This window comes from Amphiura filiformis, unplaced genomic scaffold (genome assembly GCF_039555335.1).
Source record: "Amphiura filiformis unplaced genomic scaffold, Afil_fr2py scaffold_32, whole genome shotgun sequence".
NCBI classification, from domain to species: domain Eukaryota; kingdom Metazoa; phylum Echinodermata; class Ophiuroidea; order Amphilepidida; family Amphiuridae; genus Amphiura; species Amphiura filiformis.
Genome location: NW_027305496.1, coordinates 118365 through 182218, shown reverse-complemented (window position 1 = coordinate 182218; position 63854 = coordinate 118365). Strand labels below are relative to the sequence as shown.

General features: G+C 38.0%; 2 protein-coding genes across 2 annotated transcripts; one reads left to right on the top strand and one right to left on the bottom strand.

Moving 5' to 3' along the window:
- Nucleotides 1–15021: 15021 nt before the first annotated feature.
- Nucleotides 15022–22139, bottom strand: LOC140143898 (uncharacterized). The gene is made up of 3 exons (XM_072165727.1): nt 21982–22139; nt 18278–19092; nt 15022–17288 (listed from the first exon to the last, which is right to left on the bottom strand). The coding sequence occupies exons 2-3, from the start codon at nt 19027–19029 to the stop codon at nt 15962–15964; spliced, it is 2079 nt and encodes a 692-aa protein (XP_072021828.1). The 5' UTR covers nt 19030–19092; nt 21982–22139; the 3' UTR covers nt 15022–15961.
- Nucleotides 22140–22338: 199 nt separating this feature from the next.
- On the top strand, nt 22339–62621 carry LOC140143911 (nicotinate phosphoribosyltransferase-like). The gene is made up of 14 exons (XM_072165740.1): nt 22339–22454; nt 33111–33378; nt 34676–34886; nt 35486–35616; nt 37079–37194; nt 38883–39076; nt 43861–44001; nt 47302–47386; nt 51797–51877; nt 52815–52917; nt 54161–54246; nt 56388–56459; nt 57793–57900; nt 59491–62621. Exons 2-14 carry the CDS (start codon nt 33132–33134, stop codon nt 59566–59568), a joined length of 1653 nt encoding a protein of 550 aa, XP_072021841.1. The 5' UTR covers nt 22339–22454; nt 33111–33131; the 3' UTR covers nt 59569–62621.
- Nucleotides 62622–63854: the final 1233 nt, after the last annotated feature.

Below are 63854 nucleotides of genomic sequence, written 5' to 3'. Positions count from 1 at the left end.
GTGTGGACTTCCTTCCTGTGTGGTGTGTATTTACAGTTTCAAAGTCCTACACATTGAAATCTGCGGATAAAAAAAATAATCATATAAAATTTGTAAAATTAACAAAGAAAATAAATTCTCACAAATATTTTTTGCCGGTTATGTATTATCCAGTAATAATAACATTCGGTAAATCCCACAAGCCTTTTCGGCGCAGGTAGACCTGAGATGTCGTCACTTGATGTCATGCCGATGTGCATGTCATTTAGAGAACATGATTACTGCACATTTCAAAGCTGTGAAGTGCGCAGTAACGATGTGCGCAGTAACGATGTGCGCAGTAACGATGTGCGCAGTAACGATGTGCGCAGTAACGATGTGCGCTTTGGCGTGGCGACACCAGAGATCTACGCAAAGGCTTACAGGATTATACCGAAAAGGTCAATTTCTTTATTACATGTAGTTTGTACGTCTGCACATTAAAACTTGTGGGTAAAAATATTCACTTTTTTGAAGAAAAAATGTGAAAAAGCATGAAAAATTCAAACTCACCCAAATCTACATTATCCAGTAATCGTATAATTCCTATTTATCTTGATTTGTTTAATTGTTACTTGTTTTTAATTTTAAATATTCCTTGAATTACTGTGTATTGATATATATTATGTTTCATTCAAAAATGCTATGTTATGAATATTGTACAAAATATTAAATAAATAAAGAGATCTACAAGAAAGAAAAACTATGTATTTTTATTGTGTGTGATATATGCATGATTAAGGGGGTACTACACCCCTAGCCAATTTTGTGCCTATTTTTGAACTTTTCTCAAAAATTATAGCGCGTTGGTGACAAGTAAGATATGTATATTATAGGGGCAAGGACTACAACTACTGCACTGGAAATTTTATTTCGGCACAGACAACAGTTGTGGAGTTACATTCAAAAATGAGGGAAAACCAGTATTTGATCAATAAATCAATAACTACTTGCCCTGAGTTGCTGAATTGTTAGTGCAGTAGTTGTAGTCCTTGCCCCTATAATATACATATCTTACTTGTCACCAATGTGCTATAATTTTTGAGAAAAATGCAAAAATGGGCACAAAATTGGGCAGGGGTGTAGTACACCCTTAAAGGAAAATTTAAGAATGTATTTGACCTAATGGCACCCTCCCCTGTGTAGCACCCCTTGAACATTTATATCTGTTTAAGGGCTTGGTCACCCACCTTTGCACAGTATTGTTTGTGGTGCCTGGGAGCACATCAGACACCAAATAGTGTACCTAGAGACTTAAGGGGTACTACACCCACTGATAAATTTTGTGACTAATTTTGCATTTTTCTCACAAAATAACTAAACACTGGTAACAAAAGTTATGTATACAATGTATATTATAGGGGCAAAGAATCCAATTACTTCACTGAAATTTCAGTGATTCAAGACAAGTGGTTCATTATATATGTTATGAAAAGAGGTACATTCTAGGGGTACCTCTTTTCTTTTCATAAATAAATAATGTACCGCTTGTCACTGAAATTCCAGTGTGGTAACTGGATTCCTTTGCCTCTATAATATACGTAACTTTCATTACCAGTGTATTATTATTTTTTGAGAAAAATGCAAAAATAGCTACGGGACCTGAGAACACAACAGACATATCGAATTGCATTTTGAATATTGTATCTTCACTAAGTTTCCCAAATTTGAAGACCTGAAATTTTAGCTGACCAACATTTGGGACAGTTTCTGCATGGTATGATTTTTTGTCAATATATATGGCAATTGTACTTTGATACATCTCTGTCAGTTTTGTGGGCTGCCTAGATGGCTGTGTATATTCCCCATAGAGTGGCAATTAGTATCAACCTGGTAAGGACAGGATTTGTGAACATGCCACACTGGTCATTCCGTGGTTGCGCCTAACAGTAAATTTGTGTTGACTATAGACGAATCCAACAAGCCAAGTGATGGTCAGAATTTAGTCGGCCATGACTGGTTCCCCTGCGCACCAAACTGGTGTTGTGACTACCCAATTGGGTGGATTAAGGTGCTAATTCACCCCTTGATAAATTTGTGACTATTTTTGCATTTTTCTAAAAAAATAATAACACACTGGTAACAAAGTTAAGTATATTATAGGGGCAAGAAATCCAGTTACTACACTGGAATTGCAGCGACTCAAGACGAGCGTTACGTTATTTGTGATAAGAAAAGAGGTACCGCTAGAATGTACCTCAGTTCTTAATATAATATAATGCACCACTTGTCTTAATATCACTAAAATTGGTGAAGTAATTGGATTCCTTGCCCCTACATAACTTTTGTTACCAGTGGGTAGTTATTTTTGAGAAAAATGCATAATTAGTCAAAAAAATTATCAGGGGGTAGTACCACCTTAAAGCTGCTTAAAAATCGATGTTATGTTGTATTGTGTTGTAAACTTTCATCATTCTATTGTCTACATGTAACACGGGTGATCAAAGCTATGGTGGCCATTCAGGTGTAGGAATGGGTGAAATTGGATTTGTCTATACACTGAGCGACCCTACACAAATAATATTCAAACTGGAGCATTTTTCTTGTTAATTATGTGGGCCCCCGGTGTGGGCCCCCATTCTTATTGGCTAAAAAGAAGACCAGAGAAGAGCAACATGACCAAGCCCATTATGATTCAAATGCTACAAATGGGAGATGGAAGTTACTTGGTTGTCAGTTGCTTGATCTTGCAGTAGAGAGTATCGAGAAAGCTGGGCCATCAGAAAACAGCAACCGAAGTTGGACCCTATTTACAAACATGCATCAGCACACATACCCTATCATCTTTCGGGGGTGGGGGTGTACAGCATGTTTTGCTGATAGTAGGCATGTCACAGTGGCTGCACAATACTTCTGCCACACAGTGCATACAAGCATAACAGTAAATTGAAAAGCGCGCGCATGAAAGTTGTTCAATTTTGGCAAACATCCATGCCGAAAAATTAATTTCCTCATATGTGCTATTTATCACAATTGTTTGAATTTTTGATATATGGTGTGTGAAACCTTTCTGTGACTTCCATCGGGTTTTTTAAAAATAAATATTGCTTCGTTTAAGAGCTACTACCTGTTTTTATGGATTGTTGAAGATCCCTCATAAATCAATAAATATAGGCCTTTTGAAAAATCAAGATCTACCACCATTTAGCTGAAATACTAATCTTTCTAAGCATGTAAATTATTTCCGTCGACAACGAATGGCACACTTGAGGAAAACGATTTGAAACAAAACATTTTTAAGTTAGTTTAAAGGAGTAATATTCCAAACCACAATAGCTCTAAGCCATTGTGTGTGTCCAAAACCACACCATTTTTGTATACGCGGTATAGTAGAGGGATGTTGCTTTTACCGTTTCTATTCCCATGTTAATCCAGATAACAAAATGTTAATTTAAAGTCTCATTGCAAATTTATTTTTATTTTTACTTTTCGGATTTGGCTTTGAGCAATGATGACACATACCATATTTACAGAAAAAATGAAAATTCTATTCCAGACACCGTCAAAATGTCAAAGTTTGTATTTTTTGTATTATATTAAAGTAATTAACTGCAGATTCTTTACTCAACATCATAACAGGTTCATATTTGACAAATTCATGATAAATGAAAAGACTTTCATTAAATATTGAAAAAAAACAAAATTACTCATGCCAAATTTACATAATAATATGATGAATACATAATTAGCTGTAATAAGCTAACTTGCATAATTGTTTACTTTTTGTGTATTTTTTGTTATCAATTGAAAGAACTTTGTATACATATGTTTGTGAAAAAACCGCACCCTGATATCATGTACGGTTTTCTTTTGGCATCAATTTTGCATATTAATTAGCTGAACTTAGTCATTTTTTCAACTTTTATTTGTCTGCAGATTGGCGGAATTGCTAAAATAGTATATTTGGTTAATTTATTATAATTATTCAATGATAGATTTTTTAATTTTGTTTTCTTTTGACGAAGTTAAAAAGATAGGCAATTAACCTGTGATACTGAAATTAACGTTGCTTTTTCAAGCAAGTGTCCAAATAAACCTTCAAAATCTCGAAATATGCCAATTTTGTCATTATAGCAATTTGTGGCAGATTTGCATTCCATTTATGAGCATCTTAAAATTTACACTACGTCACAATGCATTGACCGATTTCAATTCGGTTTTTTGATTTTTGATGCTTTAATAAAGGTCATTCATGTAGAAACATTAAATAACGTGTTTCTGCTGCCCTTATTTTTGAGGTGATATACCTACTGATAGAAATGTTTTTTGAATTGTAGACCCAATTTTTTTTTAGCCAGGACGGCGCTCGAGAATCTAAAAAGTGTGTGTGTGTGTGGGGGGGTTACGATCCATTAAAAACAAAAAATTAATAACTACTATAACATTAACAATAGGCCTATTTACATATTATGTAGCAACTGCACAAGTCCCTGGTACAAGTTTGTAACACATTAATCTTTTATATGACTCATAATCACATTAAGCTTTCACTACATTTGCCGACAATAACAGTCAATTTGTGTTGGGGGTGTTACACCCCCCATACCCCCTTCTAGCGACGGCCCTGCCTATCATGCGCAACCACACACAACAGTGATTTTGACAGGACTTTTTTTGAGGGGTGGGGAGGCAACTTTCAAGGAGGGAAAATTTGACAAAAATGGGCAAAAGCCTAAAGTCTAAACATCATGGAAGCCAGCATTCCATCGGATGGAGGGGGAGGAAGGTGTTCCAGAGGCTGTAATTGACCCCAGCCCCTACATGTATGCCACTGAACATTCCACACTAATCAGGGGCCACACTAGAGGGGGGGGGGGGAGTATGGGGGTGTAACACCCTCCCAATACACAATTTTGTCTGCAACAATTGACTTGTCATCAAAACCATATGTGACCATCCACCACAACTGAGCCCGGATGTCTCCAGTGCCACTATTGAGATATGCTCCATGATTGAACTTAACAATAAACAATAGGAAACAAAGGACTGTTTTATTGATTTTTCACTACTTAAATGTCAAGTACTATAGACATGATATACATCATTTTAAAGCTAATTTCAACCAATATTTTGGTTGAATATCTCAAAAATGATGATTGGTGACTTCAGGGCTCAGTTGTGCTGGATGGTCACATATGATTGTCAGCAAATGTAGTCAATGCTATGTGATTGTCGGCTCAGTTAATAATGGCAATTCAGATTATATGTCTTTTATTATTAATGTATTTTATGTTTTATGTATCTCCTTCGTGTGTGCTATGATAATATTTTATTATTCTTTTGTCATTTTATTTTTTATCAATACTGATATAACAATAATTGTATATAATAATATTATTGTTGTGTTTTAAATTGTTATGTAGTTTTTATGTATTTAAATTGAGCTTTGTATAATTATAATTGTGTAATTTTAACAATCTAATTTTATATTGTGTATATGTTCTCCAGGGCCCCTATGTATATCATGTGCTATGCACTGACTGGGCTACCCTGGTAAAATATGACTTAATAAATAAATTGCAAGAGCCATATAAAAGATTAATGTGTTATGAAATTGTGCTATTATTACGTAATAGACTTATTGTGAATGTTGTAGTAGTTACTAATTATAAAAAAATTGTTGAAAAATTTTTTGATCCCTACCCCTCCACTTTTAAGATTCTTGAGCGCCGTCCTGGCTAACAAAAATTTGGGTCTACAATTCACAAAATATTTCCATCGGCAAAACATGCTGTACACCCCCGAATCATATTGGTCTAGCAATGCCCCTGACACTAATTACAATAAACAGTCATGACATCAATTTTCTTCGGCATTTTCTTTATATATATGTAGTTGCACTTGTACATAGGGTATCACAAATACCACAGATATTTTGCACAATTCTACAATATTTGACAATACCATGATTTCTGTAATTTTTAAAACAGAAATTGTGACTATATAATATTTCTCTGGTGATTTTAATTTGATCAAAAACCAGTGCATAATTACAACAATTAATTACACATAAATTAGGCCAAAAAACCAAAAAAACCAAGCTTGTTTCCTGGAGTGCACGCATTACGGTTTTTAATTTTTTTTTCACTTTTCAAAGAAAAAAAACCCAAAACACCTGAAAAAAAAAAAAAAAAATAATATAAAACACTACTGGAGTAAATATTTACACATGCAACAAATGAGCGTATTGAAAAACTACTGGAGAAAATATCACACATTTTTTAATACCTTTTTTAATCTGCAGGTTGAAAGGGGATCATAGATATTCTTATGCAGAAATATGATTTTTTTTGTGTGTGTGTCGGAGAGACCCACTGTATATTCCCCTTCCAATTTGCAGCAAAAAACAAACAAAAAACAAACCACCCATTTTGCATTGGACTTTTTTGAGCTGCTACAGGAAACAAACATATTTTTTTTTTTTGCCTTACATTATTTTCAATACATACAATCCATCTGTCAGTCATTTGCAAGCAGCATTGGCCGACTTCAAACAATAAAATAACAATAACAAAATAGAATCACAGATATTGGAACACACATGTGTTCCAATATCTGTAGTATATGTGTGTTCCAATATCTGTAGTAGAATGTACAACTTAAAATTAGACTTTGTATTTATATAAGTCTTTAGACTTGATTGTAATAATATCATATTTTTGGCATGTATTTTCAAAAAACTGTTCAAATATTTAAAAAAAAAAGCCTGAAAATTTGATCTATAAAGCTTCAAAATGGACTGAAAATAAATAAAAGTGCAGAAATTTGGAGTAACATAAATCCGGTAATTGCCTGAAAACTGGCATCCCTGACATGAGGAGTTCATCAGATGCAAAAACACAGGCAAATATAACCTGTCAAATATGGATAACATAAATGGCATACATCGCATTTTGCATATATGATCTTTTCATATGTCATGCGATCAAGCAAAATCAGTCGGAAGTCGGAAATATTAAATTTTCAGTTTCTTATAGGATAGTAAAAAGCATTTACAGGCTGCATTTTGCAGAAAACCCTGTTGAAATTGAACAACCAGTTCCAAAGGTATGATCAATTAAAGAGTTTCTAAAACAACAGCTCAGGAAACAAAAGGAAATATTAACTTTGTTTGGCTGTATCTCAAAATCAATATTTCTGAGTTCCGACTGATTTTGGTTGATCTCATCACACATGTGACCTGCTACCACGAAATGAGTGTAAAGTTACAAGTTAGTAGTTTCGAGACATCCCGGCTGGGATCCTGGCTGTTGAGATGATGTTCTTTGTTTGCTGAGCACCTGTAGTACGTGTGTCCTTACTGAATGGCCTTTTGTGCCCCCCCCCCCTCACTAAGGACATACAGATTATATACTAAATTGGCTTGAAAAGGTGTGTGTGATACATGTATAAAGAAATCAACGGCCAGGATGTCTCGAAACTACCAACTTGTGACTTCACACTCATTTTGTGGTAGGAGGTCACATATTTCAACATATTATATAACGCATATAATAATAATAAAAAATACTAAATAAAATACCCTGTTTGTTAGTAAAATTGAAAGTGACTTTCACTCTCTGAAGCAGAAATCTTTGGAAACTGACAATCCAAACTCAATGGACCGTGACTTTCCAGTTGACATCCATAAACCTATGGAAGACATGACATTAATCTCGCACACAGGGGGTGTAGATTTCAAATCAAATGAGAATTGTCCTTAAGCTTGAGTGTTTCAAATGTTTGAAATCTGCACCATTGAATCAAAGTTTGCTGGGTGCATAGAAAAATAATCGGGAGGTACACTATTTGTGCCCACCATGAGTGACACCCAAACATGGCAGAGTCAGTACTCTTTGGTTCTACCTCATTGGGAGGTACATTATTTTGGCCTCCATGATCGAGTGGCAAGGAAACATGGTGGAATCTTTCTTTGAAAGTGTTTTGTGTACAAATGTAATACTGATAATACTGACAAAAATTGTAAAAATGGCAATAAGTAGAACAAAGCTAAAAGGAAATTTAAGAAAGCAGAAACACAGTAGGCATCCACACACCCCCTATGTAAGATACGACCTTAATCTCCCACGCAGGTGGTGTAGATTTCAAATGGGGTTACCTGAATTTGAAATTCACATTTCCTGTGTAGAAGATTAAGGTCATGAATTTCATAGTATATAATGGATTTCAAATTCTCTCGGTCAAGGCTGTTCCATCTATTTTGCACTTACCCACTTCTCACGTCTGTCAAAGGGGACACCCTCATGAAATCCCTATTGGTTTGTACAGGGCATTAAGTTCAAGTCAATTTTCTCAGCCCAGGAAATACCAATTTGTCTTATCTTTGGTACCGGTAAATATTTAAAGTTGATCCTTGATAGAAAATCCAACTTTTGGAATTGATTCATCAAGAGGTATTTAGCATTTTTTGTGATTTTCCCCATTGAGTGCTATGGTAAGCGTCCCCTTCGTGGACAAGATGGAACAGCCAAATATCATTAAAAGCAACCAATGGGAAGAAGCGATCTATCGCAAGTGATGTCATGCTGACCGACAGAATGTAATATTAGCCCATTAATCTGTTGCACCATAAAAATGCACACCGCAGTTATCTCAATGGCCACTCAATTTAACCCCTTTCTTTAATACACCATTTCTGATTGGTTAATTAAGCGATATGTTAATCTGATTGACCAATTAGAATGCAGCTCTCAATCCTCTTCAGCTGTACAATTGAATCTTACCAAAGTTACCATGTTACTGATTGGCTCAATAAATTATAAGTCTCCTTGTAACCAATCAAAACATAGCACTCATGGGATTAAAGTCTGGTCCATGCATTTCCTTCTTGAAAAACAAAACACACTGCACATATGATGTGATCAAGCAAAATCACTCAGAAGTCGGGCAATATTGATTTTGAGATATATAGCCAAACAAAGGAAGTATTTCCTTTTGTTTTGGAAACTCTTAACTGCTCATATTTTTAACTGGCTGTCCAAATTCAATGGGGTTTTCTGCAAAATGCAGCTTTACAACTGCTGTTTACAATCCTATAAGAAACTGAAAATTGAATATGTCCGACTTCAGACTGATTTTGCTTGATCACACCACATATAGCACCATAATTAAACTATATTCTAGTTTCTTTCTCTCTATATTATATATAATCTATAAATTAAATTAAATCTGTACAAATTCAAAGCAAATTACATCTTGTTTTACAAGATTTTATAGTCGCTCATATTAATTATTCTCAGTTAGAGGTGGACTTAATTGATCATACACCGGGATCATACAATTGCAAATTTTTTTCTCACGCCAGCACTAACTTTAATACAAAATGTCAGTTAATCCAGGTCCAGAGCATTCTGTACCAAATGCCTATACACTATACTTGCTGGCAGAGAAGAACGCCACTAGTTTGTGCACAGCGTAAACACAGAAGTGGGGTTCTGATTGGCTGATTCAATCATCTGACAATCATGACAACAAACGGATAATCTCATTGGCCGATTACGTGTCAAAGCGTTGGTCAGCACAGAATTGAGCTAATCAAAGCCCTGTGTATGTCGATCATTAACGGAATAACGGGACAATCGCCGTGTTGATCAGTGCAAAAAAGTGCCAGTATAGAATGCAAATGATTTATGGCTACTTCCTCAAGGCTTTGTTTCCCGCTTTTTGTGATGAAGGAACCCACCAACTATGTGTCCACACATTCCTCATCTTGCCAGACCAATGTCTGCATCACTTACTGTTGCATCTCAAAAGGCTGCCTTGTGTGATTTTTATAATGATTGTTGTATTGCTATTATATATCAGCATGCTTTTTCTTTTATGAAGGAACATGAGATTGTAATAATTGTGATTGTGTCAATAATACCTTAAAATTAATATATGGCACAATCTGGTCCATGGAGGCCAAAGAGACAAATCTATAATTGAGATCAAGCCAAAAATATGGAGTAAAAACAATCAAATACATAAGAAAATAGACATCACAAAACTCCTAAGTATGCTAGACCTTTAATTTTTCAGGATAATTATGATAGCCTAAAATTTATATAGTAACTCAATATCAAAAATTCCTTCATTCTTTTGGACCCCATGGACCAGATCATGTCACCTAAATTTAATTTTACAGTGTATCTCATCACAATTAGATGATAATAATCACACAAGGCAGCCTTTTGAGATACGACAATATGTGATGCACATGTATGACGATATGTCCTTTGAGGAATCACTGCATGGCCACGGGTGTGTCTGGGAGTTAATTTCACTGTCATACTCGTAGAAGTTAGTGTTGGCATGGGAAAGTAAATATCTACATGACTGTATTTACATTTATGTATACTTAGTTAACAACACACAATTAATTAATAATTTAGCAAAAGTATGAAAATTGCTTCTTCCAAATCAAATTATCATCATACGGTACTCAGATACGAATGACAACGATTGTGTTTAAGGTAGCTGCCTCGGATACAACACCCTTGCAGAAAAATAGCTCTTGTGTCTGATCAATCAGGTCTATTCATTTAAATCTCTAACATAACAAAGAAAAGTATTTTCTCCACCTATTTTAAGAGTCTTATAAGAATTGTAACAATTCTTATGTTTTTCTTTATTTTTTGAAAATTCCCTTAATTTTGACAGTTTTTGATTTTTTTGCCCACTTAGGAAGGAGCTATGGTTACCAAACTTTCAGGTGTGGTAAATAAGCTTAATATCTAAATTCTCTCGGCAGTTTTTTTGGATAAAGTGTTAATTACTTTTTGAAAAAAATTATTTTTTCCATTTTTAATTTTAGGGAATGTTAGAAACACTGTAGCTTAAAATAGAAACACTTAATTGGAAAAAACTGACGAGAGAATTAAGATATTAATCTTATTTACCATCCATGAAAGTTTGGTAAAAATAGCACCCTTCCCTGTTGGCTAAAAAAATCCTAGAATTTATGTAATTTAGTGTTTCTAGAAAAAAATAAAAAAATCATAAAAAAAGTACCAACATTCCTGTTAAATATATACTTATTAGTAACACTAAGTTAGAAAATAAACTTGGTTTGTATTATTCTGTGATATATTGGCAGCAAAATGAAACTTAAAACTTTTATATACAACTGCTATAAAGGAGGGAAAAATCTGGACATTAAAGGTGGCTGATTAGAAATTATTTGAGTTTGGACTTCTAAAAATTGATGAACGATGAGCAAATGTGAGCCTCTGAATTTTCAGACAGAGGGCCCAAATGACCATTAACACCAGGGGCATAGCAAGAGCCGGTCCCAAGGGCCCATGGACAAGCAGCAGTGTGGGGCCACTTTTAACATCTCCTTTATCAGGCCTATCCCATTTTCACTTTGGTGTATCCACCTGCTTGCTAAGCCCCTGACTGACACTGAGAAAATCTATCAATCTACCTGCCGATCTAACATTGCCACTGATTGGTCAATTACATGATACATGTATCTTCACTACTTTAATCACCAATCAGAATGGAGCTTTGCAAATAATTCACCCCAATTTTTTTGTGTGGTGAAATCATTCTAACAATGTTGCTCATTGGTCCAATTGATAATGAAAACTTCTTTTTGGCCAATCGGCAGGTAGTTTTCAAGGGGTTTTAAATAATAAATCATAACAATAAAAACAAACTTCAATACCCTATCAAAATACGATGACATTTTGATCGACAAGGAAAAAAAGCAAAATTCACACCTTTGTCCATTTCTCATTATAAATTTGACAATTTCCTCTCAAACTTTGTGTCACCTCGAGTTTGATATAATTGGATTGATTGAGCCCATATATATTGGTCGAGCTATGAGTTTTAAAATATCCAATATTTTAAAACTCATTACAAGACTAATAAATATTGGGCGTAAAGCATCCAATTTTATCATTATTATGTTTTGCATGGATCCAATATTTTCACACACTTGGACTCATCAAAACATAATAATGGTAGACACTGGTGGGCATTTCACTGGTGGCAGTAGCGGTAACCTTATCGCGCAGAACGTATACACAAATGCGGTTTGTTGGCACGCAACTTGCATCGCAAACTCGTAAAGCACTGAATTCTCTACCAAACTCCAGGTCAAAGCATAGTCATAAATAACATACTGTACATGGCAAGTTACATAGCGTTTTGAAAACGAAAATCATATTTTTCTTACACACACAATGGCCATTTTTTTTATTTGGCCCTCGCAAGTTAATGCTGTGCATGGTAACATAAAATTCAACATAAAAAGTCCATTTTCTCAAAATACCAAGAGCTATATTAAGAACCACTGAACCAATACTAGGCTTGTTTGTACTAATTTTAATGTATTTTTCATGCTGATTCTATATATGTGATGCGATCAAGCAAAATCAGTTGGAACTTGGTGATATTAATTTTTCATTTTCTTACAGGATAGTAAAAAACATTTACAAAGCTGCATTTTCCAGAAAACCCCATTGAAATTGAACAACCAGATCCAATATTTCCAAAATCAATATTTCCGAGTTCCAACTGATTTTGCTTGATCGCATCATATATGGTCATGACAATTTATATTTTTGAATCTTTTGAAAAAATTGAAACCGTGTTGAATTACCAGAATGTAATTCAAATTTGACATCTTTGCTAAATGAATTAAGGGATCTATAAAATGAGCGGTTATTGCGTTTCGACAGTATTTTTTGTGGGACATGAGAGCACCTCAGACCTATCGAATTGCATTCTGAATACGAAGCATGTCTTTCTGATATCAAATAATTTTCATTTTTTGACAATCACAATATAATACAAATTTTATGACAAATTAAAAATTTGATATTTTTCAAATTTTGATATATAACAGTCCTCGAAGTAAATTATATAAATCTAATGATATATTCTTAAAGTGTATGTAGCAGGGAGGAAAAGCCGACGGTCAATTGAAATTTTTGACCTTTCATATTGAAGATATGGATTTTTTTCTCAAAAAGACCTAATTTTTTTGGGTGTTTTGGGAAAAAAATCCATATCTTCAATACGAAAGGTCAACATTTTCAATTGATCACGGGCTTTTCATCCCACCTACATACACTTTAAGTATAAATCATCAGATTTATAAAGTTTACTTCAAGTACTGTTAAATATCAAAAATATCAATTTTAATGATTTGCCATAAAATGTGTATTAAATTGCTAATTTCAAAAATCAAAATTATTTGATATCAGAAGGACATTCTTCGTATTCAGAATGCAATTCGATATGTCTGATGCTTCTAATGTCCCAAAATAAATACTGTCCAAACGTTCATACCCCAGCCCTTAATTTGCAAGAAATTTTTTGTACATAAACATTATGCAGGTTTTAGGACTTTAGGTAGTATAAAAATCTTTTTTGAGAAATGTGGGGGACGAGGTGGTGATTAAGACAAGCTCTGATGACTTACATAATTTTGTCTCATGACTTAGGGGGCTGTGCAATAATTATGAGCCCTGTTGGGAGGGTAAAATTGGGAGGGGGGAACGGAAATGCTTAAATACAATTTTTCCTGCGCTCGCAACCCCGGCTCTCAACATATAACTAGACCATTTAAGGTGGGATTTAAGGTTTGCAAATTGGGATCCCAACAATTTGGCATGAGCAAGGGGGATTTTTTGGCTGGCTGGGGGGGGGGATGCAATTCTTGCCAGGGCAAGAGGGTGGGGGTGGGGGCAAGCAATTTTTGGCGGGCCATTTGGAAATTTACCCTCCGAAGGCTCATAATTATTGCACAGCCCCTTACATAATTTGTCTGTTGACTAACATAATTTGTGACCACATATACAGGGTGTCCCAAAAAAAGAGGCCCCTACATTGTATTTCTGAAAAGTTGATTAAATATATTTTAGTATATTTTTGGGACACCCTGTAGTACAAAAAAAGCACACTTAGTAGTTAAGGGCATCAACATTAATAGTGCTGAGCAGTATATATAAATATGTAGTATATGTACAACTGATTTGATGGACATATTGAAATTCCCTTACACAGGAAGGTGTGCGCCATCCTGCAGCTTTCCTGTGCTAGCCTTCTTTTGTTAAAATCCTGGGCAGGGTGTATGCATATAATCCATCCGTTTTATGATCGAGCTTTCCTGAGGCGCGCGCTTAGCGAGGGGAATCCTGCCTTCTTTCTGTGTGAAAACGTGGTAGGGTATTTCAATATGAGCCCTAACAGGACTGCCCAATCTCCAAGACGTTATCCTTATGGACTGCGACAGAAGCGAGAGATCATTCTCGGAGCCAGTGTTATAACAAGTCATAAATTGGGCTGTTCCAGTTGAATTCAATACACCCCCAAGATGGTAGACATGACCTTAATCTTCCACACAGGGGTGGGAGCTTTCAAATTGAGTCACCCATTCTGGTATTAACTCCATTTCAAATACACACTCCCAACTCTGTGGAAGATTAAGGTCATGTTGTCTTCCATAGGGGGTGTATGAATATGAATATCAACTGGAATAGCGCAATGTGGCAAGTGACCCGAGTGATTCAGTGATTTGACCCCACTGAAATACAGTGACTTGACTTGAGTTAAAAATTAGGCCAAATGACTTGTAACAACACTGCTTGGAGCACACAACACCAAAAATATTTAGTGCATGTTAGGCCAAAAAAAAAAAAAAAAGGTTTGTCTCACGAACATTTGCCAAAAAAGCTAAGTGCTATGCTTTTTTTTCTTTTTTTTTTTGGTTTGGAAGCTATGCTAATGCGGTTTTTTTGTTTTTTTTTTTTTTAGCCTGAGACAAATGAAAATCACAAGACAGGTATTGGAAAACTACAAGTGGTCTTACAATGAAAGAGAAGCAACAAATTTACAATGTTAATACGGGTTACAGCTTAGCCCGACACCAACTCATTTTTAGGGCATTCAGAGTAACGAATCGGCGCACCGATGCAGTGCCCAATTCCTCAGCACAGTCCCCCTGTTTTAACTATACGAATCGAACAATCATGTTGAAATAAGCGGTAAAAAATTCGTTAAAAACAGCTACAAAAAATACAAAAATTTATGAAAACAACATGGCTTCACTCGATCGCAGAGTTCTCCGTAGGCTAAGTCCTTTTATATTGCATCCACTTTGCTTCGTCGGCTTTACGCTCCGTGCCGTTGCAAGGATGGCGTGAAACTAGCGAGACTGAGGCTACGGTGTGGGTTACGGGCTATCTGCAACACTAATGGCATACGCGCTGCCTGACATTTTCGATGGTTTTCTGACATTGAGGAATTCATTTTTACTACGTTGGTCGAACTATCGGGAACCGGAAAAATCGGGGGAAAAAAAACAAACCCTTTACAAAGGCGGTCAGCGCGTAGACAAACTCGCTGTATCGCTTTCACATACTTATGCGCGCGGGTTCGTGAGACAAACCTTTTTTTTTTTTTTTTGGCCTTACATGTATGTACAACCACAGAAGATATAATAAATGTTACATCTTCTCTGGTACAACTACTGATTTCCTTACATAGAGCCCTTGATTGGTTAATCACATGATATAAGGGACTGTTCACAAACACTTGTAAGCGGGGGGGCTGATGCAAAAATCACGAAAATTTTTCGGCCCCCCCCCCTTTACACACCTCAAAAATTTCAGGGCCTCCCCCTTTTTGACATGAAAATTTTGGGTCAACCCCATAGAAAAGCATATAAACTCAATTTTCCCAGGAAAATGTTTGGTCATTTTTTCAGGGCCCCCCTTAGGAGGGTCAAATATTTTAAGGGGCTGTCCTTTTTGCATCAGGCCCCCCTAACAAGTGTTTGTGAATGGTCCCTAATCATCTGAGTGAGCAATCAAAACACAGCTTCTAGATCTCTCAACCTACAGCAACTAACTATCTTTACCATAATCTGTGATTGGCTCAATACATGATATACTTCTCTTTGTAACCAATCAAAATAGTCGAAAGTGCGCTCAATGACTCCATAAATTTATCCGCTAGTATCATCTTCATAACTGCACCTACATCCAAATAGCTCCATCTCTACATCCGGTCTTAGGTATATCCTGATCTCCATCTCCGGTCTCATGTTCTTCAGTTGATGGAAATGAGGCTTCAGCACATCTGTGGGTGGATGACCTGTGATGAGGACCTTCAGAGTCTTCAGAGACTCCATCGACTCGGCAATCTCACAGATGATCTTTGGCGTTGGGAACACACGGGTGGTCTGGAGTTTCCCGACGATCTCTAGATGCTCTACCGATGGATGATGTAGGAGGAACTTCGTACCGAAGTCAGTGAGCTGCACGCATCGGATTAGTCGCAGCAGCTTCAAAGACTTCAACTGATTTTGGATGTGCTCCAAGAATGCATCGTCGACTCGGTCGCAGTCGACTAGGACGATCTCTTGGAGATTTGGGAGTCCTGTCGTGAGTGTCTTGAATCCCGAGATGGAAAAGGTGTGGAGATTTTCCAACCACACCTGCCTTAAGTTCTTGCAGGATCGCAACCTGCTTATCCCACTGTCAACTGACACTTGCTCGTCTTGCGGAGTCGGCCCGGCACGTAACTTAATATGTGTAAGCGACGTCATGTTGTCCGCAATTTGGAACAGAACCTTTTTTGTGGCGGCGTTCTCCCGAATACAGCTTTGAAGACAAAGTTCCTCTAGCCCAGCCAAACCTTTGGCGAGGACCGCGAAATCGCTGACCCTCTCAAAGGAGATTAGCGAGAGTGATTTCAATGCGGTGCAATGGCTTAATCGCTGGAACAGCTCTGCTGGATATGATACGTGCCGCTCCAGAATCAGCTCCTTCATGTTGGGGAATGGATCTTTGGCAAGCCCTTCCAGTGGGTTGGGAGGGACAACTTTACCTCTTTCAGCCCAGCCGCTTTGTATCTTAAGCCTGACTACGCTACTGGGTACCAGCGAAAAATCTACATTTCTTATCCCAGGAGCGGGAAGGAAATCTCTATGCTCAAAACTACTACCTAGCGTAAGGATTTCCAACTTGGGACAATTATCTCGCAGAAATTGCAAAATATTGTCGCTCACGACGCACAAGTTTAAGGTTCGTAGAGACCCGCTAATATATGTTTGGAGAAATTTCAATGCTTTTCTCTCCTTCTTTATCATTGGGCGTAATTCAAACGTGACCTTTGCCGGTGCTTCTATTTTCGCCTGTCTTCGTGTGTAGGGTTTGTTGAGTTTACGGCTTCGTCTCACGCTCGACGGTACCACTTCTTGCCATTCCCACATGTCTACATGCCTCCAAATGGCACCGACTTTGACGACACGATTCCATCTTTTACAAACTCTGAGTAAAGAACAAAACAAGACATAGATGAAGGTTACTGAATTGTACTAATAAATTGGCTATTCCACATGAAATCCCTGTGAGTGTGTGCTTTTTTTTCTCAATATGTGAGCACAAACACTGCTAGCTCAGACACTGCTCTGACTCGCCTTAAGGTTAGCAACTGTTGTGATTTGGTAGTTCACAGCATCTTGCGAATGGTAGTGAGCTTTGGCACAAATTGCATTGATCATTTCATAACGAGTTTGTAGAAGAATTCAAATATCACGGATATACTTTTGTAGGTCCTGTGGTTCTTGAGTTATGTTGTAAAGAGGACTGAAACAATATTGAATGTAAAACGTACATCTCATTCACAACAATAAATCAAGCAAGTTTTCAAAGTAGGCCTATATGATTTGTAGAATGAACTTTTGCAAAACATCAAAGTGTTATTTTTCAATAAGGCCAAAAAAAAAGTTTGTCTCAAAGCTCACGAGTGGTTTGAAAACAAATACGAAATGCAACTTTTTTTTATTCCCGACTTGGTATTTTTATGGTATTTTGAGAAAAAAATCTGATTTTGCCGAATTTTTGAAATAAAAAATAAATCTGCATTTCTTTTTTTTTTCAAATCGTGCGATTTTACAAATGCGTGCGCGAGTATTGAGACAAACCTTATTTTTGGCCAACAATGTAGGCCTAATTGATTAAGATAATGAAAATCTACCAACTATAGCTAGTCTCCCCTTAATTTCAGACACAACTGTGTCCAATCAGTTTCTAGATTCTGGGAGTCAAGTCCGACACAAACACTTAATATATTGGGCTATTCCAGTTGAAATCCATACACCCCCTATGGAAGACACCACCTTAATCTACCACACAGGGAGTGTGAATTTCAAATGGGGTTACCTAAATGGGTGACCCTGAAATCTACATCCCCTGTGTCATGTCTTCAATCAGGGGTGTATGCAGTTCAAAAGGAACAGCCATGTTTGGGCTCATACCTTGATATAGAAGCAACCCTCTCCTTGATAGAGAGTTGAGAGAAAATGATGAGCAATGCATCGTCCGTCAGCTGTCCCACAGGAATACCGACATCCCCCGTCTCCTCCATGGTGATGGGTAACATACCGATCAGTTTCTTGCGTTCTTTCTCTGCGTTTTTTCTTTTCTCTATTTCATCCCAAGACTCCTCCATGGTGGTACTAGGTATCATATCAACCATTTGCTCATTGTCGTTCTTTTCCTGCTTTCCTTTCTTTCTTCCATTCCCAGTGGCGGTGATGCTACATTTTGTACATTTTGGTAACAGACCAACCTGTTTCTTGCTTTCATTCTTCTGCTTTCCTTTTGTTCTTTCATCCTTTCCTTTCTTTCTTCCACTCCTCGTCAGACCAAGCTGTTTCTTGCTTTCTTTCTTTTTCTTCTTTCCTTTCTTTCTTTCATCCTCAGTCTCCTCCATGGCGGTGCTACATGTAGGTAACATATCAACCATGTTCTTGTTTTCTTTTCTTTCCTTCAATCCTTTTTTTCTTTCATTCCCAGTCTCCTCCATGGCGGTGCTACATGTAGGTAGCAGACCAACTAATTTTTTGTCTTCATTCTTTTCCTTCATTCTTGTCTTCCTTTCATTCCGAGTCTCCTCTTTGGTGGTGCTACAAGTTGGTAACATATCAACCACTTTCTTGCTATCTTTCTTTCCTTTCTCTCTTTCATTTCCAGTGTCCTTCTTTCCTTTCTTTCTTTTATTCACCATTATAACTCATCCGAACTCCACGCTATCAGTGATGAATTGCCAGTGATCATGAAAACAAACTTCCTGTGTGTACAAAAGGAAAACAGGCATTAATTAGTTTTAAAGTTAATTACAGGATATAGTGATTATTGGTTTTACAAAATGTGAGCCTTTTTCACTGCATGGAACAATTTCCTCCTGTATAAAATAAGCTCAAAAGTAATTTACATTTTACTTAATTATGGTAATCAATCAGATCAAACAAAATTAGAGTCTTTTGATTCCTACACCCAAGACTCCTACAACAGAGTTCATTCTCTCTATTATCCATTCCAACTCCAGTGACGTTACGTGGTGATCACCGTACAAATGAACCTCATGCATATTTTCCTGGATAGAATTAGGCCTAGATGTTTATTGTAAGGGCTAGAACACTAGCATTCCAGCCCTGTTATATTGAGTAAAATGCCATACATAAATGTATTTCAATACATCCAAAGGTCCAGGGACATTAATGAGGTGTAACTGGAGCTGGAATAGATAACAGAATTTGGTAACTTCCTGTAAAAAAAGGAAAAATTAATTAAAATTATTAGATTTTATATATACTCATAATTATGGTTTTTAAATTACACAATTGGGCTCTTGTCAACCAGGATTGGCAGCAGATAGAAAAAAAAACACAGGCCAAATCGATCCAGATTTTGCGTTGTCAAGATTTCATTTACCAAAAAAAAAATCCATGTTTTGTCTGAAGTTGACTGATTTTGACTGGATTTTTTTTGAAAAATATTCAGAAACATTTTCAAAATATATTGCAAAAAATTTCAGATTTTTTCAGATTTTCAAGCTCTCAGTTAGTTCAGAAGTAAACACAGCCGATCATGACGGGATATTGCATAAAAAATGTGATTACACTTGACTTCAATCTAATTTTAGACGTTTAAAATAGGCAAATTTTACTCAAAATATACAACTTTGATTCATCGAAATAACTTTCATGAGTCCAAATTTCAACATTAAGGGGGTACTACACCCTTGTGGTAAATTTGTGACTATTTTTGCATTTTTCTCAAAAAATAATAACACACTGGTAACAAAAATTATTGGGGCAAGGAATCCAATTACTACATGTATACTGAAATTTCAGTGACTCACGGCAAGCGGTTCAGCATATGTGATTGGAAATGAGGTACATCCTAGTGGTACCTCTTTTCTTATTATAAATAACGAGCCGCTTGTCATGGGTCACTGAAATTCCAGTGGAGTAATTGGAATCCTTGCCCCTATAATATACATAACTTTTGTTACAGCTGTGTTATTAGTTTTTGAGAAAAATGCAAAAATAGACACAAATTTATCGAGGGGTGTAGTACCCCCTTAACAGAATAAATAACATCCGTTGCAAAAAGCGTCAATGCTGTCCGACTGAAAAACAATAGCAACTAACCGTACTCTAGCATCGAATGCGTATCGTCCGCAAATTCGAAGCTAGAATTCTTGGAGTAAACACAGCTGATCATGACGGGCGATTGCATCAAAAATACTTATTAAGTGTACACATGTATACATGTATATAGTGCATAGCAGCCTAGCAGGCACGTAGCAAGGTAACGCGAAGAGCAAAAGTTCAAAACAACATGACAGTGCAAAAATTGCACATTTAATGTTTTGAAATGCACTGTGACACTCGGCAAGTGAAAATGTATTAATTATAATTTTGCACGGTACGCGTTGTACGATTAAAATACGATCTCGAGCTCTCATTTACTCAAGAACTCTTCGAATTTGCACATGATAGTTACGCATTCGATGCTAGAGTGCGTTGCTATCTTTTTTCGGTCGGACAGCGGTGCAATTTTTTTTATGCACCGGAGGTTATTTATTCTGTTAATGTTGAAATTTGGATGATAGTTATTTCGCTTAGTCAACTGTATCTTTTGACTTTGAGTAAGATTTGCCTATTTTGGACAGTCTACTAAAATTTTGCTGAAGTGTAAGTTTAGCTACATTTTGGATGCAATCACCTGGTGTGATCGGCTGTGTTTACTTCTGAACTTCCATTGTAAACACGGTGTCATGCTTCAGCGAATCCGACTAGATTTTGAATGCAATGGTCTTTAGCCTAGAATAATCTTAGAATGTGAAGCTATCGGCATGAATGATCGTAGTTCCAGTAACTGTAACTCGTCATACCTAGATCAGGTCCGTAGCTCTGTCATTATGATAGCTAGGTGAATTCAAATTTGCCATCAAACTGCATAATTTCATATATCAAATTAAAGCCCTTGAGTAAACAAAGCCAAAACTGAAAACCATTTTTTCACAGCACTTTCCGTAGCAAAGTTACATCTTGTCAAAGATTGACTTTTCTTCAAAAAGTTTCAGCTAGCAAAATTCCCCAAAACGGCATTTCGGGGGGTGTTTCTAGATCTTAGTCTCATTATGATACATGTAGCAGCTTTTTTTTAATGGAACTGCTATCCAAACCCCTCTAAAATTCCATGTGCGAGTGACTTATCACCATAAAAAATCACATATTTGGGTCATGTATAGAAAACATATTTATGTACGTTTCCTTCTTCGGCCAGCTGTTTTAAATTTCTATGTAAATATGCATTGACATTGTCGGCGAATTTGGCTGACTAGCAAATGTTTATGATAAAGACTGAAGTTTGCTGGCGCTGGCAGGACTAGAATGATCGGTGAGCAAATTCTTGGCTAGACTTCTCGAGCAAGCTCTCATCAAAAGTTTACAGAAAAAAGTTATATACAATGTAATTTGTAGCTGCCATTTATTATGGACATAATCATGATAAAGAGTCAAACAAAGAAAGCTTTTGTTTGAACTTTTAAATTTAATATGTAATGTTTAATATGAAAATCGAAATCAAAATCGAAAATATTTTTAATTTTAAAATAAGCTTATCAATCTCAGCTAAAATTCACCCCCTGATGTGTTTAGAAACTTACCACTTAAATCAGTAACTCTTGAAGCACAAATTCATGAGTCGAATAACTCTACAGTCTTCACATGGACTCAGTTCTGACAAAGAACATGAAAATTACTTGCCCCAGGGTCGGATCCCTGTTGTTTCTTCTGCCGGCCAGCTGGGTCAACTTGTCAAACATTATTTAATTGGTCAAAGGTCAAAAGTTCACAAGCCCTGTTGCCGTTTTTTGTGATATCACATTTAATTTGGGATTTTCTGAAACAAAAACCTTTCATTTTTCTATTATTTTTAAGTGACAAATATCATTATATCAAGCTACAAAATGATAAATGCTTTGCACTGTTATATTTTGCATTGCTGGTCCCCTTTTCTTTAAAAAAATGCAACATCATGGATTTTGTAAACTTGATATTAGAATTATTGGGCGTAACAGGAAGGCAACTTGTTTAGAAAAGTAATCACCCGATCGATTGCATGAATGAAACTCAAACGGTAAGCTTAAAAAATAATCTTTTAAACCTCTCTGTTTTGACTGTGACATTAAGTTCATGGAGATTGTATAAATGTTAAAAACAAGCGGCTAGGGGACGCAGGGGTAACCTTGTCAATAAATGATTATTTTAAGCCGATGACATCCGGGGTCGGGATGACATTCATTCACCCATGCATGACATGACAATCATGACAATCAATCCAATTCCAATCGAAATGCATGATCGATAGGCAATAAGGCAATTGGGCCTGTTTCACTCACAAGTCAAGTGGTTAAGTTGCTGGAGCGTGTCATCTATGACCAGCTTATGGAGTTTATTCTCGACAATGATCTGATTTCTTGCCATCAACACGGATTTCAGAAGAGATGCTCTTGTGTCACCCAGCTTCTGGAGTGTATTTTGACTGGACCACAGCCTATGATAATGAGAATGGTGTCGACGCAGTCTACTTAGACTTCGGAAAGCGTTCGACACAGTGCCACATGCCCGCCTTCTGTACAAATTAAATCATCTTGGTGTCCGGGGGCATCTGCTGTCTTGGATAAAAGGATTTCTCACCGGTAGAAGACAAAGGGTGATCTTGAGAAATGGAGCCTCCAGTTGGAAAAAAGTTACCAGCGGGGTCCCTCAGGGATCGATACTGGGTCCGTGTTGTTTCTCCTCTTCGTGAATGACATCCCGACATGATTTCAGCCTCCGTCGCTAAAATGTTTGCCGGCGACCCCAAAGTTTACAACCTGATAGACACTAAAGCCGATTGTGACGACTTGCAACGTGACCTCAACGCCCTTTCTGCGTGGTCCAAGATGTGGTTATTGGACTTCAACGCCGATAAGTGTGTAGTTCTCCGCATCAAGGCAGCCCTTCATTACCAGTATTCACTAAATGGTGTCTACCTGCAGGAAGTGAGCAACCAGAAAGATTTGGGGATCACAGTTAGCAACACCCTCACCTCTACTATGCATGTTCAAGATATTATTAAAAAGGCCCACGGAAGATAGCGATGTTTCAAGCGCTGTTTCACTGGATTGGATGAAAATAAAGTCTCTATTCTCTACCAGTCCTTAGTGCGTCCAGCATTGGAATATGCATCAACGCGTGGAGTCCTCAATATAAGAAAGATATTGAAGCAATAGAGAAAGTGCAGTCCAAATGTTTACGCCTTTGCAAGAGTGATATCCAAATGGAATCTTTGGAGAACAGAAGACTCAAGACAGATTTGATAGACACTTATAAATTCCTTCATGGGTATTATAAGACAGATGCTGACAAGTTCTTCTCCCTCCCCCACAAAAGTCTCAGAGGCCATTCCATGAAATTATTCCAAAGGCGTTCCAGAACACAACTTGCAAACCACTTCTACTCAAACAGGGTGGTAAAGCATTGGAACCAATTACCAGAGCAAGTAGTGACTGCACCCACTGTGGCATCTTTTAAGAAGAATTTGAGAGTCCTGCCGATAGGAATGAAGGACTAATCTACCAAGTATACCAAGTAAGTATACCAAGTAAGTAAGTATGCCTATCAAAATATAATCTACCTACATGCAACTTTTTTTCTCGGTGTGATGTGATACAATTGATCGATGTGTTTTGTTTTGACTTTGACGTAATACTCCGCAACGCCTCTTCTGAAGCCAAACGCAAAGGAATGTGAGAGCGCTGAGAGAGCTATTAATCTTGGAGTTTTTGCTGTTTTCTTAGCCTAGGTGGTTGGTTACTTCTTGTTTGAATGCTTCCGCTGTTTCGATGTTAATGATGTTGTTAGGCAGGGTATTCCACTCATTGATTGTTTTTGGAAAAAATGAGTCTCTGAGACAGTTCTTGTTGGCTCGTGGTCTGTTAAATGCCTTGACGTTTTGACGGCGAGTGGGGCGGGTGACTGGTATGAGAAATTTTTGAGCAGGTATGGCGACCTGACCTGTGGTGTTTTTGTGTAACAGAGTGAGGCGACTAGCTTGTCGACGCAGTTGTAGTGAGTCCCATTCAAGTTGTGTCAACATTTTAGTGACACTACTATATTGGTCGTAATCTCTGCAGGCAAATCTTGCAGCTTTGCATTGCACCGCCTCCAATTTAAGTATGTGTTCTTTAGTTGCGGATCCCATACGGTTCCATAATACTCTAGGTGCGGCCGCACTAATGCCTTATAGGCAATTGATTTGAATTCAGTGGTACACGGATGCAAATTTCTACGCACTACCCCTAGAACTCGATTGGCTTTTGAGATGGCATGATTGATGTGGTTATCCCATTTAAGATTATTTGTTATTTGAATACCCAGATATGAGTGTGAGTCCGTTTCTTGCAACACAGACTGCCCTAGTTTGTACTGATGGGTAGTCTTACTTCTAGAATGTGACAATTTAAGTGTGAAACACTTACTGGCATTAAATTGCATTTGCCAGTTGTTTTGCCACATATGCAAGGTATCAAGATCAGATTGAAGGCGAGAAACATCAGAGTTGTCGTGGATGGGGCGATATAATACACAGTCATCAGCAAATAAACGAACCTCCGACGAGATGTTACCAGGGAGGTCGTTTATATATGCTAAGAACAATAAGGGGCCGAGGACGGTGCCTTGGGGAACGCCTGATCTAACTGGCACCCACTGTGAATGATCACCATCCACGACAACTCTCTGTTTCCGCTGTGTTAAAAATTTTTTTACCCATGTATGAGTCCTGTCGGTTATACCATATTTTTCTAACTTGTAAAGCAGCCTCTGGTGAGGAACCGTGTCGAACGCCTTGCTGAAGTCCATGATTACCATATCTACAGATGTTTTGGAATCAAGGGCTTCAGCAAGGTCGTTGACAGTAAGGATTAATTGGCTCTCACACGAGTGACCACGGCGGAAGCCGTGTTGCCTGTCCGATAGGACATTGAAATTATTAAAGTGGTGCATAATTTGGCTATGAAGTATGTGTTCTAACAGTTTACAACAAATAGGTGTCAAAGACACAGGCCTGTAATTTGATGCAGTGGCTCTGTCCCCTTTTTTAAAAGTTGGGGTGATGTTAGCTGTGAGCCAGTCTGAAGGAAGGGACCCTGTGTCTAAAGACTTCCTGAAAATGTGTGTCAACGCCGGTGTGAGTTCTTTGGCAAAAGATTTCAGGATTTTTGCTGGGATGCCGTCCGGCCCTGGGGCCTTGTTAACTTCCAAATCATTCAGTAATTTGAATACCCCATCCTGGGATATTTCAAAATCAGGCATTGGTGGATAACACTGTTGTTTGGGCAGGTTATCGGTAGGGTTTTCATTGGTAAAGACCGATTCAAACTGGTGATTTAGGATTTCAGCTTTTCCAACACTATCACTAATAAGTGAGCCATTGCTTCTAAGAGCAGGAATGCCCACACTATCGTTATGTAACTTCTTCACGACGCTCCAGAATTGCTTAGGGACTCAATGCATGAGGATCTTACCCATCTCCAGTATGCCACCTTAGTGTCTTTTTGTACTTCTTTACGGATGTTTCTGAAATTTTGTTTGTCAGTTTCATTACCAGATTTTCTAGCTTTGTTAAAGATTCTTTAAACAATTTCCAATCATCCTCAATAGTGGAAGAATTTGAGGCCAAAATTTTGGAGCTGAGATTGATAAAATCTTTCTTCAACCCTTCATTATATTGGCTTTTTGGTATTTGTACACTTTTCTAGGCTTAGATTTCAAAAGCGTAGGAGATGTTGCCATGTCAATCATGGGGATTCCGTCATGGTCACTAATCCCCGGGTTGGTCATAACATTGTTGACCAAAGTTGGATTGGAGGTAAGAAAGAGGTCTAAAATCTTATCCTCCCTTGTTGGCTCAGTTACCATTTGGGTTAGGTTAAATTGTTCGGCTATCTCAATCATGAGCTTACATAGCCCAACATCTCTAGCTCCAGGATTGACAGTATGATTGGGCCAATTGATACCCCCCAGGTTGAAATCTCCACCTAAGCACACGGTCGTACCCTTGGTGATGTTAATACGAGCAAGAGACGATCTTAACATCTCCAAATAATTTGGGTCAGTATTGCTGGGTGTTCTATAAAACGCACCAATGAGGATGTCCTTGCACCCAACAAGCTGAATGCGTACCCAAGCAATTTCGCAATCGGTGTCGAGATCAACCTGGTGAGTACCAATTAGGTCATTTCAGAGAGCAACAAATACACCTCCTCTCCTATCGTGTGAGTTCCTGTCTTTTCTTATGGCTGTAAAGTCCGTGGAAATACCTCGCTGTTACTCACAGAGTCGTTGAGCCAAGACTCCGTGCCAATTATGACATGGGGCTTATTGGTGTCAATGCAAGCATGAAACGCCTCTCGCTTCGCTCTAACACTCTGGAAATTAACAACCAGAAACCTCAGAGATCCAACTTTGTGGACCTTTTTGTTCTTAGTTTTTGGGTCATTTACATTTATGCCAGGTAACTTCACAGGGGATGACGATGCCCTAGGCGAGCCAAGTACTAGACCACCATCCTCATTCACAGAACCCAAGCTGCTAAAGCTATTAGAACATTCAATGCTTGAGTTACTGAACAAGTGGCACTCTGAGTAGTTGGCCTCACCGCAAGCATCACAGTACCATATCACCTTACTCCCATCCAAGTTTTCGTAAGTTTGGGTAGACATTCCCATGCAATCGGCATGGTACCAGCTGAGACAGCTGTCGCACCTTATACCTTTCTGACCCCACTTAACGGCAAGAGAACATACTTGGCATGGGAATTTAGGCTTGTATGGCCCTGGATTAAGTTCAATATCATGAGCATTGATCAATAATAACAAGTGGAAATATGAGAGTACCAGGTTGGATTTTGTGCACGTATAACTTGGGGCACTCTTGATGATACTGAAAGTATGGGGGATGTGAGCTGCCCTTAAGACAGTTTGCTTAGCTACCACCATCGATACTGCGCTTTCATTGAAAGAAATTGAATGCCATGAATTGGACCATGGTAAGGTGTATTGTGAGAATTGAACTGGATTAAGACCCAGCGTAACACCAAGTACGGCAAATGAATGAAATACATTGTTTTTCAACTGGGATACTGTATAAGTACTGATGGGATTCACACCACTCAATAAGCCAGGGAAAACAACTTTCTCGTTTGTATGAGTTCTTAAAAATACTAATTTAAGTAGAAGGTACAACGTTGCTGTCGTAATTGTGAGCTTCATTGTTCAAACTGATGGTGAAGAACAGCTGCAAAGGTCAGGTGCCACACCGGCACTACTCATTTACACACAACCAGCCACACCGCTACCCAGGTGCTAGCAGGCCATTGCAGATGTCGTGGGCGCCATCTTTAAATACTCGGTATACACGCCGGATACGATGACTTATTTTACAATTTAACAAGATTAGATCTTACCAAATCTCTCCAAAAATCAGTCACAAATGGTCACCAAACAATATATTATTGCTTGGTTAGCAGTATAAAACTGGATGCCCGATGAAAAAGTGGAATTTTTAGATGAAATATCCACTTCAGCGGAGCTCTCAAAATTTCCAACCACGCACTCCAGCGCAGCGCCCTCAACCTTTGCTCTTATTTATTCGCAGCGCCCTCAACCTTTGCTCTTATTTATTCATCGCCTCGGTCAATGAATTGTTTCATAAAATGCTTTTGCTTTCATGGTTAGGTATGATCATCAATTTTCAAGTCTGATATTTCACATTGAAATTGTTTTGTTTAGAAAGGTGATTATTTAACTTAAAAATGAGGGGTCAACCATGTCTGTAGGACAAAAATAATTAGCGAAGTTATGGGCAAATGCAGGGTTCCCGTTAGACTCGCTGAGTCTCATGGACGCCGTTCGTCCACTGAGACTCGTTTTTCCCATTTTGTGTGTGAATGTGATTTACACGCTTAAGACTTTGCGCCGCTGTGGCATTTAAAAAAATTTCTTTGAAATTTGGACGATGCATGTGAAAAATGTGCGTCATGTGTGACGCAAGTTTGCTGACAAGGTTGAAAAAACTTGCGTCCAGACATATTTTTGTGCGTCCATCTGAAATTCACGATCAATCATAACGGGAAACGCCGCGGAATTTCATGATCAGAACGGCAGCCCCTTGTTGCTAACACACGTACCCGTATCCCGGGTCTACACTTCATCAAATGTTGATTGTTAAAATAAAATAAAAGTGCATTTTCGCCGTGATATTCCATCTCCAGTCGCTATGATAATTTTTCTCATTTCTATGTCGGTTTTGGTCGGAAACGTGGTCAGAAACAGCTGCAAAAACATTCGCAAATTTTCGTATTCTTACTTCCGGGTTTCTTTAATTTTAAAACGTGTTGTTGATGCTATAAAAGCTAAAACACGCGCTACCACAAATAATACAAAAAAAGGTTATCATTTGGATTTTGTCTTTAAAATTGCTTTTATTCATCGTAACAATAATACTAATAAAGGAAACGTAGATTATTTATGAGAAAATAAACTGAAAACATTAAAAACTGAATATTGTCAGCTTGTGATAAATAATTAAATAAACAGCAACTGCACGGAGTGCACGGTAGCCGCATGTCATCACTCCAGCAAGCTTTGTAAACAAAGCATCAATGGGGACTTTCCCATCAAACAACGATCGTACGGAAAGCTTGCAAAAAGTGCACGATTTCCTGACGTTGCATTTACAAATATTGCAGAATTTACTACAATTCTTAAGCAGGCTGGTCAAAATGTTGGGGCTTTTATTATCTTAAAAATATAAAAGAATAAAAATGTCTTATTTTTATCATCAATTAATGATTAAATTTAGAAGTTTTGTCTGCGTCCACCTGCATGTGATATGGACGCAAAATATTTGATTAGCCATGTGAACTTGCGTCCAAATTTGTAAAATACGTGTCTGGACGCAATGACGCACACTAACGGGAAGCCTGGGCAAATGTTCAAAACAGCAAGTACACGGCAACATTTTTCAGCACGGCGATCCATTTTACAGAAAGGCTATATATTTGTACACAAATACGGCTATACCCGCATGTTATCGGTGTACCCAAACTTACAGTCCTTATTTGCTGAGGACTTAAAATAAAGAAATTGTAAAAAAGTCGCCCAATTGGGCAGAAAATGTGTAAAAAGTGAAAGTCCAAGTCACAAGCTTTAATTGAATGTAGGTTGCACTGTCGTAGCACTAAAAATAAAGAAATTGTAAAAAGAGCGAGTATGTAAATTAAATGGAACAGCCATTTCAGAGGGAGTATGTAAATTACACGGAACAGTCTGTTTTGGGGCTATTTCAGAGGGAGTATGTAAATTAAATGGAACAGCCAATGGGTATGTAATTTAACTGGAACAGCCTTAACGCTTCACGCTGGTATTTCCAAATATGATATAATACGATATGTCTGTTTAGTCCTACGTGTGGGGGTGGATGGGTGTGTGGGTGTTAGTAACAATATAATTCTCAGGTGCTATCTGTGTACATATTCTGATCCCGGAAGCTGTTTTCTTTGATGAGAAACGGCCCGCCCTTTGTTTTAACATTTGGGGCCCTGGGGCCCATAATATTTGACTTATGAGGCCCATACATGTACATAATTATGTTGAAGTATAGTTTTCTAGTGCTATCAGTAGACTCAAGCTGGCCACTGTTGCTACTTTATTTACTGAGTAACGGCCGGCCCTATGTTTTAGCGTTTGGGGCCCTGGGGCCAATATTATGTGATATATGGGGCTCATATGTACATATAACAATGTAGTTCTCAGGTGCAATCTGTGTACAAACTCTGAGCCATAAAGCTGCTTTATATGATGAGAAACGGCCGGCCCTTTGTTTTAACATTTGGGGCCCTGGGGCCCAAAATATATGACTTATGGGGCTCATGTACATGTTGAAGTATGATTCTCAAGTGCTATCAGTAGACTCAAGCTGGGCATTATAGCTGCTTTATTTACTGAGTAACGGCCGGCCCTATGTTTTAGCGTTTGGGGCCCTGGGGCCCATATTATGTGACATATGGGGATTATATATACATATGAAAATATAATACTAAAGACCTATCTGTGTACCACATCTGAACCCTGTAGCTACTATATTTGGAGGAGGAGGAGAAGGAAATGAAGTCACAAGCTTCAGTTGAATGTAGGTTGCACTGTCGTAGCACTTAAAATAAAGAAATTGTAAAAAGTCCCCTCCCAGGGAAGTCGTCTCTCTTACTCTCCATAGGTTGCTGTTGTCAGTATCTCTTACTCACAGTGAGGCTATGCAATATGATTAGGGGGAAACTTATGTAATCTGAGGCCTGTAGCTACTTTATTTACTGAGAAACGGCCGGCCCTTTGTTTTAACATTTGGGCCCCTGGGGCCTCTAGCTTTGTACATCTGGGGCCAAAATAGGCAAAAGGCACATCTACAACTTAGGGCCCATACATATGTCATATATGAGCCCTAATAATCTTGTACTTTTAGAGCTAGGCTTGTCAATCTGTTGCACCAAATTTTAACATTTGGGCCCCTGGGGCCCATAATATATAACATATGGGGCTCTTGTATATTTGTAAATATAGAGTGCCCCTAGGGCTATCAGTGTACCAACTCAGGGCCCTGAGGCTGCTTCATTTGATGAGAAACGGCGTGCTTTGTATTTTCACATTTGGGCCCCTGGGCCCGTGACCTTTGACCTCTGGGGCCAAGATGGGCAAAAGGCACTTCTACGGGGTAGGGCCCATAAGTGTACCACATATGGGCCCCAGGGCCTTTGTAGTTTTAGAGCTAGCCTTGACAGAATGATGTGTTTGATGGAGAAGGAGGAGAAGGAGGAGAAAAAGGAGAAGGAGAAGAAACCGCAGGATAACAATATACCCGTCCATGCTTCGCATGCGGGTATAATGACACTTTGTGACTTTCTACGTAAAGTTTAATTCTGGTGTCCAAATTTCAAATTGTTGTATTTTCCTATGGGGATTACACAATTAAGCCATTTCTGCCGAGGGCACTCAATTTTTTTTTTTTAGGGGTGTGCCACCGCCAGTTTGAACTTGAGGTCTAAGGAACTGATCGGCAGGTCAAAAAGGGGGTCTAGGGAACTGATCGGCCGGCCAAAAGGGGTCTTGGGAACTGTTTGACCGGCTAAAAGGGGGGTCTTGGGAACTGATCAGCCGCCAAAATCTGAAAAATCTCGCAACTTAAACCATGCAGGCCAAACCAGGGTTCAATTTTGTTGCGTTTTTGCCACAGATTTTTGAAGGAATCGATTTCACTTTGAATTGTGCATTAAATTATTAAATCAGGAAAACCATTAATGCAAAATAGGTCTGTTTTGGCCTATTACGATGAAAATCTCAGCAAAGCAAAACAGCATTCGAATCAAAATTACTAGACCCTTTAGACCTACAATCTATGCCTACTGATATAGGGATGACGCAGTGCGGCGGCACTTGGAAAATTTCCACTTTTTGCGGAAAATTTGTTGATTTTGCCCCTCCCCCTCCTGAAATTCACTTTGCCCCCCCCAAATATCTAATAAACGTGGTTTAGTGGTGAGCTAAATTGAATAGTGAATAAATGTAGTTTTTTGTATGGTACCGGTACATGAAAGTGTTTTTGTTGAGATTACCAGAAGCCTTATGCAAAAAGGGAGTGAACTTGGCATTTGATGTACCGTAGTTGGCAAAAAATTGGCAGATTAGCCTTTGACGACTTGCAAGGCATAAGCCAGAGGGGTATCTTTAGGGTGTCCAAAATGGTCAAAAATACCTTATTCTACAAAATCAGGATGTCCACTTCCTATTCACTCCATTATAAAAATCAGAATTATAGGGTGTCCAAATGACACCTGGACACCCCTCTGGCTAATGCCTTGACAACTTGTGCAAGCAAATGTGCTCACAATGATTGGTTGATGCATTCACAATACATATCAAGTGACATCGCTCGCTAGATGAGTAGCAAAAGCTACAATAATTTAAATTCAGCCTAAATTACAGTTTTCTTTAAGACCAGTTGATCATTCTCTCTTTACATTCTATTTAAACAGCTCTCCGTGAAGGCTCCAGAAGAGCTATTTAATGCTCGAGATCCTGCAAATTTCAAAAGACAGTCCCTGATTTATACCACATTAAAACCACTGGCAGGCTGCTATAGCAATGTTAATTTTATTGGAAAACTGTTGTCCGTTATCAACATCAATTTTGCTAAAAAGTAAAAACAAAACCACCTCCTCCCTTTTCACTCAAAAACGTGGGTATGACACTTTTATGTGGCCGTATAAACCCGGGGGTTCTCAATACAAATGACCATACGGGGACGTGCCGCAAATATGGGTATCATTTTCAGCCTTTGTGGTATATCAGTGACCCTTTTTCAAAGCCTATTTTGGTATATGAATGGGTCCTTTTTTCAAAATTTTCTCAATTTTTTCGGAAAATAGCCCAATTTTACCCTAATCTAGCCAAAATTGTCAAAAGTTTCCCAAAATTTTGGGAAAATGTGTAAAAACTAAGACTGGGTTAAATTCGGCGAAAATTTTGACTTTTGGTATATCAATGGGTCCAAATTTCTTGAAAAATTGGTATATTTATGGGTCCACTTTCAAATTCTTAGCGGCACGTCCCTACCAAAACCAAACTTGAGTACCCCGGTATAAACTCATGTGAATTAAAAGTTTAATATGTAATCATTTTTCTCTTTAATTTAATAGGTGAGTTTATAAGTCAACACTATGGCTGCCAATAATATATCCAACGGTAACCATGACACACAGAACAGCAACAGTTTGGTGCAAGCCCTGATGACGGACCAATATCAAATCACAATGGCTTACGCATACTGGCAGAATGATCGCACCTACGAGAGGGCGTGCTTTGATCTGTTCTTTCGTAAGAACCCATTTGGAGGAGAATTCACGCTTTATGCAGGACTGAGTGAATGTGTGAAATTCATTCAGAATTTCAGGTTTACAGATTCAGGTATTGACAGCATTGGGCTATTCCAGTTGAAAGCCATGTTCCTCCTATGGAAGACATGATCTTAATCTCTCACACAGGGGGTGTAGATTTCAAATGGAGTCACCCATTTAGGTAATCCCATTTGAACTTTACACTCCGTGTTTGTAAGATTAAGGTCATGTCTTCCATGTCTTCTCCCCCGGGGGGTTTAATTTTGCCGCCCCTTCATCAACAGTCGGAAAAGGTTGACCCATTTTTTTGATGGTTTGAAAAAGTGAATAGCCAAAAAAAAAGTTTCACTAGCGACCTAAAAGCACAAAATTTTAATACATTTTTTTTTCAAAATTTTCATACATTCTTCTGCCCTTTCTTTAAAAATAATTCTTTTGTCGCCCCTTCTTTTTCTGCCACCCCTTCTTTTTTGCCGCCCCTGCTTTTACCCGGGGGCTCATGCCCCCAAAGCCCCCCAAAAAATATGCGCATCAGTTATATGGATTTCAATTGGATAGTCTATTGTACAGGAGCACTTAATGGGACCTCCTGCAGGGCTGTAAATTCTACGAGAATCTTGTACGATTCTCCAAACATGAAAACAAAATGTTTGATTGTCTTCATCCGACCGACACTGATTTGGAAAACCAGAAAAAAAAGTTTTACTGTACAAAAGAATATTAGACCGTAATTTTGGAAAATATTTGACACTTCTAAACTCTTTGAAAACTTGACCAAAGTGATACAGTTAGAGATACAAGCTGTATCAAAATGTTTGGTACCCGTCAGTTTTGATTGATAATCGATGAGCTTGGCACATCAAAATTCAACATAAGATCCAAATAATTTGTAGGTGAATTGTAAAACAAGTCATAGACTATACATTCTGGACATTTCAAGAGTATCCAATGTTGTATTTGGAAGATGCAGACTTTTCATTCATTAAAATTGATGGGTACCAATCATTTTGATACACCCTGTATATCCCAATTCACACCTATTTGGGCAAAGTTGTCTGCTGACAAATTGCTACGCACCATAATGACTCTTACTGAACAAATAATTGTGTCTGGAGCTCGTGAAAATTTCCACAATATTACTAATTTGGTCATAATGTGAATTTTGGTCTAAAAGCACTGATGACTATTTTTGTTGAAATGCATGCAAAATGTGAGAAAATTTTGACTATTCGTAGAAGCACTGAGTCAGTCGATTTATGTAAGGCCTTAAGATTCCTCCTTTTTTACAGAAACAAAATTATGCTTAGACATGTTTTTCTTCCCAAATTTGTATTCACCCTATCTTAAACATGTTCTTATTTTTCTAGATATTACCTACCTGAAAAGTGTCTTACCCCCAGATACCCAAGATGGCTTCTTTGAACACCTCAGGCAGTTGGATTGTAGTGATGTTGAGTTATATTCCATAGCTGAGGGTATGGTGGTATTTCCCAGGGTGCCATTGATACGATTGGAAGGACCACTTGGGGTGCTTCAACTTCTAGAAACACCTTTTCTGAATTTGATTAATTATGCAAGGTAGGTGTAATTACGTTAAGTGATGTATTGATTGGGGCGGCAAGTTTTCCTCTGGCTTGAAATACTCCAGATAAGAAAATTGGTCAACAGCTCCACATTTTCCATTTTTTGCCAGTTTTAGACCAGAAATAACATGATTTTCAGCGGTTTTAGCATTAAAATTGCAACTGGGGTGTTACTTAAAATTTTTTGGATAGAGGTGCTATAGCTGGGTTTGCTAATTCAAGCCAAAAGGATCTGCTCTTTGGAAATATGGGGCAAAAGGATCTGCGCCTATGTTATGCCACTGCTTGATACCTTAGGCTTATTCAAGGGCTGTTGTTTGCTGGCAAGATTTGGTTTATCCTTAGTGTAAGAGAGCACAAAATACTAATAGGATTAGAGTTAGGGTTAGGGTGAGGATTTAGGGTTAGGATAATGGTTAGGATTAGGGTTAGTGTTAGGATTAGAGTTGGGATTTGTTTGGTATTCTCTATAAACCCATGCAAGATGTGTAAACACACCTGGAGTTGCCCGTACCCTTCATGTTCATTCAACTAAAAAAATTCATTTATTATGAAATTCTGGACATTTTTGCATGTTTTTTTGTCCCTTTTCAGTCTTGTTGCCACAAATGCAGCCAGATTCCGTATGGCAGCTGGACCTAACAAGTCCTTATTGGAATTTGGTTTGCGGAGAGCACAGGGACCAGATGGTGGTTTAACAGCGTCAAAGTACAGCTACATTGGGGGTAAGTAGACTCAAGTTTCTATTTATAAAACTTTATAACATTTGGACAACATTTCCAGAGAACATTATAACTTGAAGCCATAAAACATGATTTCTGTTAAATTTTGATTTTGTTATTCTTTGCCAAAAATTAGGAAAGGATACTTCTAACAGCTGTCAGCAAGGTTTTCTTGTCATTTATAGCCGAAATAATGAGGTAAAATGAAAGAAAACCCACTTATTATCTTGGCTGCTAACTGTGGTGTTGTATTTGGGATTTAATGTCTTACCTAGACATTAAATCAAAATTGCTCTGTTTACCTACAATGATTCCAATTAGGTGTAAGGTGGGACATGTGTAAATATTACAAATATGCCACAATATCAGGTTTGAAATTTAAAATTACTAAAATGTTTATAACTTGTTTGAAAAATGTTTAAAAAGATCTCAGCTTCAAATTACGATTATACTGCAAAACCAGGTGAAAGATGTATTATGTTAGGTGGTCGCCTTGTTCAAACATAGACTACTTGAACAAAGTAAACCTGTTATATTTTTAATTGGATAAAGCCCCCCAAAAAAGTTTGTCTCACATCCCATGAGTGATTAAAAAAAAAAAATTATTTTCGCATCAGCAACAAGATTTCTATTGAAAAGGTTGTCCAGATTTTGTGTGAATCTGACTTCAGTTGCTTGATATTTAAAACTTTTAAATTGTATTCATTCCAATAAGCGCCCATGCCCCAATAAGCGCCCACTAAGGGTATTTTCAATTTAGTAAAGGGTACCATTAATGTTGAAGTGACAGATAGATGTTGGTACAGTGAAATAGCTGCAGGACTACAAGTCCTGCATAAACTTGCAATACATTTTCTGCATCAGAAAAGCTACTAGAACGTTTCAGGAGCCTTTTATAATAATACAAAAATTTGTCTTTAATAAACGCCTTTAATTATTATAAAAAAATTAGGTAAACAAGGTAAAAAAATAAGTGCCCATCCAAAATGACTTTGTTAAGCGCCCTGGGCGCTTATTGGAATGAATACGGTACTAACTTTTCCTTCCCATCACCTCTAACAGGGTTTCCGCATTCCTTAAAAGTCCTTTGAATTAGAAAACACCTTTTCAAGGCCTTGGAATTTTAACAAAATTTAGGGAGTGGAGAGGAACTGTCACTGTTAATACGTGCCGCATGGAGAGTCGCATCATGATTTTTGTGTTGTGGTAAGTCCTTGAAAATCATTCTTTTGGACCTTGAAAGTCCTTGAAAAATCTTTGACTTTTAAAGGTGTCAAGGTGCGGGAACCCTGCAGTAACTGCAAGCAGCACTTGAAGACTTGAAGGTGTTGTGTCTGATGACATGACTGTCAACAATGGATCTATCCACAACACAGCTGTCCCCTTTAAATATAATATCCACACACGGTGACACATGAATGGAGCAATATAGTAATAAATGAAAAACATGATGATCTTGTTGCAGGTTTTGATGGCACCAGCAATGTACTAGCAGGCAAGCTATTTGGCATACCATTGAACGGGACCAATGCACATTCCATGATTATGTCATTTGCAAGTATGGATGACCTCAAATGTAGGGTATGTATTGATTTTCATCAAATTTGGTATATTTTCTGGGAAGTTTTTGGAATCCCAGCCTCACATCCCCGCAGAAAGCTGAATCTTGGTCAACGACCCAGTTACCACAATAGGAATTGCTTTATTCCATGCGGAGGTAACTTGATTTTTGACAAAGATTCTGATCACTGCCACATCCCCACCTATAAATCCAAAAACTAGAATCCTGGGCCACAACCATGTTAAAGGACTGTCATTACTATGGTAACACGAGGTGAAATATAGACAATTGTTTCTAGGCAAATTTGCATAAAGTGTCACTCCAAAGTGGACCGATGTGACAAAAAAAGAGGCAATTTTCACACAAGTCACCTTTGCGAGTACATTATGAGCTACTGTCATTTGATATCACTCAGACTTGCAATGCGCAGTATGTGTGTTCGCTAAACGATGTGCGCATCGGCGTGATGTGTACTGACGTCAAATAACAATATCTCGGGTGAAAAGGTTTTATCCTCTCACTTGCAGCCAAAATATAGCATCATTGACAATTGCATAGTTCAAAAGCCTCTATTCAATAATGATAGCTCATAATTTGACCTCAAGTTGTAGAGTATGAGTTTTTGTACCCAAGACATAGATAAGTCATTCTATGAGTGTACAAGCAATGGAGGTCATAGAACTGTGCCCTGGTATGTGGGATGATGTTTGAGATCTTTTTGTCAGCAACGATAAGCGGACAATGCATAAACAAAGTGCATTGTGGGAAATAGAAGGCCTTCTGAGGTGGGATAAATAATGCAGTCTCTCCCATTGAGAGCTGTGTGGATGATCTACAAATCATTGAGAATTCCCTTGCTCATCAATATTTTGACCAACTTTCACCAAAAATGTTGAAAAATGCTCAATTTTGCAAAAAAAGTCAGATTGTACCCTGAGCAAGTGTTCAGTTTGCACACGTCGCACCTTTTTCAACAGCTACTTACATCCGTGTGTATCCCTTTTTGGACTAAAATCCTTTTGACAAACAATTTTAATTGTCTTTATTGTCTTAAGGGATCTGGAGTGAGCGTTTTGAGCGTTTCAACAGTATTTTTTGTGGGACATGAGAGCACATTAGACATATCGAATTGCATTCTGAATACGAAGAATGTCTTTCTGATATCAAATAATTTTCATTTTTTGAAATTCACGATATAATACAAATTTTGTGACAAATTATTAAAATTTGATATTTTTCACATTTTTGATATATTAACACTAACAGTCCTCAAAGTAAATTTTATAAATCTAATGATATATTCTTATCCCACCTACATACACTTTAAGTATGAATCATCAGATTTATAAAGTTTACTTCGAGTACTGTTAAATATCACAAATATCAATTTTAATCATTTGCCATAAAATGTGTATTACATTGCGAATTTCAAAAAATCAAAATTATTTGATATCAGAAGGACATTCTTCGCATTCAGAATGCAATTCGATATGTCTGAGCTTATCTGATGTGCTCTAATGTCCCACAATAAATACTGTCCAAAAGTTCATATCCATCCCTTAAAAGGTTTGTGGTTTTGTTTCTTCTTGGTTTCAAACTGCAACACATATTTAAAGCCTATGTGTCAGAATATTTTTCTGTGACCTTTTAAATTTGCAGGTCTGAAATTAACCCCAAAACTTATTTCCTGTTTTATTTTTTACCACAGACCCTACAACCTGCTGAAGGTAGCTACCCTGTAGAGTTTGCATCTATCTGTGAGAGATGGCTGGGTGAGGTGTGTAAGCTTTGTGATGTTCTCAAAGAGCAGACCATTAAAGGGGAACTGGCAGCCTTTATTGCCTATGCACGGTCATTCCCTAAAGGATTCCTGGCTTTGGTTGATACCTATGATGTCATGAAGTGAGTAATATGTGATGAGATCAAGCAAAATCAGTCGGTACTTGGAAATATTACATTTTCAGTTTCTTACAGGATAGTAAAACGCATTTACAAAGCTGCATTTTGCAGAAAACCCCATTGAAATTGAACAACCAGTTCCAAAGATATGAGCAATAAAAGTGTTTCCAAAACAAAAGGAAGCAAAAGTGAAATAGTTCCTTTGTTTGGCTATATCTCAAAATCAATATTTCCGAGTTCAGACTGATTATGCTTGATCGCATCACATATTTGGTAGTGTTAAGCCCTCCACAGACTCCGAGTATTAGACGTACAATATTGTATGTAACATATCTACGTTTTTCAATCTATGGCCATTCTATTTCCAGTAATGTTTAAGTTCTAACGAATGTTTTGATAATATGTTACATATAATATCTAGTAGAAATATATTATCGATTTTACGTCATCAAACATTCGTTAGAACTTAAACATTACTGGAAATAGAATGGCAATAGATTAAACAACCTAGATATGTTACATACAATATTTTATGTACAATAAAAAGTCTGAATACTGCTTTATAGTGTACTATCAAGGATTCTGGAGTAATTATATACTATAGGTGACCCTGGAGGTGACGTCACAAGCCGTTGACCGCCGTTGACAACAAATCCGATTCAGAAGTCAAATTTGTAGTTTTCTGTGGTTTGTCCCTTTTCAAATCGGCCAAAATGCTACCATTTCTATAACTTCTCGACATGGGGCCTCCAGCCAAGAACAAAAATAAACACTCTCCTCTACATGTTCATGTGTTCAGCTTCACATACAATGCAATTTTCGCCAAGTATTTAACCTTTATTTTACCGAAATCTGCCCAGAAATGGGCTTGATTCGAGGTGAAAACAAATTGAATCAGCTCTGCTACAAGTTTTCAACTAGTCGCTCTGCTGCACAATCTATTGTGGGTTGAAAACCGTAAGTGTAGACACTGTAGCATCATGTAAAATAAGTACCCGGATGGCTGGGGTCACCTATAGGATAAGCCACTCACTGAAGGTAGCTACCCTGTAGAGTTTGCATCTATCTGTGAGAGATGGCTGGGTGAGGTGTGTAAGCTTTGTGATGTTCTCAAAGAACAGACCATTAAAGGGGAACTGGCAGCCTTTATTGCCTATGCACGGTCATTCCCTAAAGGATTCCTGGCTTTGGTGGATACCTATGATGTCATGAAGTGAGTAATATGTGATGAGATCAAGCAAAATCAGTCGGTACTCGGAAATATTAAATTTTCTTTCTTACAGGATAGTAAAAAGCATTTACAAAGCTGGATTTTGCAGAAATTCCCATTGAAATTGAACAACCAGTTCCAAAGATATGAGCAATAAAAGTGTTTCCAAAACAACAGGAAACAAAAGGAAATATTTCCTTTGTTTGGCTATATCTCAAAATCAATATTTCCGAGTTCCGACTGATTATGCTTGATCGCATCACATATTTGGTAGTGTTATAGTGTACTATTAAGGATTCTGGAGTAATTATATACTATAGGTGACCCTGGAGGTGACGTCACAAGCCGTTGACAACAAATCCGATTCAGAAGTCAAATTTGTAGTTTTCTGTGGTTTGCCCCTTTTCAAATCGGCCAAAATGCTACCATTTCTATAACTTCTCGACATGGGGCCTCCAGCCAAGAACAAAAATAAACACTCTCCTCTACATGTTCATGTGTTCAGCTTCACATACAATGCAATTTTCGCCAAGTATTTAACCTTTATTTTACCGAAATCTGCCCAGATTCGAGGTGAAAACAAATTGAATCAGCTCTGCTACAAGTTTTCAACTAGTCGCTCTGCTGCACAATCTATTGTGGGTTGAAAACCGTAAGTGTAGACACTGTAGCATCATGTAAAATAAGTACCCGGATGGCTGGGGTCACCTATAGGATAAGCCACTCACTGAAGGTAGCTACCCTGTAGAGTTTGCATCTATCTGTGAGAGATGGCTGGAGTTTGCATTTTGCAGAAAACCCCATTGAAATTGAACAACCAGTTCCAAAGATGTGAGCAATAAAAGTGTTTCTAAAACAAAGGAAATAGTTCCTTTGTTTGGCTATATCTCAAAATCAATATTTCCGAGTTCCGACTGATTATGCTTGACCGCATCACATATTTGGTAGTGATCTATAGTGTGCTATCAAGGATTCTGGATTAATAATATACTATAGGATAAGCCACTCGCTGAAGGTAGCTACCCTGTAGAGTTTGCATCTATCTGTGAGAGATGGCTGGGTGAGGTGTGTAAGCTTTGTGATGTTCTCAAAGAGCAGACCATTAAAGGGGAACTGGCAGCCTTTATTGCCTATGCACGGTCATTCCCTAAAGGATTCCTGGCTTTGGTGGATACCTATGATGTCATGAAGTGAGTAATTTATATGTCTCCACCAGAGGTCTTATGTTTCCTGGTCGGCTGTCATTCTGTCCCTCCGTCCGAGCTTGCGAGTGTGATTTCTCATAGTGATGTGATTTGGTGGATGGGTGGCAATTAACGGTTTTCAAATTCCAGTAGGTTTTAGTTGCAAGATATGCTAATTTGATAGCTTATTTGCTTGTGGCCCTTGAACATGTTTGAAACAAAACTGCCAAGATGATCAAATTGACAAAACAAGACCATAGCATCACATATGTGACCTGCTCCCACAAAATGAGCAAGCTGCTGGCTGCTAAATTGATGATTGATGCACACATATGTACAAGCCAGTAATATGTCTTTTGTGAATGTCCCATTATGCATGTTGTGCCCCAATCACAAAGGTCATACTTGTATTGCAGAATGCCCATTCACAAAGGGATATTTCTGGCATGTACAGGTGCACGTCAGACAAAGATTCAGCAGCCAGGGGTCTTGAAACTACCAACTTGCGACTTAAGGCAGCTGTGTACTCTAGACATTGTTTCTTTCGCAAAATTGAGGTTTTTTTTATGTGTTTGTACTTTGTTATGTTTTTTATAAATACAAGGAATGAAAATCCAGATTTGTAAACTCCAACTGCAATATTTTAAGGATTTTATTTCACTATTCCACTCATGTTTGAAATTGAAAAGGAAAGAAAATATTTGTTGTACCAGCAGGGTACACGCTCGCAACAACGCATCCTGTTGCGTATCGCGCAATTTGTTAACGCACAAATACGCTATGTATAAGCGACGCTTATCTGCATGCGCGGCGCATCTTATGGAAACACCACAGAAGCACAAAAACCTAGTGGTCAAATGGCTTAGCTGTTAAAATGTGGGTTTTTCAAGTTCTTTCCCCGATTTAAATATCAAGTTATGAATGGATTTCGCTCAAACTTCTCAAGGGGCCGTGGATTTACCCGATGTTTATGTAATGTAAGGTAGAAAATAAAAACTGCCGCATTCTCCTGCGAGATTCGATAAAAGTGCAAAATGTGACCACTTTAAACTTCAACGGCCATTATTTCAATGTTCATTTTCTCGGTAAAATGACGATTTAGGTACTACGATAACTCAATAAATACAGCATCTATAGGTAAGCAAATATGATCATTGTAAAAAGCATGATCGACTCAAGAAACAGTTTTCTCATTTTTTTAGAGTCTATTTCCGATTTTAGGCATCATTTTGTGCAAATACGCGTTTGTGAATTTTAAAAAGTTCAATTTGATGCCTTATATGGTCAATATCTCAAAAAATAAGGCCAATATCAAAAAAATGAAAAAAATGTTTTTGGAATGGAGCCTCAAGATTGAGCTAAAAACAAAATAAAATATTTGGGAAAGAGTGTTTTTTTGTTATGATGTACCTAACAAATATTGCCAAGAACTCACTTTTTTGTGATTTTCTTCATAATTGTTGTTTTTACCCCAAATCTGTATTTATATTAAGATTTATTGATGTCTTGCCTGCATAAAAATGTATACTTTTATATGTCGTGCGCGAATAATTACAAAGTGATTGCACTTTTACTACATGCATGTCTGAGAGTACACAGCCTCCTAATAATGCTGATTTCTTGGGAGCAGGTGATGTGATGCGATCAAGCAAAATCAGTCGGAACTCGGAAATATTCAATTTTCAGTTTCTTACAGGATAGTAAAAAGCATTTACAAAGCTGCATTTTGCAGAAAACCCCATTGAAATTGAACACCAGTTCCAAAGATATGAGCAATTAAAGAGCTTCCAAACCAAGAGGAAACAAAAGGAAATGTTTCCTTTGTTTAGCTATTTGGCTATTGAGTCCCATTTATCAGGAACAGTCTATGTAGCTCAGTGGTAAGAGCGCTCGCCCGACAAGCGAGAGGTCTGGGTTTAAGTCCCCGCACAGGCTGGTATGTCCAGAGTTTTTACTCTGGTATATCTGCCTATGCATGTAATGTTTCCATTTATAAATTCATGTTTAATTGTGTTAGTGTACAATGCGTAATTCTTCTTTCCCCTGTGCATTGATATATTAAGAATAATGATTAAACATCAATAATTTGATCTCGTGCGCTAGTTTGTAATGTTTCAATGTTTCCATGTTCCAGTGTATGATGCGTAAGCCTCTTTCTCTGTTTGTATATCTCAAAATTAATATTCCCGAGTTCCGACTGATTTTGCTTAGTCGCATCACATATGAACTCAATTATCCTATTATTTACTTACAGGAGTGGTCTAGTCAATTTCTGTGCAGTAGCCTTGGCATTAGATGAGCTCGGTTATCGTCCCATCGGTATACGTATCGATAGTGGTGATTTGGCCTATCAGTCTATTATCTCATATAATCATCTTATTAATACCTTACAGGAGTGGTTTAGTCAATTTCTGTGCAGTAGCCTTGGCACTGGATGAGCTGGGTTATCGTCCCATCGGTATACGTATCGATAGTGGTGATTTGGCCTATCAGTCTATCGTGGCGAGAGAAGTGTTTACTAAACTTGGTGAAAGGTAGGTCATTAGGGGCTGTACATTAGTATTGACGTAGGTGCGTATTTCGCTGGTTGTATGCCATATCAAATTGTGTGTGTAAAGTTAATTGCGCAGAGCATACCAACACATACAAGGGCAGTTTGTACAATACAATACAATAAATGGAATTTATATAGCGCTAAGTATGAACAAAGTGCTTTACAATGATCTATAAAGTACAACTTACACTACATCTTAGGCTGCAATAAAATGTAGGCACGCTTGCGGCGCAACCTTGAAAAAGCATTGACGTCAATGCCAAACATGAAATGCACCAAAGAATAGGAGCTGAGAAATGTTCATTTCAGAAAGAAAAGGGGCAGGGGTTGGCCCCATGGAATGCAAAACTTAGAAAATCCCATAGGAAAATTGCCAAAAAATGGCTTGTGCCCCCCATCAGACCTGGAGCCCCATCCCCATCATGCCCCCCCCCCAATTTGATGACCCACACTACGCCACAGGGGTTTGTTCATAAATTCATATAAATCCATGCACCCCTGTGGAAGACATAACCTTAATCTCCAATACAGGGAGTCTAGAATCACCCATTCAGGTGGCCTCATTTAAAATTCACACTCCTTGTGTGGAAGATTAAGGATATGCCTTCCTTAGGGGTATGCATTTCAATTGAATACCTGAGTGGAAGAAGGGCCCAACTCCATCAAAACTGTTTTTCAGATATTAAGTTATTTATTTTTTTCGGCTTTGGAGTGTCCCAGGACCTAGACCTAAATGCTAGGATCATTCATGGTTGACCTAAAAAAAATTTAAAAATTTCAAGATGTTTTGTATTTTGAATATGAAAATTGATAATTTGTATTCATGTCATACTCTATTAATGATTTCAAAATGCATTGAATTTGAATGCATTTTAGGTCAACCATGAATGATCCTAGCATTTAGGTCTAGGTCCAGGGAAAAATAAAAAACTTTAAAAAAAATGTTCACCCAAAAACGGGGTGGGACTATACTCGCGTCAGTACGGTAATTGCACAAGTACTGACTCATGTAATATGTTAGCAAGAAAATTTATTGTAGTGAAAAGCAGATTTCATGTATGAACAAAATTCCTCTTTAACCCTATATTTGTGGAAGAAGGGCCCAACTCCATGGCCTGGTTTAACCGGAACTCATCACCATTGCACCTTTCGCACAGTGATTTAGTGTAATACGCCCTTGAACCGCACAAGAGGTTTGAATTTTTTTTAACTTTTCTCTATTTTTGAAAACAATAAACCATTCTAAGAAAAAGTGTCATTTCTTTAATTCATACATTACACCAATCTGCTATAAGGGTTCTCTAAACAATTTTTGATACATTAAAAACATCCCGCCATTTTGGGTACTTTTGACCAATTATGGATAAACAGAGTTTATAGCAGGTTTGATCGATCTTTAAATACAATTATGACGTCATAATAGTTAAAACTTTAACAACAGTGAGTCAAATAACTTAAGTTGCACATTACATAAGCAAAATGCACAAAGGTTTCTACCCCCCATGAGGTCGAAAACGTTAGGGGTAGGGGTATAAAGACACAACACCCCCCCTTGCGCGCATATTTTCCCCCAATGTCTGATAATATTACAATATCTTCAGTCAAAGAAACTCGTCACAAACTTGGTTAATCAATTTCCCTCTAGAGAATTAAAAACGGCCGCATTGTAAATAATAACGCCATATACCGACCAAATTTCGTTAAAATTGAGAGGAAAATAGACACGTCACCTTAAAACGCTATTGATAAGGCAGTTGGAGGTACTTGGATACCTTTGATGGGATAAATGTTTCCGAGAGTATCTTATAAACGCATTTCATGTTATACGTTTTTCAATTATTGTACCATTTTCTTAAACAAAAAGTTTAAAAGTTGAATGGTTATTCGATTTTAAACTCAAAATGGTATATCTGAACAAACATGGCCGCCATTGCCAGCTTTGGTACCAAACCCTGTTTCCAACGAGTTTTCCAGAAAATTATACTCTAAAATCTTGTTTGAAAGCTTCGGGATTATTTATTTCAAAATAAATCAGCTTGAGGGGAAAACTTTCTTTAATAACTTTAAATTCCGAATTTTATAGCTCATTCCACCATTTTTTAACATGCTTTCAAAGGCGTAAACTACCAAATAACTTCTCCATTGAAAAGCACGTAAAATCACCTTTATAAACGGCGTTTTCTACCAGGCGTGACAATATTTTTCACTTTTTAACATCATCCCTGTATTAATTAAGGACTGAAATTTGATTTAAGCTTCAATTTTGGGGAACTTTACAGGTTCAGTTTTTTATTAAAAAATGTTGAAAAGCGACGCCGCTATTTCAACCCCAAAACTAGCATTTAAACCTGTTCCGTTAGCAGTAATTCGGACAGGGCCTACTTTTCTTGTGAAATCGATTTGTATAATTTCATATCTATTTTAGTCATTAATAGGTTAGCATCTTTCATTTAAATCAGAACATGCCAACCTCACGAAGAACATGGTCCCTAAGGACACCACATTGTCTCATGTAGATAGCCATATACGTTTAACCGGAACTCATCACCATTGCACCTTTCGCGCAGTGATTTAGTGTAATACGCCCTTAAGTGTATGTGGAAGACTATTTAGAGAGTGGGGTTTGGCTCATCTTTCACACAAAAAGGAAGAACAGTCTGCTGGCAATAAAATGCTGTGTCTAACTCATTTTTGCAAAAAATTGGAGTTGGGCCTTCTTCCACTCAGGTATTCAATTGGAAGAGCCCATTTCACGTCAGTTTTATCTACATATGCATATATAGAAAGAAAAAATGATTTAACAAACAAATAAAGAAAGAAGAAAAGAGAAGTATAAAAAGGAAGGAAAGAAAAATACAAGAAAATAATAACAGAAAAGAAAGATGGATGGCGGGAGAGAAAAATAGGCAATTCCAGTTGAAATCCATACACCCCGTATGGAAGGCCTGACTTTAATCTTTCACACAGCTGAATGGGTGACTCCATTTGAAGTCTACACCCCCTACTTTGTTGGAGAATAAGGTCATGGCTTCCATAGGGGGTGTATAATGGATTTCAACTGAAAAGCACCTTGCCCCCTTGCATCTTAGGTCCCCCCCATCAAAATAATAAATCAGAATTTGTCCTATTTGGGGGGCTAAAATACCCAACTTTAGGCAAATTTTTAAAGTTTTGCTCCTCCCCGAAATTTTTTTTTATACTACCCCACCTTGGAAAAAATTCCTGATGTTAAGGTTTGAATTGAATTTTATAATGTAACTTCTTCTCAATTGTGATTTAGTTTACAGAAGCCATGGTTCCCAAAGATGGTGATTGTAGCTAGCAATGATATCAATGAAGACACCCTACTATCACTGAATCAGCAGGTAATGGAATGTATATAGCGTTATTTTTATATACCATATACAGTGGCGTAGCCAAGGGGGTATGGCAAAGGGGGCAGCTTCCCCCCTGTGAGAAGTCTTTCCCCCCCTCTTGTTCCCCCTTTGGGATGCTCGCCCTGATATTTAAGATTTTAGGCCTTTTTTTTTTGTATTTTTTGATCATTTTCGTCAAAGTTTTCCCCCTTAAAATTGTCTTTCCCCCCTTTGCCCACCCTCTGAAAAAGTGCTGACTATGCCACTGACCGTATTTCCTCTGATAAACGCTCCCGTTGCATGAAATTTTTGAAAAGGGGGGTTTATTAGAGGTCACTTTTACAATGATAATTCCCGGCAAAATCGTTAGACGTTAGGTAAGCTGAAAAAATCATGATGGAACTATGGACTCAGGATCAATGACTTCCGTTTCACTTCCGGGTTTCTGATGTAATTTTAGCCAATACCAACGCCGTATGATCAGAGTGGACTGTGGTAAGCTTACCTACACAAGCATGCAATTTGTTTGTTTCAGGGGGATCGAGTTAAGGATTTGTTTATTTAATTCAATTTTTCAAAAGACTGGAGGGGCGTTAATGGAGGGGCATTTATTAGAGGATATACAGTAGACTAATAATAATAATAATACAGACAAGTTCTTGTTCTGTGAAATGCGACGTACTGCTACACATATACAGTGTATTTTCATGTCTTTTGCATAAACGCAAAGGCACACAATGCTTTACCGTGTAAACACAAAGGCATGCAACGCATGCGGGATTTATTACACATGGTTGATTGAACGATTGACTCTCATGGTACATACATATTCATATCTTTTATTGCATATAAACCACAGTAAAATACAATATATATAATACAAGCGGAGCATAGTAATGCAATAAATACGCAACAATGAAAAAGACGAATAAAATGATGAAAAACCAATATTATTATGGTTGGGACAATTGCCAGATACCTCAGCAAATCGGCAAGCCATTATCGCTGCAAAATAGTGCGAGCGCGCTGCTTCCAGATAATATTTGAGCCAATGGCTGCGCTACATACATACATAACATAAATAGTCACTCGATAGTCGTTTCACAGTGCTCAATACCAATTTTTAACAAGGTAGAGCTAATTTAATAAAACAATTTTGGCTAAATAATATTCAGCATTTAGTAACTAGTAGTTTCACGCCTCACGACGATCGTCAGACTATTGCGCTGTTGTTGTTATTGGTGCCATTAAAATTTCGCGCGAAATTCACATCTATTTCGCGTAGGCCTATCCGCGTGGGTCTACTTTGCGTATGTTTCATATCCACGCGTCTTTATGCGTAGAGGCCTATCCGCGTAGGCCTACTTTGCGTATATTTTTTCGGTTCCGTAATCAAGGATCATAACAACAACAGCGCAATAGTCTGACGATCGCCGTGAGGCGTGAAACTACTAGTTACTAAATGCTGAATATTATTTAGCCAAAATTGTTTAATTTTTTTACATACATACATACATACATACATACAAAAAAATATTTAGGACTCAATTCGCCGCAAGACAACATTGCGTTTACAAATACAACAAAGCAGTAGAACAAGTTAACAACAAAAGTTCAGAATAAATGAGTTTTTAACAGTTTCTTGAAAGTGTTTGTGGATGTTGCACCCCTGATGTGCAGTGGTATGTTATTCCAGGCTTTGGCAGCAGTAGCAGTGAATCTGCGTTCAGAGTTGTATCTATGAATTACCAGACGTAAAGGATCATTTGAAGATCTGAGATAGTGACCGGGATTGGTTGTTTAATGCCTTGTACACATAGAGCAGTATCTTGAACGTTACTCTTTATGCTACAGGGAGACAGTGCAGGTTTGTAATTAACGGTGCATCTTCAGTCTGGCGACCTAATGCATATATGAACCGTGCGGCTCTGTTTTGTAAACGTTGCAAGCGAATCATGTTCTTGGATGACAAGTGAGTGAAAAGTGCATTGCAATAGTCTAATCGTGATAGGACCAGCGCACGGACAACATGATGGCAAGTGTCAGAATCAATAAACCTTCGTATTCTCCAGATGTTTCTGATGTGATAGAGGATTGAGCGATGAAGACTGTCAATATAAGAGTTGAGTGACATATATTGTACTATTGAAGTAGATGCCAAGAATTCTGATGGCTGTGGAAGGCATCATCTTAGATGAATTAATTTCAAGTGTAGTGTCATTTAGCTGAATATTTCTCTTGTTGCAACTCGGTTTTTGCATCATTAAGCTTTAAATAGTTCACAGCCATCCATTCTCTGATTTCAGAGATGCATCTTGAAATCTGGTTAAGAGTGTTTTTCATGTCGTCAGGAATCCGAGGGTTGACAGAAGCATATAACTGGCAGTCATCCGCATAGATGATATGGAAGAATTCTCAGTGTACAAAGTACAGGACTTTGCCTGTTGTTTTACAGTACTATTTGATTTTTTTCATCTGCGAATGGGTACATGGGAGAGTCCTTAAAGGATATCCCAGCATGCAACACAAGTTGTTGTATTTTCTGTGGGTTCCATTCACAAAGCTACATGTATAAGCCCATGCAGGCTGTGACATTGAAGGGCAACCCCAGTGGATAACCACTCGCACATCCGGATTGTGCACCCCCATGCCCAAAGATACAGTGCACATGTACATTAACACTTGTATTGTGCCCTGGGGAGACATGAAGTCGTTAATGATCCGCTCCTTTGTTTCACTCGATGTTTGGGCATGAAACATCTCAAACAACCTGTTAGGAATATTCACTTCCTCATCTTTGTATGCCCTGGATTTGAGCAATTTCTGTGAGTGTATCCACAGTTCAGATAACCTGCTTTTTTGATTAACATAAATCAAAATCTTCTTGCTTTGGACACCGTTCTTCCCAACATGCTCAAACATGGATAACCACTCGCACATCCGGATTGTGCACCCCCATGCTCAAAGATACTGTGCACATTAACACTCGTATTGTGCCCTGGGGAGACATGAAGTCGTTAATGATCCGCTCCTTTGTTTCACTCGATGTTTGGGCATGAAACATCTCAAACAACCTGTTAGGAATATTCACTTCCTCATCTTTGTATGCCCTGGATTTGAGCAATTTCTGTGAGTGTATCCACAGTTCAGATAACCTGCTTTTTTGATTAACATAAACCAAAATCTTCTTGCTTTGGACACCGTTCTTCCCAACATACTCAAACACCCAGTGATCGAAGAACATCTTTGGCCTTGTCAGAGCACTTAGTAACCTTTAAGAAGACATTAGGTCTAATAAATGAATAAAAACACAACAAAATACCCCAGAAGAAAGGAGTAAAATGTAAAATGAAGTAGGGTATATGAAGATAAAAAGATATCGGATATTCAAAGTAAGAAAATGTATTGGTCAAATCATGCCATTCTATAAACATTCTGACAATGTTGTTTAACTGTTTCAATGTTATTCTACAAAATAAATGTTGATTACAAATAATGTTGTATGCAATATCATTTTGACAAAATTTTCTAATGTTAAAACTTATAACATAGTATCTTTGATCTAAAACGTTTGAAACAGGTTATCATGTCCTCAATATAACCCGACATGGAATGTTATATAAATGTTTGTAGCAGATTACATCTTTAAAGAATTTGGTGTTTGGTGTTGTTCAAGGAATCGGATAGCAACATTTGAACAGTATTTTGGTACCTGAGAGCACATGGAGCACATCAGACACACCAAATTTCATTCTGAATACAAGGAATGTCCTGATGATACCAATTAATTTAGATTTGGTAACATTCCCGATATTGTACAAATTTACCTGGGATATAAAGCTTTCTTCTGAAATCAAAATCTCAGTTTTGATGAAGCAAAATGGAGGATGAGGCTGTCAATCGCCCCCCCCCCCCCATAAGGTTCGTTCATACTGCGCCGCAATTGCTTTGCGATGCGGTGTGTTGCTGATATATCAATTACTTTTTGCCGCAACTCATCGCATTTCCCAGTTAAAATGTATGTAACTTTATTGCGATATCGCAATGCAGTATTTTGCAGTACCATGCAGTGTGGCAATGCACCCCATCGCAAAGCAATTGCGGCGTATTATGAACAGAGCTTTAAGGATTTGAACCCAAGACCTGATCGCGTGCCAAGCACTCAATCTGCGACTGGTAACCACAGGTGCTTTGCTAGTGAGGCCAATAAAACGGGGGGTATATAGACTATAGAGTGATCGCGCCACCACCCCGGTCACCACATATATGAGATGCATGCATGAGCAGTAGCTTTGTGCTGTAAGATTTAAAGCCATTAGGGTTTAATCCATTGGGCTATATTGAAATCCATATTGCAGTGGTATGATATTAACAATATACAGTAATTATGATTCCCTTTTCTTGTTACCATGGTTACAGGGTCATAGCATTGATTCTTTTGGTATCGGCACTCATCTAGTGACATGTCAAAAACAGCCTGCACTAGGCTGTGTGTTTAAGGTAAGCTTTTTTTACTTCTTTTTTTTTATGTCAAGACTTATCAAGGCATTAACAGTCACATCTTGTTATTTGTAAAAACGCGAACGCAAATCGAGGTCATTAATATCTGACAATTGACCGCAAAATGCATAATTGTTCGAAAGTAAATAACCTCCGTGAGCGCCGTATGAAATATGGTAGCGCGCAATATTGTGCGTCGAAGAAACTGCGCTCACGCTGGGTGCTGTATTTGGATTGCGCGCTACCATATTTGCACAGATTGTGATACGCACTTCTGTTATTGGTCTTCCTGTTTTAGCCTGATGATCTATTTTTGGAAAGGGAAGATGTAAAAATCATTTTTACAAACTTTTGAGCAAAAGTTTGTATTATTTTGAAGAGATCAAAGTGACGGTTATGAATGAGGTTAATAACTTTGCATCGGTAATATGTCGGGTATTGTGAAAAATCTAAACATTTTGCTTTGGACCTCGGGATATTCTTCGGTTCCGAAGGCAAAATATTTAGATTTTTCACAATGGCTTCCAAATAACTGATGCACAGTAATTAACCTCTAAACAATCTTATCCTTATTTGAATTGTTTTATCAAAATAAACATTTTGACACCTCTTTGGCAAAATCGGAGCACCTTGATGTTTATGACCCTATAGAGCCAAAAATGCAACCTTTGACATTTTCAGTTACAACTCAAGACCGGTACGTCTATACATTGGAATGTTTAAAAAAAAAAAGGAGCAAGTTTGAAATTTGACCCTGTGTAAAGTTCGATGACATTTTCCGCTTGCAGCTTTGCCCCCCCCAAGTGGTACGTCCCAACCCCCCCGAGCTCACACACTAGAACTAATATCTTGGCAATATACTTTAAATTGGCCATTACCTTTTTGCAAGCCTCTCTGATGTCAAGCCATGTTCTTATATACCTTGTTTTGAATACAGTTGGTGCAAGTGAATGAACTACCTCGGATAAAACTGAGTCATGACATTGAGAAGGTCACCATACCAGGCAGGAAACAAATACATAGATTGTATGGACAGGATGGTTAGTACAGCCAGTTATTCCAGTTGAAATTCATACACCCCCTGTGGAAGACATGATCTTTATCACCAACACAGGGAGTGTGAATTTCAAATGGGGGTCACTGAAAGGGTGACTCCATTTGAAATCTACACCCCCTGTGGGGAGATTAAGGACATGTCTTCCATAGGGGGTGTATGGATTTCAACTGGAATAGCACAAAAGGAAAAAATTGCAGTAAATTTTGGTTGTCCTCGCACTCTCTGTAAGAGAGGGTCAGTCGGTCTGATTAAAAAAAAATTTCATAATCAAAACATGTTTACAAACTTCACATATTATAGACAAATTCAATTTCACACATTCCTACACCTCAGTGGCAGCCATGGTTGGTCCCCGCTGAGTATATCTCACCTGAATGTGAAATGATGCGTCCTTGGCGGGAATTTTAAACTGCATTCCATCACCCATGTTACACATAGAAAAAAAATGATGAAAATTTGCAACGCAATACAATATAACAACGATTTTTTTAAGCAGCTTTAGCCCACCCAAATGGGCATTCCACAACACCAGCTTGGTGCGCCGGGGACCCAATAATATGGCCGACCAAATCCTGACCATGACTTGGCTTGTTGGATTCGTCTAGAGGCATAATCAGCGTAGTAAAAATCCTGAATCTGGGATATTTCCTTATACTTATGTTGTGGTGTGAAGTGTTTTGTATTGTTTTTACAAGTGTGACGAAAAAAACTGATCATAAAATAGGATGGCAAACATTTCGAGAGAAACAAAACTTCAAAAAAATTTCAAAAATTTGTGTTGGTATTCTTTTGTATAGTAAAAAAAACTATTTTCAAGATTACAATTACTGCCCATCTGCATTCTCTACTTATTAAATTTCTCCATTTAAAATATCACATTCAACCTTTCCTGGGCAAAAAAAAACTTATTTCCCTTCTTGCTCACAAAAATGTTTTGCATTTTTGATGTGTGCCTGCACAAAAATCATGCAAAAACTGAATTTGGATGAGTTTAGCCTTTTATAGAGGCCGTCAGCATGACATCATATGCCGCCATCTTGTGGGTACACGCTGTGATGGTTGTTCGATCCCCATGCGTGAACAGCAAATCACTGTGTCGATGCACGATAACAGTTGCGTGGCAAGCTGCGCCCTGCGAGTAGTGTCCGACGCATACACACACATATCATTTGTACCCACAAGATGGCGAAAGGCTGACGGCGTCTATTACTCATCTTTTTCTGCAGGTAGACCACTTGTCGACTTGATGCAGCAGTTAGATGAAGACCCACCAGAACAAGGCAAGAGTGTACTGTGTCGACATCCATTTGAGGTAAGACCCACCAGAACAAGGCAAGAGTGTACTGTGTCGACATCCATTTGAGGTAAGAACCACCAGAACAAGGCAAGAGTGTACTGTGTCGACATCCATTTGAGGTAAGACCCACCAGAACAAGGCAAGAGTGTACTGTGTCGACATCCATTTGAGGTAAGACCCACCAGAACAAGGCAAGAGTGTACTGTGTCGACATCCATTTGAGGTAAGACCCACCAGAACAAGGCAAGAGTGTACTGTGTCGACATCCATTTGAGGTAAGACCCACCAGAACAAGGCAAGCGTGTACTGTGTCGACATCCATTTGAGGTAAGAACCACCAGAACAAGGCAAGAGTGTACTGTGTCGACATCCATTTGAGGTAAGACCCACCAGAACAAGGCAAGCGTGTACTGTGTCGACATCCATTTGAGGTAAGAACCACCAGAACAAGGCAAGCGTGTACTGTGTCGACATCCATTTGAGGTAAGAACCACCAGAACAAGGCAAGCGTGTACTGTGTCGACATCCATTTGAGGTAAGAACCACCAGAACAAGGCAAGCGTGTACTGTGTCGACATCCATTTGAGGTAAGACCCACCAGAACAAGGCAAGAGTGTACTGTGTCGACATCCATTTGAGGTAAGAACTACCAGAACAAGGCAAGAGTGTACTGTGTCGACATCCATTTGAGGTAAGACCCACCAGAACAAGGCAAGAGTGTACTGTGTCGACATCCATTTGAGGTAAGACCCACCAGAACAAGGCAAGAGTGTACTGTGTCGACATCCATTTGAGGTAAGACCCACCAGAACAAGGCAAGAGTGTACTGTGTCGACATCCATTTGAGGTAAGACCCACCAGAACAAGGCAAGCGTGTACTGTGTCGACATCCATTTGAGGTAAGAACCACCAGAACAAGGCAAGAGTGTACTGTGTCGACATCCATTTGAGGTAAGACCCACCAGAACAAGGCAAGCGTGTACTGTGTCGACATCCATTTGAGGTAAGAACCACCAGAACAAGGCAAGCGTGTACTGTGTCGACATCCATTTGAGGTAAGAACCACCAGAACAAGGCAAGCGTGTACTGTGTCGACATCCATTTGAGGTAAGAACCACCAGAACAAGGCAAGCGTGTACTGTGTCGACATCCATTTGAGGTAAGAACCACCAGAACAAGGCAAGAGTGTACTGTGTCGACATCCATTTGAGGTAAGAACCACCAGAACAAGGCAAGCGTGTACTGTGTCGACATCCATTTGAGGTAAGAACCACCAGAACAAGGCAAGCGTGTACTGTGTCGACATCCATTTGAGGTAAGAACCACCAGAACAAGGCAAGCGTGTACTGTGTCGACATCCATTTGAGGTAAGAACCACCAGAACAAGGCAAGAGTGTACTGTGTCGACATCCATTTGAGGTAAGAACCACCAGAACAAGGCAAGAGCGTACTGTGTCGACATCCATTCGAGGTAAGACCCACCAGCTCAAGACAAGGGCATACCGTGCATAGAACATAGCCTATATTTCAAAAAAAGCAACAAAAAAAAAGAACAAAAAAGCTTAGCACATAGCTTTTTAGCCAAAAGGTCCAGAGACAAATCATGGCGTAAATGATGCTTACCCATCAGCCTAACACATTTTGTACATTATTATGTTTTGATGAATCCAAGTGTGTGAAAATATTGGATCCAAAACATAATAATGATAAAATGCTTTACGCCCAATATTTATTGGTCTCGCTATCAAGGGTGAAAATAAGAAAACTTGAACCAGGGGCCACTTTGGTAGAAAAAGTGGCTTCTGGTTCACCAAGATTTGGAGGAATCAGGGGCCATTTCCAATTAACAAGGGGCTAATGAAAATAAAGATGTGCTGGATGAGTTAAATAAGCTTTGAATTTGATATTTTTGGTTCACTATCCAGGGAGCCAGTTTTGTAAGAAAAGTGTCCCTGGTCAACTATAATTGAGATGGAACCAGGGGCCATGAGTTTCTGGGGGCCAAATGGCTCCTGTCTCCCACTTAATTTCATTCACCCTTACTCGATATGAGTTTTGAAATAAACTCAAAGCTCGACCAATAAATATGGGCTCAATCAATCCAATTTTATATCAATGTAGGTACATTGTATCTGGTTTTGTCTTGTATTTGGCAGGAATCCAAACGTGCTTATGTGCGACCAGCTAAAGTAGTTCCTCTGCACCAGCTGTATTGGAAAGATGGCAAGGTAATATAAAATATGTGTACATCCATATCAAAGCGATGCACTTGTCGGCTGCTACATGTGTCTCATTTCACATAACAGCTAGGACTAAATTCCAGACTCATCTCAAGTGGAGGTCACTTCAAATCATCCCCAAGTCACATGGTTAAGGAATGTTCTCTGTATTCCTAAACCATGTGACTTTTGGATGATTTGAAGTGACCTCCACTTGAGATGAGTCTGATATTTAGTCCTAGCTGTTATGTGAAATGAGACACATGTAGCAGCCGACAAGTGCATCGTTTTGATATGGATGTACACATATTTGATACACCCACTGTGTTATATCCTTTTTCAGATGAATCAAGACAATAATATTACTGTGGGAAAAACTGTCTGGAACCTTTGTGCTAGCTGGAACATTAATACAGTTATATGGTAGCACGGTATTGACACAAGGTGTTGAAACAGACTCCACAAAATTAGCTTTTACTTTTTCTGTTACTTGAACTATATACTCAATATGAACAGAGAATGTTTGAAAGTCTGAACCCTAACAGAAATTTTAAAAAATGTGCAATAATTTATAGTGCGCTATGCAAAGGTACAACGCCTAGACGTTGATCCACAAGCCTCGGCACACTTTACAACTTTATGTGTTAGCATGTATTATAATTGTCTTATTTATGTATCTTGAGGATACAAAAAGTAGTCATCATTTAGTCGACTTTTACCAAGTCATAGTCCTCATTAGTTGACTTTTACCAAGTCACAGTCATCATTTATTTGTCATAGACATCATAAGTCGATCGACTATTACCAAGTCATAGTCATCATTAGTCAACTATTACCAAGTCATATAGTCATCATTAGTCGACTATTACCAAGTCATAGTCATCATCAGTCAACTATTACCAAGTCATAGACATCATTAGTCGATCGACTATTACCAAGTCATAGTCATCATTAGTCGACTATTACCCAGTCATAGTCGATAGTCACAACTATTGCTAATAGTTGCGACTACGACTGCTGGTGACTCATTAATATAGTGTTTACAACCAACCAAAAATGAAATCACATACTGCTACATGTATTTACTGGCATGCGAAAATATGAATTGAGAATGAAAAAAGTTTCAGGTTAAAAGTAGCTCCCAGTCACGCAGAGTGAGCAAGCCAATCACGCAGAGTGAGCAAGCTGATCACGCAGAGTGAGCAACCGATTCAGTCGATGCAAGGTGTTCAGTTTCAGTGTTACACATAGCGAAACCTCTTGGATGAGCAACTATTCTGTTGTGTGAAATGGTGTTATTGTCATAAAAACAATGAAGATTATGTTCTGTCATTTATTGTAGGTATGCCAGCCTATTAGTTCTCTAGAGGAGACAAGAGCCGTAGCTAAGCAATCACTACAGATGCTGAGAGAAGACCACAAACGAGCCTTGAACCCAACACCTTACAAGGTAGGTCATGTTAACCCAGTGGCGGATTTAGGGGGGCGCAGCCGGCGCGCGCCCCCTCTATTTTTGACTAGCAAAGGGCGCCGGCCTAACTTATAAATACAAAAAATTAAATAAATACATTTTTTAAAACAAATTCGGCCATGAACAGCAAACAATGGGCCAAAACCGTTGAGTTTTCGAGGGATAACCCCTTAACACCATTTTTTAAATGTCATGTCGACCAAAAGCGCCCCCTCTATCAAAAATTCCTGGATCCGCCCCTGTAACCCCCTGCCGATTTAACATTGCCTCTGATTGGTCAATTACATATGATATCTTCATTTCAATCACCAATCAGTATGGAGTTTTACAAATAATTCACCCCAATTTTTTGTGTGGTGAAATTATTCTAACAATGTTGCTGATTGGTCCAATTGATAATGAAAACTCCTTTTTGACCATAGGCTGGTAGTTCTGATGGAGTTAAGCTTACATTGGGAATTCAAATTGTTGCCATATCATGCACATCCAAAGGAACCCTTGTTAATGACTGTCACATTTTTATTTAGGGTTGTCATTATAAATTTAAAAAAAGATTAAAATCCCAAAGCAGAAAATCTGTGTCCGTTGGAGTCAGTTTTTCCCTCAACGTAGCAACAGCAAATTGCCTCAGCAGCCAATCAGAGAAAAGTGTATTTCAACGCAGTAAATATGCAGTGGCGTAGATTTCTTTTTGACATTGGGGGGATGGGGTTTGAAAAAATTCCAGTGAAGTATAGTGAATCCAGCACCTTTTGACGATAGAATATGTTTATGGTACAAATGTGTGCAAAGCGCTCGAACAGTTTTGCTATTTTGAAGCTAAACTGATGAAATATGGTGGAAAAGTGGAATAAATGTGCGCGAAGCTCTCAAAAATTTGCACTTTGGGGGCTAAAATGGGCAAATATTAGGTTAATTTGGTCAGAAACCCATATTCAGGTGTCAACATTTGGGGGGGGGGATGATTTTATGGACCATCTCCCCCTGGCAAAATATTGGGGGATTTATCCACCCCTCCCCCATCCCCCGGGATCTATGCCTATGTAAATATGCGATGTACACTTAAAATACATTCTCATAAAAAATTACAGGAAAAGATTATATAAAATTAGACTCGTTAAAACTATTCAACTGGACTCACGGTTTTGAGGGGCAACGGTTTCACACCTTATCCTAGGTGCATCTTCAGGCCGTCTGTTGGTCTGTCGGCAGTTGGTCACTGACCAGTGGCGAGATGGCGAGAAGGAAAAGATTATATTTACCAGGTGGACTTGGTCATAGAGGTTGGTGCATATGACGTATCATACCGTAAATATAAATATGTAGGACTTCTCAAATGCATTCAACAAAAGCATGATTGCAATCTACCGCGACAGTTCGTCTCACACACATAACAAATGCACTAGGCCTACAATCAAATAGGGTGATGACAACATTTGATTGAATGCACTGCGCAATGATTACAGTGAAGGACACTGGTTCAAATCCTTTGTTTGGAGCCAATCGTTAAAAGTGGGGCCTCTGTATCGTTTTGAATATAATTTTGTTTGTTTTCTCCATCTACTCCAGGTATCTGTAAGCGACAACCTCTACCAGTTCTTGCATGAATTATGGTTACAAAGCGCACCTATTGAAGAGTTGCACTAGTACTGGACTGCTGGCATCTATGTGGTCTTACAAAGATATCGACGTCCATTTTGTTATTAAAATGGCAGTGGATGTCAACAGGAATTGCCAAATATGGTTGCACTCAAGTATGGCAATGGGGCTATTCCAGTTGAAATACATCACCCCATATGGTAGACATGACCCTATGTGTGTGTTTTAAATGGGGTTACCTGAATAGATCAACTCCCTGTGTGGAAAATTAAGGTTATGTACGTCTTCCATACAGGGTTGATGGATTTCAACTAGAATAGTCCATTATCATGTATTGCTATCACTTAGGTACTGAAAACTGCAATAATTGCCTTAACAATGTAGCTGAATAATTGTTTATATGTGTGCTGTGTGTATTTGTCTGTGGGTTCTTTTAATATCTTTTCCAATTAGGTAAGTTTGATGTTTGTTTTTGTTTTTTTAAGTCTGAAATTATTATTTTATGTCAAGCAAAATCAGTTTGATTTGAGCAAATATCTGTAAGTAAACCAATCTGCGTGCATTGTATTGGGCATTTTTTAGATTTTTTGCGGGAAAACAATCACAAATGAAGCCGCATTGAAAACTATATATCCAAAATAAAAGACCAGGAATCACTAACTGATGCAACAAAAGAGTGAAACTTGATTTCACACACAATAGACTACCCAATGTAGAATTTGCACTTCTGTATGGAAGGAAAATGGCTAATCATGATCGCTACCGAGTGGTGACTCTTCATGCATTTTACAAAACCTCTGTTTCAGGTCTTTTAAAAATTTATTTAAAATACATTTCTTTAAGATACATTTTCATCAAAGTACAAATCAGTGGTGGCTGTCGTGGATCACAGGGGTATTTGGAACAGCCCTCCCTGAAAATTTCAGGCAAATTTCCAGATTATTGACATCCACACCCCCAACATCTGTACTCAAAACTATAGTTAGTACTCGTTTATCATCATAAATATTGTTGAAAAGGGGGGTTTTTGAAAGTCATCTCAGACTCTGAAATCATAACAATTTGTAAATTGTCTTCAATTTTGCATTGAAAAAGGGAAAAAACCATAATGCTCATAGTCTGACATCTCATGCATGCATTTTGCCATTGCATTATTTGCTGCTCTATTTCTGCTGCTGCTACAAATGTTAATGCGCTGGTGCGGCAAAAGCCCCAAACCACCCCCTAACAAAACTATTATACTCATTCAAACGGATAATCACTGCAAAAAAAAAATGAAAACGCAGTATTTGTCGCCAGCGAAATTAACGCACATCAGATTTTATTACTGGCCCTATTAAACTCTCAACTATAGGCACATGCACTATCAGTGTTTGGGTAAATGAAGAAATAAAAAAAATCACTGAAAATTGGATTTTTTGCATTTTTGTAATGAAAATGTGTGTGCTAAGACGTGATAAGACTGAAAGACTAATTAGGGTAAAATGTCATATTTTAGTCAATGCTTGGGGAGTTGTCTGTACGGACACTTGCAGCTGTATGTATTTGAATGGCGCTTCATATTTATCAGATCTGCTGCTATAATTCTTGTTTTTGCCAAATTTGTTATGAAAAATATGCATTTTTATTGACTTACCCATCACTTAATTTGTTTATGCTTTGCCAGGATCACTGATATGGTGCCTTTAATAAGGGACTAATTGTTTGTTTTTTAATTGTTTTTTCTTTGTTTTTGCCAAATTTGTTATGAAAAATATGCATTATTGATTTACCCATCACTTAAAGGAGTATTTCGTGATCCTAGCATCCTCTATTTATGTCATTTTTCATTAGATATCCACGAAAAAAACCTATTCCCAAAATTTCAGTTGATTCCGATTTTGTGTTCGCGAGTTTAAAATGCATGATTATGTGTATTACACTGCTCCATAGACAATGCGTTGTAATTTTGTTCTGGTGCACCAGAACGAAATTCAAATTTCACAATATCTTTGCTAAACGAATTAATCTGCAAGAAATATTTTGTACTTAAACATTATGTAGCCAGAGGTTTCCAGTGATATAAAAATCTCAACTTTTTTTGAGAAAAGTGGGGGGATGAGTCTGTGGATCACGAAATGCCCTTTTAATTCATTTATGCTTTGCCAGGATCACTGATATGGTGCCTTTATAAGACTAATTGTGGTGTGATCAAGCAAAATCAGTCTGAAGTCTAGCATATTCAATTTTCAGCTTTTTACATGATTGTATAAAGCATTTGCAAAGCTGCACTTGGTTGAAAACCCCATTGAAATTGAACATTTAGTTCCAAAGATATAAATAGTTGAAGTATTTCCAAAACAATATACAACAAAAGAAATTTTTGTCTTTGATTGGCTATACCTGAAAAACAATATATCTGACTTCCGACTGATTTTGCTTGACGACATCATAATTTTGGTTGATTAGGCCAAGAAAAAAATAGTTTGTTTGCTCTCTAGTGGGCTTTTTGGTGTGGGCGGCCGGTCGCAATTTGTTTGACTCACTACTATATAGGCCTGTAGGCAATGAACATTGATGTGAAAACATACATCAATACTTCACTTTGGACCTTCAATACGCAAGATACACCATAGAAATTGATTCAATTAGAACGACTGCATACTTACAGGCATAAGACACCAAGTTTATTGGAAACATTGATGCATGCATGAATGGATAGTTATAAATGTTATAATGAGTTTACAGTGATGATTTTCATCTTAAGAAAAATGTTGTTGGCCAAATTCAGCTTTGAAATGAAATTTAGACCCAGAAAAAGTAATAAAAAACATTAAAATTATAAACTAAAAACTTTTAGTTTTTTTTAAAGGGCCAACCCAGTCAGAAGAGGTCAAGCAAACAATTATTTTATATTTTTGGCCTTATAATATAAACTGAGCTCAAAAAGAAACTTATAATTTTTCACAAGGTCATATCTTGAAACCCTGTCCATCAAATTGAACCAAAATTACACACAGGTTTACTTCAATACTCTACTCTTAACACATGTCAATAACCAAGCAGTTATCCAACTGACACAACAGCAAAATGCACTGACATGGAACAGCTTCCTGGACCACATTCACAGCCCAGACATGTTTCATGAAAAAGTGTATGAAAAGCAGAAAGCAGCACCGTTTTATCATCTGTGCAAGGATCTTGTGTGCATTCTCACAGATTTTTTGTGCTGGGTGCCAAATGTTGGGCTGTGAAAGTGGAGGAAGTCCAGAAAGCTGTCCCATGACAGTGCATTTTGCTGCTGTGTCAGTTGGACAACTGCTTGGTTACTGACATGTGTTTTGAGTAGAGTATTAAAATAATCCTGTGTGTAATTTTGGTCGATTCATTTTGATTGACACTATTTTAAGATATGACCTTGTGATTCAAAAGATGTAACAAATTATAAGTTTCTTTTTGAGCTCAGTTTAGAACTGTATCATTATGTATTTCACACAATTAGTGTGATAATGTAATAGCCTTGAAATTATTATATGTACTAATTCTACTTTTATTGTAAATGCTGCTGCTTTGTAAACAGTGTGTTATTCCATAATCCATACACCTTCTGTAAAAGACATGACCTTTATCTTCTACACAGGGAGTGTGAATTTCAAATGGGGCTACATGAATGGGTGACTCCATTTGAACTCTATACCCCCTATGTGGGAGATTAAGGTCATGTCTTCCACAGGGGGTGTATGGATTTTACTGGGAATAGCCCAAATAGAGATTGGTATCTATATTTTGTAGTACTTTATCATGTATATTATGCAATATGAAAATATATGAAGATGTATAATTTTGTGCAAATAATTTTTTTTAACTTTATAGACTAGATTTTTTTTCTTCTTTCTTTTTTTTCCATTTGAATAAGTTTATATGGAATGTTCTTTGAATAAGTTAATCTGTCATGGGAAGGTTTTTATTTTTCCCAAAGAGTGGCCAGTGCACATTATGTTGATAAAAAAAGTGCACTTGACTGTACTTGAATCAGTGATCTTAAGCCATGTATTTGAGACAAAATAAGGCATTTACATGAATCTGCAATTGTATAGACCACTTGACATCACTGTTTATCAACAAAGGCGAGGGACTCGTCAATCGATATGCTCGAACGAGCCGCTACACTGTTCAATGGCTTTCTTGTACTGTATGAAATGTGGCGGGCGATTTAAAATGCATGTGCCCTTAGCAGACTACGATGCGTCACGCACACTGCAGGGCAAAGAACAATGTAAATTGTCATAATGCACGCGCATACTGCCGGGCAATGACGTCACATGCCAAGTGGTCTATACTGAATGTATTTGAAT

What these genes read in the sequence shown, in the direction of transcription:
- LOC140143898 (XM_072165727.1), bottom strand. Translation starts at nt 19,029, where the DNA reads ATGGTGAATAAAAGAAAGAAAGGAAAGAAGGACACTGGAAATGAAAGA. An exon ending in AGGGTTGCTTCTATATCAAG is followed by an intron (nt 17,289 to 18,277) that starts GTATGAGCCCAA and finishes TTCTTTACTCAG; the next exon opens with AGTTTGTAAAAGATGGAATC.
- LOC140143911 (XM_072165740.1), top strand. Translation starts at nt 33,132, where the DNA reads ATGGCTGCCAATAATATATCCAACGGTAACCATGACACACAGAACAGC. An exon ending in AAAGTACAGCTACATTGGGG is followed by an intron (nt 35,617 to 37,078) that starts GTAAGTAGACTC and finishes ATCTTGTTGCAG; the next exon opens with GTTTTGATGGCACCAGCAAT. An exon ending in TAGATTGTATGGACAGGATG is followed by an intron (nt 52,918 to 54,160) that starts GTTAGTACAGCC and finishes CTTTTTCTGCAG; the next exon opens with GTAGACCACTTGTCGACTTG.